Raw genomic sequence first — 72,089 nt, forward strand, 5'->3', positions numbered from 1 at the left:
ACAAAGCCTTGATGGCATCAAGTCCCAAAAGCGAGCTGCCATTGGCAGTTACATAAAAAGCAATGGAAGCAGTGCGACTGCGATAGGAGACCTGAGCTGTAAAATGACCTAAATTATCAATCGTTTCCTTGGAATATGTTTGTAGAACGACGTGTGAAGGCAAAAGCCGAATGTTGGAAAAATGACTATGAAAGTCAGCGGCACTGATTAAAGAGACTGAGGCACCAGTGTTCACGAGAAATGACAAGGGCACATGGCCCACTGAAGCTACGATGCTGGGCTCGGACGTAGTGTGGAGGCCATCCACATTTAAAACAGTGACCGTATTGCTTTGTGCAGTGCTCGAAGGAGCGGATGAAGAAACTGGTTCCGGAAGATCTGCTGGACGGGAATTGCATACGGACTGAAAATGTCCGATTTTTCCGTACGCAAGACAAGTGCGGTTTCTCGCGGGACACTGCGCAAAGTTGGCTAAATGCCGAGCCGATCCGCAGCGAAAGCAACGTGCGGTTGCGCTTGGAGAAGAAATTCGCCAACGCGAATTAGGAGCTCGGTGATGTTCCTGAAAACCAGAGTTTGGCGGAATGGGGTCGCCATATTGTCGGCTTCTTCGCCCCCGTGACGCAGAGGGGCCGCCATGTTGGCCACTGCGCCGAGACGAAGATGAAGGCCGCCATGTTGACGTGTCCCGTGAAACGAAGAGCCGCCGCCTTGGCCCCCCGCAGCAGAAAGTTCCTGCACTGAATGTGGAGCGAATTGCTCAAACTGGGAGCGAATAAGCTCGTCCTCTCACGCAATCTAGAGGGCTTTGGATAATGAAATCGAGGAGCCCTTTTGAAGCATGTGGCAGCGGACGTTTTGCGAGGTTACCCCGGTGAAAAGCTGATGGCGGATCATAACGTCCTCGAGCGCGCCGAAGCCGCACGACGCGGCGAGCGTTCGAAGAGAAGTAATGAACTCGGCGACTGGCTCACCAGGCAATTGTCGCCTTTCTTGGAATTTCACGCGTGCGAGATAATTGCACGAAACATCTTTAAAATGCTCATCAAAAAGAGCAACAGCATTCTTGAAGGCATCGCCCGACACTGGTGTCGGCGACGCGTTGGTGGCTTCCAAAGTATAAAAGAGCTTTAACCCGGCAGGGCCCAACGCATTGAGCAGCAGGGCCTTGCGACGCTCGGGCTTGCTGGCGTCCTCCCCGACCGCGTCTGCGTAGGCCTGAAACACCAATTTCCAGTCCGCCCACGGAAGTTGCGGGTCTCTGGGAGAATGAAGAAATAGGGGGCATGGAATAGGAGACGCCATTTCAAGTAAGAAGAATGGAGAGGTGCAGTCGAGAAGAAAATGACGCCAGTTCACTGTTTGAAGAAGACGACAGAGGTGGCGTAGCTGAATAAAGAAGGAATGAAGCGACGCAGCACGCAGCAGCCACCTTGCTGGGAACAAAGAGCGTCTAGGGTTATCGGGATAGGCCCATTAGAAGCACGAAACAGACGAACACGGAAAACGAAATGGGTTCTTACAGGTCCTCGTCGCCATTGCTGTGTCGGGGGCTGGCTGGTCCCTCGAAGCAGAAGAAGACGACCGACGGAGACGTACGTTGCCGGCGGGGACACCGACCAGCCCGAACACGCGGGTTGGCGCGAAGCGCCGAAAGAAAGCACAACAACCACACTCCATGGTTACCAAACACACTGCCTTTATTTTACAGTCGCCTTGAAATCCTAGATGCCAGAGCGGTGCCCCCTGGCATCCTCACATGTCAATCCGAAACTGAAACCCCAGAACAGAACAGAACTACTACCACGGCTGCCCTCGGCTTATTGGTGAGGGGCGTTTTCCGATAAAACGCGGCACGAAGATAAGTTCACAAATTACGCCTTCATGATGAAGTGCAGATACACACTAGCCACGTGCGTCACAAGCAAAGCGATAAGGATGGCAAGTGATTGCGCTATTACTCCCCTTTTAAATAAGCATCGGCCCGATGCCTAAAAAAGCAAACATTGAAAACCGAGAACAGTGTCATAAGAACACACGAGATTGATTGATTGATATGTGGGGTTTAACGTCCCAAAACCACCATATGATTATGAGAGACGCCGTAGTGGAGGGCTCCGGAAATTTTGACCACCTGGGGTTCTTTAACGTGCGCCCAAATCTGAGCACACGGGCCTACAACGTTTCCGCCTCCATCGGAAACGCAGCCACCGCAGCCGGGATTTGATCCCGCAACCTGCGGGTCAGCAGCCGAGTACCTTAGCCACTAGACCACCGCGGCGGGGCAACACACGAGAACAAAAGGAAGATCAAAATTCGCAGTTGACATTGCAAACTGTAAGGTCTATTACCGCGTATAATGAGGTTTAAGGCGCACGACATGCGCAAGTTCTGGGTTAGCGTGGCGCCGTTGCGGTGTCGTCGCGCCATCGGGGACAACTTCATAGTCCAGTTCACTAACACGACGTATGACCTTGTAAGGTCCAAAATAACGGAACAACTTTTCGCTGAGTCCTCGGCGGCGAATGGGGGTCCAAATCCACACACGGTCACCGGGTTTTATTCCGTATGGCAGTGGCGTAAGTTGTAGCGTCGAGCGTCGATGGACTGCTGTTCCTTAATCCGCAGGCGTGCAAGTTGTCGGGCTTGTTCTGCGCGTTGAAGGTAGGTGGCGACGTTGTGGTTCTCTTCTGTGACATCTGGGAGCATGGCGTTCAACGTTGTAGCTGCCTCTCTGCCGTAGACGAGGCTAAAAGGCGTCATGCGTGTGGTCTCTTGTATTGCAGTGTTATAGGCAAATACGACGAATAGAAAGATGCTGTCCCAGGTTTTGTGTTCTGCATCGACATACATGGCAAGCATGTCAGCGATAGTTTTGTTCAGCCGTTCCACGAGGCCCTTTGTCTGCGGATGATACACAGTAGTCTTCCGGTGACTGGTTTGACTGTGATGCAGGATAGCTTGCATTAGCTCTGCCGTGAACGCTGTTCTCCTGTCCGTGACGAGGACCTCGGGGGTACCAAGTCGCAACAGGATGCAGTAGAAAAAAAACTTTGCGACCTACTCTGCTGTTCCGTTCGGCAAGGCTTTTGCTTGGGCATAACGGCTGAGGTAGTCAGTTGCTACGATTATCATTCCATTGCCAGAAGTTGATGTCGGAAAGGGACCGAGAAGGTCCATTCCAATCTGTTGGAAAGGCTTTGCTGGGGGTGGTATGGGGTTCAGCAGCCCGGCTGGCCTGGTCGGTGGCCTCTTTCTTCGTTCGCATTCACGGCAAGTCTTTACGTACCGCGTGACGTCGGTGGGCAGTCATGGCCAGTAGAATTTCTCTTGGATTCGGCGAAGAGTGCGCGCATATTCAAAGTGTCCAGCAGTCGGTTCGTCGTGGGAATCCTGTAGAATTTCTTCTCGAAGATTGCTGGGAACGACAATAAGATACGTAGTCTAATTGGGCGCAAAGTTCTTCTTTACGATGATGCCGTTTTGAAAACAGAAGGATGAGAGTCCCCGCTTAAATGATGCAGGGGGTGATTGCTTTTCAGGTATTCATGGAGACGCTTGAGGTCAGGGTCCGCGCGTTGCTGTTGCGCAGAAGTGCTGCTACTGATAGATCCAAGGAAGCTGTCATCGTCGTCGTCATTCTTTGGGGCTTCATCGACAGGGGCCCTTGACAAGCAGTCTGCGTCCGAATGCTTCCTCCCAGACTTGTATGTTACGGTGACATCAAATTCTTGGAGACGAAGACTCCATCGAGCGAGGCCCCGCCGCGGTGGTCTAGTGATAAGGTACTCGGCTGCTTACCCGCAGGTCGCGGGTTCAAATCCCGGCTGCGGCGGCTGCATTTTCGATGGAGGCAGAAATGTTGTAGGCCCATGTACTCAGATTTCGTGCACGTTAAAGAACCCCAGGTGGTCGAAATTTCCGGAGCCCTCCACTATGGCGTCTCTCATAATCATATGGTGGTTTTGGGACGTTAAACCCCACATATCAATCATATCAAATCCATCGAGCGAGGCGGCCGGAGAGATCTTTCAAATTTACAAGCCAGCAGAGGGCGTGATGGTCACTCACAACCTTGAATGGTCGTCCGTAAATGTAAGGACGGAATTTTGATGTCGCCCAAATGATTGCGAGACACTCCTTCTCAGTAGTTGAATAGTTACTCTCCGCCTTCGACAGCGAACGGCTAGCGTATGCGATCACTTTCTCAAACCCGTTGCTTTTCTGGTTAAGGACCGCGCCTATGCCAACGCTGCTTGCTTCGGTATGAATTTCAGTTTGGGCATATGCGTGGTCCTTGTCCAGAAAAGCAACGGGTTCGAGACCCAGCACCTCCACCAGTTGTCACGCAGCCGCGACGATGAAGGAGCGTGCACGACAGGATCAGGAGCAAGCCGCAACAAACTTTTATTTCACTGGGCTGACCTGCGCCCGAAAGAAACAAGTGAACCGCCGTACAGATGGCGAACTACTACACCGGTGCCCACGGCTGCCCTCGGCTTATTGGCGAGGGGCGTTTTCCGATAAAACGCGGCACGAAGATAAGTTCACGGATCACGCCTTCATGATGAAGCGCAGATACACACTAGCCACGCGCGTCACAAGCAAAGCGATAAGGATGGCAAGTGATTGCGGCAATATAGACCACAATGTTAACTCTTGAAACGTCGAGTGTGGTTGCACTGCTGGCTATCTAATTTTATGGACATTACATAGGTACTCATTTGATACTATCGTCACGTCAGGTTAACCTCAATTGTTAGTTAGTTGCCATAAACACTCAAGTTGATTTATGAGCAGAGTCCATACCTAGCATGCTCGCCAGCACCAGCACTTGATATATGCTTACCGCTCCTGGTGTTGCTAATATGCATGTTGATGTTGGCATCGTTGCGCAACTGTAACCAACCAGTTATACAAAAAAGATATGCGGCTGTTAAACGTGTCTCTGTGTGGACATCTGTACATATTGTTACACAACATCGTTGCCAATGTCGTGTAACAATATCTTCAGCGCCACTTCGTAACGTTTCGTTCAATGAAAAGGTTACAACACAGTCACCTTCTTTCCTCTTGCTTAGTATAAAATAATTCCCAATGTATGTGGGAACAGCCAATTTTTTCATTGATCTCACATAAATTCAAGCGCCTAGGCATTCTTGAGGGGAGTCCGGTACATTTGTGCCACAATAACAAGAATACTAATGTTTCAGCGAACACTTTCAGTAACATTTAAAGGCTGGCCGTGGTATATTGCACAATTCTAGCTCGTGAACTGGTGTACGTGAAGAGGTGTAAATTTCTGGTAACACAATAAAATGAAAGTCATAGTGAACTAACATAAGTTAAATAATTTTCTTACGAACGAATTCAATTACCACAAGCATTTTAATTTGCAAAGTATAGCCGAGGATTTCGCAAGACGTATCAACTTGGAACGAATTACTATGATGCCATGACCAGTTTCCAGATATTAAGTTTAGAACATCACAGGAAAAGGCATTGTCATTCGAATTCTTTCTTCACAAAACGTCGTTTCGTGTATCGAAGGTCAAAATGAAGTGACGGCATGGTCCAACACGGCGTCATACAGACCCCGAGCCGCCGATGAGCCTCACCTGTCGAAATTGTTAAAAAGAAAAGTAACGGCTCAAACATTTAGTTTTGCGTGGACTACGGCTTGCTGAACATAATCACGCGCAGAGACATCTATAGCCTCGCATAGGCGACGCCGCGACGTTCGGACATGATCATTTTTTTTGTATTCGTTGGACCTGCACTCCGACTACTAAAGCAGCTCCGATCTGAACTTGACCACTGCACGACAGCCTTCGTTAAACCCAATGACTTGTAGGAATTCATTGTGACGTGATTTGGGCTATGCTACGCGCTCGGAAAATTTGGACGCATGATCGATATCATTTTCGCAGCTTCAAGTGGCAGATAAATTTATGTTTCCTGGCTGGTACTGTGATCCTTCCAGACGACTTTGCAACCTATTTACAAACGGTATAAACTGTCGTCACAAGCCTCAGCTTCAATGGCATGCAAATAAATTGAAAGCATGCAGCGTTGCTTTGGCACTCGAAAGCGGCAGCCCTGTCTTCATAAGTTGGAATACTTCCGGATCCCACGACGCTTTGTACTGATGCTGTGTTTCATAAACTGACAATGAAATGCGTTCGCAGCGTTCTGTACCTTTGATTCTATTTTAGACGTTTCATTCGCAACTTCCCGACAATCATAGCGCCTTTGACTGACCTCCGCAGCGGCCGCAACATTTGAGCGCGGTTACCGAAGGTGGCGGTGCATCCCGCAAACTCCACTGCACTCTTACGTCGCCTCCAATCTCGCAAAATTTTTATCTGCTGCCTGAGATTAACAGAGAGAGAAGTGTATTATTACAGGAAAGCTCAGAGCGCCCCGCATGATATTAGAGAGTTTTAGTATTGCGTACGTAAGGACGCCACGTTCTGCGTAGTGCGCATGCGCAGACCGCAATGCGCACGTATCGCGTTACGTACGCAGCCGCTACGTACGCATCTCATGCGTGCGTACGCAGCCGCTACGTACGCACGCATGAGATGCGTGCGTGGGTACGTATGAGGTGATCGCGCCGCTCTCGAACAAGTTTGCGACAGCGCGAGACTTCTTTTTGCAAAATGGTGGCATCGAAGGCAAGCACCGACCGGCTCTATGGCTACAGTGGTACAGTGGCTAGAATAGGGAAGTGTTATGAGCGGCAAGCAGCGCCTACGGAGCGCACTGAAGCCTCTGAGGAGGAGCCGCGTGGGGCCGCGCAGTCGTTTATACGTTGTTTGCACGTTCCCGACAGGTTGGTCGGGCGCGTTCGTCCTCGTTTTTTTTTTTATTCCGTGGCACTCTCACACCAATGCTTCTGTATGCAATCTCATGGCGCGAAAATAAAGTCATTGCTTCGTCCCGGGGTGCACTACAGGCTACAAATCAGGTTGTTCGGCGTTAGTAAGAACAAAGCTCTGCGCATTGGCGGAGAGCGATCCCGCGCGCTGACAAGCCGCTTCAAGAAAACTTGGCTGTGTGCAAGCAGCACTTCGACGAGAGGTATGTACATCTCCCGGCACTTCGAGCTCACTGTGTAGGGTGAAATGGTCCGCATAGAAAGGGGTAGGCCCATAGGCGTGCTTGTCGTTCAGGGGGGGGGGGGGGGGGGCGAAGGTTCGTTGCAGTGCGCCCCCTCCCTATTAATTCAGTGTATGAGGCAGATTTTTGCGCCCCGCCCCCTTTTGATGACTTAAAGTGTGCCCCGCTGCCTAGTCACTGTTTAGAGCAGATTTAGCGTCCCCCTCACAGGTGACTAGGGGGGGGCGCTCACCCCCTTTGCCCACCTTGTGCGGACGCCTATTGGTAGGCTTTTCGGTGAAGCTCTTCGTATTTGTAGACGCCCTTGAAATCCCTTTTTCAAAGGGGTTTCGCTACAACGAGCTTCACAGTGACAGCTTGAAAGAGCCTTTTTTCTGATTAAAAAACAAAAACACAGCAAAGATGTCACACTGGGCTGCACACAACATGGTTCGAGCCTCACCAATCAAGTAAACACGTTTTTTTCTGCTCACCCATTTGCGTCTTTACACAAAGGCACTCTACAAGGAGCGAGCATCTTCTCGTGAAAAGAAGTACCTGAAACCCAGGCGTGTTATCTGCTCTCAGTCCAAAGGAAACCATGTTCTGTGGGGTGCTTGTGAAATATAAAATTTTTTTCTTGGGGATAAAAAAAGACGCGCGACCTATTATTAAGTATGCATTGTTGTAAACAGATAGTGAGTCACTACTCGGAAATGCCTTGTATGACCAGAGAGCAGAAAATAAAAGGTTTTTATTAAGATACCACTCGGGATTCTCGTCCCTGAAATGATGGTTCGCCGTAGAAGGTGTTGCAAACAGTGGCTCACTACCTAGTCCATCGTTCCACTCTTCTACCATTTCACATCAATAAAATGTTTCAGTGCCGTAACGCGCTCACTTTCGGCACCCTGTCGATATTTCAGTTCAGTCGCGCACCCGCGCAGGCATCCATTAATTCCAGAAGCTTAGTAGCATATTTTCTCGGTCGCAATTTGAAACCATGCACGAGGAACAAAATATGTTTTATATGTTTCGCGTTGCCCGCGCGCGTGGTTGATTCCCGTCTCACACATGCGCAGCGCATCGCCAGCTTGGGTGACGTTGGATCGATGGATGGATGGATATGGCTGTACCCTTTAGATCGGGCGGTGGCTAGCGCCACCAAGCCGTAATACCTAATGAACCAAAAACTATATTTATTTTTTGTCCGTAAAAAGTGAGTTTGAGGATTCGTACTTTGCAGTGAAGAGTTTAATTTTCACTTGTGCCTTGACTTTAGCCACCAATCAGATAACCTCCTTCTAGTTAAGTCTACCCGCTTAAAGTTTATTTTGCCCTCCTGGTCCCTAAACCCCAGTGCTTTGAAAAACTCTGCGCCATCATCCTGAACTATAGGGTGAAGTCCTTTACAGAACATTATCAAGTGTTCGGCAGTTTCTTCTTCCTCTCCACACGCACTGCATACTGTGTCTACCCCTTCGTATTTGGCCCGATATGTCTTGGTTCGCAGTACTCCCGTCCTGGCCTCAAACAGTAGAGAACTACCCCGAGTATTATCATAGATCCTTTCCTTGGCAATTTCCTGCTTAAAAGTTCGATAGATTTCTAGTGCGAGCTTCTTAATCATGCCCATTCTCCACATGTCAGTCTCCGTTTCCTTCACTTTCTTCTTAACCGATAGTTTTTTTTTTTTTTGGTTTGGCCACCTTCAGTTTTCTAAGCATTTACCAGTCAACTTCCTGGTTCGCTTCCTCCATTTTGTATTGACATTCTTCATGTACAAATAGCTAAAAACCTTCATAGCCCAACGCTCCTCCCCCATTTCTCTCAATCACTTCTCAAATTTTATCTTGCTGCTAGCTTCCCTGCCATCAAATGATGTCCATCCCATATCACCTTGTACTCCCTGGTTCGGTGTATTCCCGTGCGCTCCTAAAGCAAGCCTACCTATTCCACGTTGCTTAATTTCTAATCTTGCTTGAACTTCTGATCTCATGCACAAGACCGCATTGCCGAACGTCAGCCCAGGAACCATGACCCCTTTTCATATTCCTCTCACAACATCATACATATAATAATTCCACAGTGCCCTACTTTTCATGACTGCTGCATTCCTGTTACCTTTAGTCGTCACGTATATTCCGTTTTCCCTCAGATACTCGGTCCTATCGCTTATCCATACGCCCAAATATTTGCATTTATCTGTTATCTCTAGCGTGCCCTCCTGTATTCTAAGCTCACTACCTTCGTTGTCATTGAAAATCATGACTGCTGATTTTTCCTTACTGAACCTAAAATCTAACCCATCTCCCTCTCTTCCGCAGATGTCCATCAATCTCTGCAAAGCTTCCTTGTAGTTGGCCATTAGCACTATATCATCTGCGTACATTAATGCTGGTAGTGCCTGATCAATAAGTGTTCCTTGTTTGACTAAAGAGAGGTTGAAGCCCAGTCCACTTACCTCTAATTTTGCCTCTAATCCTTGTAGGTACATCATGAATGATAAGGGTGACAGGGGGCACCCCTGCCTAAGCCCCCGTTGTACCTCTGTAGGCTTGGATACCTGTTTTTCCCACTTTATAACTACCTTGTTACCTTTATAGATACCCTTTAAATGATTAGTGACTACATGTTCCACGCCTAGTGTGTCCAGTATTCCCCACAATTCCTCTTGAACCACGCTATCGTACGCTCCCTTGATATCCAAAAATACTAGCCACAGGGGCCTGTGTTCCTTTTCTGCTATTTCGATGCATTGCGTCAGTGAGAAAAGATTGTCTTCCAACCCTCTGTGTTTCCGAAACCCATTCTGCAGTTCCCCCAGCACCTCCTCATCCTCTATCCACGCCTGTAGTCTTTCCTTTATAATCTGCATCGCCAGCCTGTAGACCACTGATGTCACTGTTATAGGGCGGTAGTTGTTTATGTCAGCGTTGTCCCCCTTTCTTTTATAGATCATGCTCATCCTGCTAAGTTTCCATCCATCGAGAACTTCACCATCGAGTATTATTGTGCTCACTGCCTCTCTCAAAGCCTGCTTAGACTTCGGACTTAATGTCTTTATCAGCCTAATTAGAATGCCATCTGGGCCTGTTGATGTACTACTAGGAACCCTTTTCTCAGCCCTTTCCCACTCTTGTTGTGAAAATGGAGCCATTGCACCACTTGATTCGTCCTTGTCTATTGTGGTGCATAAAGTACTTCTTTGTTGAAATTTTTCTGTCACCCTTGTTCTTATATATTCAAGAGCTTCGTCCCCTTCTAGCCTAGCACCCTGGGCTGTAGTTATAAAACTCTGCTCTAGGCTCATCTCATTTCTTAGGGAGTTTAGATGGTTCCAAAATTTCGCAACTGCCTTTCTATCTTTTTTATGTACTTCTGCCAGCCTCTGAGCTCCCTTCCTTCTTATCTTTTCATTGATCAGAAGGGATGCATCCCTTCTACAGCTTAGAAAGGTTGCCCATTTTCTTTCAACATCATCTGTCGGTTCACCCCGCTGCTTAGCATGTCTGTGTTCCCTAGAGGCTTCCTGACGTTTTGCAACGTGTGCCACGCTGTGCAAACGTGTGCCAGCGCCATCTGGCGGTTTCCTCCCAAGGCGTTAGGCGCTAGCCGGCGCGTTCACCACACTGCGATAGTGCTAGCGCTTTGTTCTGCTAACTGTGAAGTTTGCAGTACGCCCGGCCCGGCAGACGATAACCCTTGTACAGCGAGGGGGGGGGGGGGGCAGAATCGTGTGCTGAGAGCTAGTGTGAGCTGGGCAATGTAGTTGCAAGTAGTTTTCTCGGGGATGAGCGGCGCTGCCCTGACACGGACACTTACATTGTTCAGCCGTCGGTGAAGCTGTCCACCCGTCGAGGTATCAGTAATTTTAGCACAACTCATAGCGACTGTGCAGACAATACGGCCGGTGAGCCAGTTCATCCTAGTTCTGTTTAGACAGTGATGCTAGCAGATATTGCAAAAGGGGGCAAGACAAAGCGTCCAAAGAGAAAAAGACGCCGCAAAGGCAGGAGGGAAACGAAGGATGCAAAGCCACGCAGAAAAACAAGTATCGCCAAACGTCCAACAACGCCACGAAAACTTCGTTTGCGTGTCATGTAATTCGCGGGGCGAGCGCATCCCCATGCTCCAAACCACCCGAAGTGTAGAGAAGTGGGGCCATTGTTCCTGCAGCTCGGAGGAGCCAACCCCCCCGACTCCATTCTCGTGTTCGAGGAGCGGAATGCACGGGGAAGGAGCGCATTATGGCTGGACGATGCGACGTGGTCGCGAGACCCGTTTCCGTAGAACGATGGCTTGCTACCACGGGGCAAACTAGCGGGAAGCAGGCGCCCGGGTAGCGGCCGTCCACTGTTTTGTTTCCGTTGGTTTGCTGGAGGCCACCTCGAGCGCGGATCAAAGTTGGGTGTTACGCTCGTCAAGTGAGCGCCACCAAATGAAAAGTTTTTGAGAAGCAGCGTCAAATTGATTTGCCTTTTTTAAAGTTGGTCATAAGTTTAGGGGTCTACCTTACATACAGCGTTTTCGAGCGTTTTGTTTGCATTTGTTTTTGTGTGAGATGAACCACTGTTTTTTAACTTACTGTCACGCTTGTAGTTCAAGAAGCTTTGTTTGAGAAACATTAATCGATTTATGGTAGGCTTCTTTGATGACTTTTATCAAGTTGCCTCTGTTCGAGGGCTATCATGGCCCACGTACGTGCTAAATATGACGGGGTGATCTTGAAAACTTCGTTTGTTTCCCAATGGGCGCATTAGCACGGAACGGGCTGAAAATGAAACTGCGCTCGAACGAGCACGCAGATTTTTTTTTTTTCGTTTTCCTTTCTTTGGTTTCTAACGCCCCAATAAGTGACTTTTCTATACTGTTTACAGCGTGTATGTTTGAATATGTGGCATCAAAGGATGCTTACGTGGCTTAGCTTTGAACTGTGCACTATTTTTGCCATTTTCTTTTCGTATATGTGTGGCCATGGCCTAGTGCGCAAGTCACGACTTTCATTGTATTGTAGCGAAACGTCGGGGTTGTTCAAAGTTAGGCGCATCGGACGACCAGGGAGACGAATAAGTGTGGGTGAAACTCCGCGCAGGCAATCGATGAGAAGTCAACACGATGATTTCGGGGAGAACTCATTGGGGGTTTATTTAGCTAACACAACTTCAATTTACAAAATGCACTGGGTCACAAAGACAAAACATAGAAAATGGTGGCATACCCCTCGGCCGGCATGGCCTCGTCTGCGGTGGTGAGTTCCGCCGTTTACCCCCGACTCCGCTCTCTTTTCGAATCAAACATCCTCTTTTTAACCCTTGGTCGAACAAAGAGTCTTCACAAAAACCAATCACATGTTGGGACTCGCAGCATCACAACCAATCACAGAAACACTTTCATAAAAGGCACTACATTTGTAAAAACCTCGTCCCCACAATGAAACACGCAAAGCGATAGGTCCTCCGCACGTGACACTCTCTCCCATGCCCGGCCGTGCTGTGCAACATTACTCGTGCTGCCTCCTTCGGCCGACTACCGTCGGCGGCCGTTCCCACGCTCGGGCCCCGTCAGTTCTTTCATTAACTGTTGCTTCCTAGAAGCGTCCTTAAGAGCGATGGATACACCATTGGGCTCCGTGGGCTTTCCAGGTGTACATGCGACAGCGAGGCACCCCGACATCCTAACAACAGCGCGGGAGAATTTGGTCGTTTACCTGCCGCCACTATGTCTAGGTCAGGCTAAGTGGTCGCGTCCTCATGTCATTCTCAATGACACGCGTGCCTGTTAACAATGGCTTAAACTCAGACGGTGGCGCCGGACCTGCCTCTTGCTAGACGCTTTTCCGAGTGAGCTTTCTCCTTCTAATCCTGAACGGGGGCGTCATTGACTGCTGCGCTTGTGAGCCGAAAAAGAACAAGGTTTTCCGCAAAACCTTGCTCTCACGACACCTCCCTCTTACGAAAAAGAGTGCCCCACTCGTTTTATCTGCAAAACACGACAATAAATAGACTAATTATACAAAAAAGTTTTGCTTTCCACAAGTACATAAAACGACAATTACATAAAAACAACAGATGAAAAAAACTAAACAAAATCATTGGGCAAAGAAATATATAGGTTTACTCGTCGGTACTGCAATACAACTCAGTGTCCGTTTCGTAAGCACTGACATTCGGTTGTGCGTTGTTATTACTTGAAAATGTCTTCCAGTCCGAGTAAAGTTCAGTGTCCGTGTCGTAGCTTTCGCACTGCTGTACTGGAACACTGGTCTGTGTCCCGCGCACAAAATGTTGCAAACGGAGTTCCTGACCCACTCGCGAACCGCACTCGCGCACATCACCATTGGAGCCGCACTCGCGCACAACACTTCGATGCAATCCGTGGTCATCTCTCCTTGCACTGCACTCGCGCACAACACTTCGATGCAATCCGTGGTCATCTCTCCTGGTTCTGTCCTCGCGCACATCACCACCGAGATCGCGCACCTCATGATTATCATCAGACTCATTGTCCGCGTCGTCGGCATCAGAGCCCAATCGAACGTGGCAGGGCTTTAAACGCGCCACATTCACAACGTCACTTTTTTTCCCAGTTTGGTCTACCACCTCCCAGTTGTTCTCGGCTACCCGGCGCACAAGACGGAAAGGTCCGTGATAGTTGTGAAGAAGCTTCGTCGTCTTCCCTTTCGCCCGGGAGGGAGTCCACAAGTACACCAAGTCGCCCTGATGATAAACAACACTTCGTCGCCTAGCATCATAGGTGCGCTTGTTCTTCTCCTGCTGATGCTTCTCCCGTTCATTTACTATTTTTCAAGCCTGCCGCAGCCTGCGGGACACTTTCATTGCATCCAGGGTGTAGTCAAATCCGCGTTGCGCGCCCGACCCTACATCCACCAGTAGTGTCCGTTCATGTCCGTGAAGAAGAAAGAAGGGAGTGAATCCAGTCGTCTCGTGGGTGGAAGAATTCTATGCAAAAAGAACGTACGGTAGGAATTCATCCCAGTCGCGGTGGTGTGAGGAAACGTACATACTGAGCATGTCAGCCAACGTGCGGTTAAAACGCTCGCACAAGCCGTTGGCCTGTGGGTGGTATGCTGTTGTGGTGGCATGCTCGCTACCCACGAGCCGGAATATTTCTTCGGTCAAGTTGGCGACAAAGTGCTGCCCACGATCACTTATTACTTTCTCCGGGGCACCATGACGTAGGACGATTTGTTCGACGAAAGCTCTTGCTGCTTCTGCGGCAGTGGCCGCTGGACACGCGACAGCCTCGACCCATTTCGTATGGTAGTCGGTAATCACGACGATGTAGTGGTTCGCTGCTTTGGATTTAGTGAAAGGCCCAATGAAGTCCATGCCCACCTGCTGAAAAGGTCGGCCTGCAGGTGGGATCAGTTGAAGGAGACCGACCGGCCTCCCCGGTGGTTGCTTTCGTGCCTGGCAGTCGGGGCAGGAGAAAACGTACTTGCTTACGTACGAGAACATCTTCGGCCAGAAATATCGGCAACGAACTTTCTCCCATGTGCGCTTGACACCTAAGTGGCCTGCCGTGGTGGCGTCATGGCAGTACCTTAAAATCTCAGATCTCAAGCACTTGGGGACAACGAGCGCCGCACGATCCTCCTGAAACCCTTTCGCCCTTCGATACAGTACACCGTCGATCAACCGAAAGCTCCGTGCCGTTCTTTTAGTTTTCCTGACAACGGGCGCAACCGGGTGCTCGAGGTGCTGCATAATTTCTTTCATCCATGGGTCTGCCCTCTGCTTTTTTCCAACATCCACCTGATCCAGAACCAGCAACGGTAAGGGGTTTTCTTCGCCTACATGCGCGGGATCATGAGGAAGGCGGGAAAGCGTGTCGGGATTTCCATTCTTGAGGCCAGGGCGGTGTCGCAACGTTATGTCGAATTCGTGAAGCAACAGAGACCATCGCATAAGACGACCGTTCGGATTCCTTACTTTCATTAGCCAAGCCAAGCTGGCTTGGTCAGTCACGACCGTGAACTTAGAACCAAAAACGTATGGCCGAAACTGTCCGCAGGCGTACACAACGGCGAGGCATTCTTTCTCAGTTGTACTGTAGTTCATCTCAGCCTTGTTAAGGTGGCGGCTGGCATAGGCGACGACTCTCTCTTGAGTTCCAATTTTCTGTACAAGCACGGCGCCAATGCCGTAACCACAGGCATCAGTGTGCACCTCTATCGGCTTTCCCGGCTCAAACTGACGCAGAATTGGGGCTGTGATCAGCTTCTCTTTGAGGGATTGCATGGCCACTTCGCATGCCGCATCCCAGACGAAAGGAACATCCTTTTTGGTTAAGTTGGTCAGAGGTCGAGAAATGCGAGAGAAATCTTTGATGAATCGCCAATAGTAGTTACAGATTCCGAGAAAGCTCTGTACACCTTTCTTGTTTCGTGGCTTTGGGAATTTTTCGATTGATGCTACTTTGTCTGGGTCCGGCCGGATGCTTTCACCTGTGAGAATGTGTCCAAGATATTTGATCTCCTGGCGGGCGAAGCTGCATTTCTCGGACTTCAATCGTAAGTTTGCTGCGTCCAAAGCCGAAAACACACTTTCCAAATCTTGCAAATGAGTTGCCATAGTCTTCGAGAAAATAACGATGTCGTCCAAGTAGGCCAAACAAACTCTCCAGAGAAGACCACTGAGGACTTTGTTAATCATTCTCTTTAATGTGGCAGGGGCGTTGCACAGGCCGAAAGGGACAACATTGAATTCGTACAGGCCGGGTCCACAGGCAAATGCGGTCTTTTGCTTATCTTCCTCCTTGATGCCCACTTGCCAGTAGCCTGATGTTAGATCAAGTGTGGTGAAGTATTTTGACCCCTGTAGCACGTCGAGAATGTCATCCATTCGTGGCAGTGGGTGTACATCTTTTTAGTGACCTCATATACTCTGCGGAAATTAACGCAAAAACGCCAAGTCCCATTTGGCTTCTTCACGAGGACGACAGGTGATGACCAAGTACTGTGAGACTCTCTTAATATCCCATCGCGCAGCATTTCTTCTACTTGTTGCTCAATCTGTTGTCTTTCAAAAGGGGAATGACGATACGGGTGCTGATGAATTGGTCGAGAATCGCCTGTGTCGATCACATGTTCAGCGACATGAGTCGGCCGGATGGGGTTGTCACTGCTCGTAAATAGATGGCGGTACTTCTCAATGAGCGACAGCAGTTCATCCCGTTCAGATGGCTGTAGGTGATCCCCAGTCTCTATGTCAAACTCTTGAGGCACTCGATCGTTCTCGGGGGCCGTGATTGTCAGCTGTACGTCATGAATAGATGAAGCCCATCCAAGTTTTGTTCCGCTGAGCAGGTTTACTGGTGACATGATAGGATTAGCTATGCGAATGAGGCCTCTCCCATGCACGATCCTCGTTATTGTGCGTGCAACCTGAAGTCCGTTTCAAAGCGTGCTGTTCGGTTCAACGAGGTGAATTCCGTCCCTTGCGACCTTTACTTCAATAGCGACTTCTGTGCGAGGTTCAATGCGAATTTGCTCGTGGCACCGCACTGTAAGTACATCATTATGTTCGGGGGCACTTGAGTCTATACGTAGCCGGAAAATTTCACCGTTTAGTTGCAGCTCTTTTTTGGAGAAATCAATGAGAAGCCGGGCTGCTCGACAAAAAGGAAGACCACCGAGTAGCTCGTACGGGCAATCCTTGACCACTAAAAACGTCTCGTGAACTTTGGTGGTGCCGAATTCAAGTTTTATTTCAGCTTCACCATTGGGGGTGAGCAAGTCTCCGCCAATTCCTCGGATGAATGTCTTTTCTCGATTTGAATGAAGCACATATTCTGTTAGCTAATTCTTCTGAGATGACATTTACGGACGAGCCGGTGTCAATTACAAGTTTTGTTTTTGTACCGTTGGCTTGTGTGGGGACTGTGAGAAGCTGACTTTCCGACAATGTGCTGATGGGGTGGCCGGGCTGACCCCCTAGGCCCGGCCGTTCTCGTTTCCCGAAGGATTAGGCTGCACATTCTGATTGCCTTGGAGCTCAGCCTCATCGTTCCTGTCATCTCGGAACCGCTGCCAGCACTGTTGTGCTATGTGACCTATGCGGCGGCAAATCTGGCATCGGGGACGCCCGTCATTGGCACGGGAAGTTCTCTGAGGCCAAGGAATTGGGAGGCGACGCACCTAGTCTTCGATGCTTTTTAGCCGGTCAGACAGCAAGGAAACCGAGTCCGCAATCGTTTCCAGGTCTCTCTCGCAGTCGGCAGCCTCCCGCGGGCAACGCAATTCGTCCGCGGCGCAAGTGGCGACACACGTAGGAGGAGGGTGCCCTGTCGCCGCGGCGAGTGCGACCCTACAAGATGCGCGATGTTTTGCATCCACGACTGCGATCCGGTGGAATACTGGATGCCAATCGGTTGTAGCCCCGACACACGGCTCATCAAAGCTGCCAGATTTATGCGTTGCAAAATTTGGAGAAATGCAGTGCAGCTCTCCGGGTTTGCGATTATCATTTTCTCCAGAACATCCGGACGTAAACCGCGTATAAGGTGCCGCAACCAATCATCTTCCGTCATAGACGGGTTAACTCTTGCACACAGCTGTACGACGTCATAGTAGTACTGCTCGGGGGTTTCGGACGGCAATTGAGTGCGGTTTTGTAGCCGCAAATAGGCGATCTCGACTGAGTGGCGACTCGTAAAGGACGTTTTTAATAGCGTCGCCCATTCTTCCCATCTATTAGGGGCACCGGTTAGAATTTGAGTGGTGTGCCACTTTTTCGCATCTCCGTCTAAAGCCAGATATAGAAATTTCACCTTCGTGGCTTGGTTCCAATTATTAAGCGACGCTACATGTTCGTAGCAAAGTAGCTACTCGGAAATAGATTCCTCCTGCGCGCCTCTAAAGACTGGTGGTCCCACGAATTGTTTAACTTGGGGGGTAGACATAGCAAAGAAGAAGGTAGGGGGTTCCGTCATAGTAGAGCGATCAGAGGTAGGTTCCTGATATTTGTTGTTGACTCGGGGCATAATTTCAGAGCGGGACTATCGTTACCGAGCAACCTCCACCACTTTGTAGCGAAACGTCGGGGTTGTTCAAAGTTAGGCGCATCGGACGACCAGGGAGACGAATAAGTGTGGGTGAAACTCCGCGCAGGCAATCGATGAGAAGTCAACACGATGATTTCGGGGGGAACTCATTGGGGGTTTATTTAGCTAACACAACTTCAATTTACAAAATGCACTGGGTCACAAAGACAAAACATAGAAAATGGTGGCATACCCCTCGGCCGGCATGGCCTGGTCTCCGGTGGTGAGATCCGCCGTTTACCCCTGACTCCGCTTTCTTTTCGAATCAAACATCCTCTTTTTAACCCTTGGTCGAACAAAGAGCCTTCACAAAAACCAATCACATGTTGGGACTCGCAGCATCACAACCAATCACGGAAACACTTTCATAAAAGGTTTCATAAAAGACGGGGTGTGTCCCGTCTTCGACGGGCCATCGTTCGGCGACGGCCTCTCTGCAGTTTTTGTGGCAGCACCGTCGCTTTCGGCCGCCATCCGGTTTCCTGCCTGGCAACAAGGGACTGCTTCTGCTGTCCCGCCCACTTCGTGGGGTGCTCATAAGCGCGCGCATTTCGACGCCACTTCGGGCCTCGACGCCGCGATGACGCAGCGACACTCACCGTTCGCACTTCTGCAGGTCAGTTATTTTGACGTGCATGGCTACCGTGCCAATGATGTTTGTGTGATTGCGGTGTCGTGGCCCCCTTGTTGTTTTTTGAAGCGTGTTCGCGCGGCTGCAATGTACCTCTGGCGCCTGTTATTACTTCATGGTGATATTGAGTCAAATCCAGGGCCTATGACTAAGCCTCAGGAAGAGAAACTTGACTTTGTCTTCGATGCAGTTAAGCGGATGGAAGCCTCAAATATTTCTCTGCTTGAATCCGTAAATAAAGTTTTGCACATTCATATTACCTTGAAAAATGATTACGAATCGCTTTCGAAACGGGTTACTGAACTTGAATCTAGATTAGAGTCCTCTATCTCTGCACAAATCCCCGCAAAGAATGACGCGAAACTGTCTGAAATGCAAAACCAGATTGTCGCCCTGCAGTCTAAAATTCAGTCGTGTGGTTCTTCGGAGGCCACCACTAGCCGTGTCAATATTTCAATTATCCGGGACAAGATCGATGATCTTGAAAATCGGTCGCGAAGGTCAAATGTTTTATTTTATGGGATAGCGGACGGTGGCCCAACGGAATCGTGGGAGGCCGTTCAAAAAATCGTGACTGATTTTTGTCAGAATCAGCTTGGGCTCACTGTCACTTCTATCGCCCGTGCACATCGCTTGGGGCGTTTCTTACCCGATAAAACTCGGCCTATCATTGCCAAGTTCTTCAATGATAAAGAGGTGGAGGCAATAATAAGTCGTGGCAGTAAGCTGAAAAATACATTGTTCGGCCTGTCACGTGACTTTTCTAAACCAGTTCGGGAAAAGCGGCGTAACTTACTGCAGTTCTCGAAAACAATAAAAAAGGAAAGTGACCGTGTGAGGCTCGTTTTTGACAGGCTTCACATCAATAATGACGTTTATGTATGGGACCCCAATACCAATCAAGCCGCACCCATCACTAATCACGCTGCGCTATCTCAATCCTCTTCCGCTACGGTATGACTGCAGCCCAACCCTACCCCCCGTTCAACAATTAACCATTCCTTATCATCGCACCAAAGAAGTTCTGGTGGTGTTCGTTTTTTGTACACGAACATTAGAAGCGTTCAGTCCAAAAGCATTCCGTTGTCATCCCTCGTTGATTCTTGCACACCAACCATTGTCGCACTAACTGAAACGTGGCTAAACGATGACATTCCTGACAGCAGTATTTTTCTCACGTGGGCAGATTACAAATTTTTTCGTTGTGATAGGAAACATGGAAGGGGAGGTGGCGTACTTCTGGCGATAAAAAATGATGTGCTTGCAGTACCTGTTCCGGTTACCTCGTTTTTGGAATGTGTATGGGTATCCCTGAAGTGTGGCGGCCGCGTCATACTTATTGGTGTTTTTTACCGCCCCCCAGATGCAAATACTGACTTTTCTAATGAATTTACCCGTGTCTTTACGCTACTGTGTTCTCGTTTTCCTAATTCTCTCTTAATAATTTTTGGCGATTTTAATTTTCCGAGCATTTGCTGGTCAACTCTATCCGTTAGGGATGGTCAAAGTGAAGCTCATAATTTCGTCCAGTCTTCTCCCGACTTTTCCCTGGCTCAGCTAATTACTCATCCCACGCGGTGTTCCGCCACATCAGCTAATATTCTAGACCTAGTATTTACCAACAACCCTGATATTTTTTCTGAAATTACTCATCTTGACGGGCTTTCTGATCACGACGTCCTTACTGGAAGCGTCCGGATTTCCCCTAATAAGCGCATAACTACCAATAAGCAAATAAGGTGCTATAATAGAGCTGATTACGATAGCATTAATAATGAACTCCTGTCTTTCTCAAATAACTTTTTAGGAGGGTATTTATCCCGATCCGTTGAAGATAATTGGCTCATGTTTAAAAATGCACTTACCAACTTAATCAGCGGGTTCATTCCCCTTATCACCATCAAAACTGTAAACACCGCACCATGGTATAACCAACAGCTTCGACGTCTCAATAACAAAAAGAAAAGACTTTACCGCCACGCCAATAAAATAGACCCCCTTTCTGTTTCCTGGTTACGCTACAAAACATGTGATAAGGAATATCAGTCACTGCTCACATCAACTCGACGTCATTTCTTCAAACATGACTTAACATCTATGCTATTAAATAACCCTCGGAAATTTTGGCGTGTCATCAATCCTGTTGATCATCCTGATATAGTCCTTACCACCAGTAATAACAGCATCATTCCCACGTCTCAGTGCGCACAAGTTTTAAACGACGCATTCATTTCGGTATTCACGTGTGAAGACATCCCGTCATGCCCGAAAGTTAACCTAATTCCTGATATCAGCATGCCAGAAATAATAGTCAGTGAAGCGAGTATATTCTCCTTACTAAATAAACTCAAAATTTCTACTGCTTCTGATCATGTCGGCTTTAATAATAAGATACTAAAGAATATATCAGCTAGCATTTGTCCCATACTGGCCGCCCTTTTTTCACAATCGTTATCATTAGGCTGCATCCCACATGACTGGCGAATCGCTAAAGTAATTCCCATCTTCACGTCTGGTGAACGCTCATCGCCATTAAACTATCGTCCCATCTCATTAACCAGTACCATTTGTAAAATTCTTGAACATATAATCCACACCCAAGTGATTAACTACCTGGAAGATCATAACATTATACATAAATATCAGCATGGCTTTCGCCGAGGATACTCATGTGACACGCAGCTCGCCGGCTTCATTCATGACATTCATTCAGCTCTCGACGGTGGATCCCAGGTTGATGCTATTTTTCTCGACTTTTCTAAAGCTTTTGACCGTGTCCCTCATCACCGGCTTCTAACCAAACTGTCTAGGCTTAACATTCACCCTAACATTTTGGCATGGGTAAAAGATTTCCTTTCTTCTAGAACACAGTTCACGTCCGCTAACAATTGTAACTCTTCCTTCAGACCAGTAACTTCTGGAGTCCCACAGGGTAGCGTACTTGGTCCACTACTGTTTCTAATCTACATTAATGACTTGCCATCCTGTGTCTCATCCCGAATTAGAATTTTTGCTGACGACTGTGTGGTTTACCGAATAATTTCCTCTGACAATGACCGGAAGGCTTTGCAAACTGATCTAAATGCTATTAATGCATGGTGCTCATCTTGGCTAATGACCCTAAACTGCTCTAAAACGAAGTTTATGTCTTTCAGTAAACACGTAACCCGGATTCCTACCTCCTACATGTTGAATAATACTACTGTTGACCTCGTCTCCACTTATAAATATCTTGGAATTCATTTGCAACCTGATTTGACATGGCACTACCATATAAAACTCACCCTGGCGGCTGCTAACCGGTCTTTCGGATTTCTCAAGCGTAACCTTAAACAGGCTCCTCCTAACATACGCAAACTTGCATTTACTACACTAATACGTCCAAAATTAGAATATGCATCAGCCATTTGGGATCCCGAACATGCTTACATCATAACCGACATTGAATCACTGCAAAATCGTGCCGCTCGCTTCATATTTTCAGATTATTCACGTCATTCCAGCGTCACAGCACTAAAACGCCGAGCAGAGCTACCCGAACTATTCCGTCGTCGCAAACTTGCACGCCTATCACTTTTCCATAAACTTTATCACCACGTGTCACTTCACAGCGATTTCTTCGAGCCACCTGCCGTTATTTTTCCTCGCCGCGATCACCCCTACAAAGTTAAACGCTTAAACTGTAAGTCATCTGCTTTTTCCAAGTCATTCATTCCGCGTACCATAATCGATTGGAATAAACTACCATCACACATTTCCTTAGAAAAAAACGCCACTAAATTTCAAGAACTAATTCAAAATACTGATATCATCTAACTTTTGCTTTTTTACTTGTTTTTCCCTCTTTTCTATAACGTGCAGAGCACACGTATAGTATTCTTACCTTGTTTCAGCTTATTTGAGGTGTGATGAGTGAGTGTATATTTTTTATTCGTTTTTGAGTGTACGTTTTTTTTTTTTCAAGTGTATTGATTATTTTTTCTTGCATTTTCATAGGTTGTTCACTAGGTACTCATCTGTATTCTAATGATTTGTTGCCTATTCTTTTCTCTATTTTTTTGCTGTCTTTACCAATTACTAGTTATAACATATATCTCAACCTTAGTCTGTATTTAATTTGAATTTTTTTTTACTTTTTTCTCGTTTTTGACATTTATTGTTTATTTTGCTCATGTAACCCCCCTATGTAATACCCTCTCACGAGGGCCTTTAGGGGTACTATGAATAAATAAAATAAATAAAAGGCACTACATTTGTAAAAACCTCGTCCCCAAAATGAAACACGCAAAGCGATAGGTCCTCCGCACGTGACACTCTCTCCCATGCCAGGCCGTGCTGTGCAACATTACTCGTGCTGCCTCCTTCGGCCGACTACCGTCGGCGGCCGTTCCCACGCTCGGGCCCCGTCAGTTCTTTCATTAACTGTTGCTTCCTAGAAGCGTCCTTAAGAGCGATGGATACACCATTGGGCTCCGTGCGCTTTCCAGGTGTACATGCGACAGCGAGGCGCCCCAACATCCTAACAACAGCGCGGGAGAATTTGGTCGTTTACCTGCCGCCACTATGTCTCGGTCAGGCTAAATGGTCGCATCCCCATGTCATTCTCAATGACACGCGTGCCTGTTAACAATGGCTTAAACTTAGACGGTGGCGCCGGACCTGCCTCTTGCTAGACGCTTTTCCGAGTAAGCTTTCTCCTTCTAATCCCGAACGGGGGCGACATTGACTGCTGCGCTTGTGAGCCAAAAAAGAAGAAGGTTTTCCGCGAAACCTTGCTCTCGCGACAGTATAGTGACTGTGAAGTGTAGTGTGCGCTCTCTGCGATGTCGTCGCAGAGACAATGCTGCGTGAAACAATGGTGCCAAAAAAAGAAAATGCGTTGGTTGACGATCGGAATACCGTAAACTTTCGAACAGTGCGCGTTTGTGATTTCCTTGAATATTGCGCAGCAATAATCTTGAGGTGGGGGCTGTGTCACAAACGTCTGCAATCCTCGTTTCATGCGCACGCCCCGTCGTCCAAGGAAGGGCGCTTTTGTGTTTGGAAGATGACATTCGGCGACTGGCGACACAGCGGCGGGGCCACCGCGTCTTCCCTCCACCTGTACCGAAAGGAGAAACATGTGTTCGAGGAAAAAGAAGTGACCTTGTGGGGGGAAGGGGCGTCCCGAAAGTTTTTCGACTGCTTCGAATTCGGCAGTTGACGGGCAACCAGCAAGACGCGTGGTCGTCGGTATCGCGAGTCTCGCGTAGGCGGCGAGCATGGAGAGACGCGCGCGCAACGTATCGAGACGGCTGCAATTCCGGGCAACCTCGTCGTCTACTAAGCCAGCGAGATCTTCAGAGGCACCCGTCAACTCCCCTACGTGCACCAAGAGCTGGCCTGGTCCGTATGGAACTTTTTATTGTTATTTTTTTAACTGTTCTGTTATTATAACCAGCTTTTCAATAATTGTAGTTGTGTGCACTGTGTCGCAGCTAGAAATTCCGAAGTGCGACCTTGATCCTTTTCTATTTTCTTTTCTTTGTATCCCTCTTTTCTTTCCATCATGTTGTTATTTTATAACGTTCCGCATATTTGTGCTTGTTTGTACCTGTCGTAGTGTTCTTTTGGAGCATATTTTGCTTTGTTGTTCTTTTTCATCGGGTATCAGTGTTATTCCTCGCTGTTAATATATGTAATCTCCCGCCTATTGCCCTTGTTTTAACTAAATGTTTTGGTGGTTTTGGGACGGTAAACCCCACAAATCAATCAATCAACTAAATGTTTGTGTGTAATCAAATCTCCGTGTCTGCTCTATGAGTGCGTTGGTCAGGCCCACACATCACCACACGTGCAACCCCGCACGGGTCGACCGACCTGCAAATAAATTTGAGATGTGCCACTTCGAAACCTTTCAGGCGTCGCAGGCCGAAGCGTAAAGTGGACGATAGTTATAGCGCGAGAACAAAACGACGACACAGAGACAAGAAGGACACAGAGACAAGGTCTCTGTGTCGTCATTTTGTTCTCGCGCTATAACTATCGTCATGCCATGCCAACTAGCCCAAGCTGCTACACGTAAAGTGGAAGCATGCGAGTCTGCCGCACGTCGATGTTGGATTGACGGGGCCTCACCCAAAGTGCGTGACAATATGCAGTATGTTTTTATTGGTTGTGAAAGCTGACGTGCTAAGGAATACGTGGGGAATGTTTAAAAAAATATCACAAATGTTTGCTCTTTTTTCATCGTCGTCAGAAATTTCCCTTCAATGCTGTTTTCCTGAAATTAGCATGATTGTATCTTTTTATTCAATAGCGTTATTAGTATAAGATTTGTCAGTATTATAAACAAGCATGCTGAGAAAGTAGTGTTGAATTTTCACCACTCTGTCGTAAACCTTTTTTTGAAATAGAGGCCTGCAGAATAGGAAAAAAAAGTTTTTTTGGTTTGATTTTGAGAATTTTCAATAAAAATAACTGCACTACTCAAAGAAGCGCGAAATACCCCAAAATAAGCACAAATACGCAAGTATTGAGCTAAATAAATTTGAAGTATGTAGCTATTATAAATTTTGTGAATGTCGTCGCAAAGTTTAAAAAAACAACAGCAAAGCAGGTAAGCATCCCCCTCCACCTCTTCGTTATTATTGATCTACTGTGCTTCGAAAATTTTCTTTCCATGAAAATCAATTGCGGATATCTTGTTTCCACTCATAAGCAAAATTACATGAAATTTTGAATGAAGTTTAAAAGGTCGACCGGCCATATGCTCTGTTCGATCTTACGTGGAATCACCCATGAGAAGTTTACTTGCTCCATTTCAAGAAATGAAACTGGCACTGAAGCAAATATTCTGGGTGCAACGCTTTACGAAAATACAAGCAAATGAATCTACAGCAGTCACGCAGGAGTAATAATATTTGCAGGAGCTTTACGTGCCACAACTGCGACATGCTCATGAGGCGTGCCATATACACGAAGACTGAACTGGGAAACTGTGATTCAGCATGTGCTTAGTGCGTAGCGGGCGTCTCTCATTCTCCGTCATGGCAAAGGAGGATGCCGAAAATGTCAACCATCTGGAGTTATTTCACGTGAATTTCTACCTGATTATACGCATCTATATCTATAAGTACTCTAAGATTTTTCGCCCACTTCAAAATGCAGTAGAGCCGTGGTCACTATCAAAGCGGTGTCCATCAGATCAGCATACGCCCTCCGTAACCACCGTCAGCAATTCTCAAAAAAAAAAGGTAATTCTCGCATTGCCAGCAAAGTTTTTATTAGAAAAACTACATTTTCTGCAACAATGTACCGAAAAGACAAGACAGAGCTCGTACAATATAAATGATATCAATGGTGCCAAGATATGTCCTGAAATACTTTTGTGTACTTGACCGCATCATGCGCACGCATTTTCGCGTTGATTACGCAATTACTTATGGTGCCCGATAAATAGGTGGAGCTGAAGGGTGAACTACACATAAAAACATATTACTCGACTCTTACAGAAGCTACCAAAGTGGTTTCAGTTCCGACTGTAGCTCTGCTTACTTTTATGCATCAATTTACCGTCATGTTTTTGTCGGCCTACTAAGTATATGTACCACCCTGCTGAAATCACCAAATTGTGATTGCAGTAACTGTAAATAAATAGTAATAATAAATAATGTGTTCAGTACACTAGTCATGGAGCAGGAAAGGAATGTGCTTGTTAACTACATAGTAAACACTCCGAGATTGTACTGTTCAGTTATCCCTTGCGGAAGCTCTTTCGCTTTCTTTTATATTTTGCGTCAATGTGCATAAAGAGGTAAGCATACTTCCATAGAGAAAAGAGCACCAGATGCTCGGGACGGACAGCACAGTTACAGTGTAAGCTGGAGGAGCGGCTTTTGAACACCTTTTTTGTGTTAGCATCTAATTTCCTGGCATCTCATTGCAGGTGTCTTATTTTATATGGTACTCAGCATAGTTCCGTAAACTGTACTTCAAACATTGCCTGCTTCAACGGACAGCGTGCCCCTAATTGTTTTTGCACTACTACTTGACAACATTTATTAACGAGCTTCGCAACTCCAGATTATGCAGCATCGTGTATTCAACAAAAGATTTGCTACACCTAGAACTATTGTGTCTTTATGTTTTTGGCTCATTTCAATCGCCTTGATATATTACAAATAGTAAAAGATAAATTATTTATGTAACAATTCATCTAGCGAGATTTCATTGCGACATGTGAAAGTAAATTTCATAGTGTTATTGTGCGCATTACAAATGCTTTATGCAACAGATAGTCAAATGTGCAACGGTCTCCGCGTTGTTGATATATGTGTTGAAGGCCTGCGCAGCAATAAAGCAGCTATCGAATGGGGACCTTGGCGTACGATGTAAGGGCTAACATGTCATCTTCAAACCAATTTTAAACCCACACTGTTTATTCACGTGTACATCTCAAGTACTTAGTGCTTCCTCTAGAGCCCGGATGTTGTCAGAATTCAGAGCTTCATTTTGCGAAAGAAGAGTGAATGCACCATAATTATTGCCTATATTAAATTGAAAAATATTGATGATAATCCACCTTTCTACTCAATGGTCTCTCTGATGTATGTGTAAACATGGCAACGGCAGGAACACTAATCATGCTGTAGCCAAGAAAAAAAGTTATGCAGAATATTTTGTATTAGTGTATAAAGCAGGTATCTATTGAGAATATTCCAGTAGTTGCTAACGTGAGGTCATTACTGGCAGCAATATGCTTTTATTTTTTATTTTTCCTTCCGGGAAAAAAGAAAACTGATGTTCACGTTTGGTGCCATCGTATACAGTGTTACATCCTCAACCCTCTCACAGTTCAGACAAGAGCGTAGGTTGAAAATCTAGGTGAATTACACGCTTGATACATGTAGCATTTTATTTTTAACAGCAGAGTGTTTAAGCTTCATTTCCAGCCTGGCCGACGGCCTCTCAGAACTCGGAACACATATGTCAAGCCCAGCGGAAACAAAGCATTGCCATATATATATATATATATATATATATATATATATATATATATATATATATATATATATATATATATATATATATATATATATATGGCGCAACGGGAGCGTTGTCAACAAGGATAAATACATTTATTTCCCAACAGTTTCAATTTCGAGAGGGGTCCTCCCTTCATACTCATCCCCTGATGAAGGGAGGACCCCTCTCGAAACTGTTGGGAAATAAATATATTTATCCTCTTTGACAACACTCCCGTTGTGCCATATCCCATACCTTCACGAAGACTAACTGGCCCATTGAATTATTACTCCCACATATATATATATATATATATATATATATATATATATATATATATATATATATATATATATATTTAATATATTATATATATATATATATATATATATATATATATATATATATATATATATATATATATATATATATATATATATATATATATATATATATATATATATATATCGACCCGATAGACTGATATAGCAAGAGAACTGAGGAAGAGGTAAAGTAAATAAAAGGAGTTGGGGTAGGCCACCAGCATCGTTGCTTCCAGAGTCTTCTCGTGTGCGTCAGTAAAATCTGCATTTTTTTTTCTTCAGCTAAGCAATAACATTCGTCTATACATTAAAGCTACACAATTCGCATTTCTTCGCACAGTGCTAAAGTGCGCGAAGTGGTCTAGTTTGTAAATGTTACTTAGGGAAGTGACAATAAAATGCATCATGGAACTAGAATAGCATTCTGTAGATCACCGTATACGTAGGTCTGTTTCATGAAATCGGTCGTTGTCACGTTTTGAGCCTTAGTCACCAGAGCCCCCTCTAATTTGACTACTCTAATAATAAGACTAGTGTAGTTGCAAAGTAACAGAGCTTTTGTGGAAAGAAATAGAAATTTTAAGCGGCTTTTGCCCCCCTAAATGCTCATATTAAATTATTGATCCCAGATGGTAGGGTTACACTCTTGGTGCTGAGGTGTACGTGACGAACTACTGAAGCAACAGCTGAGTTTTAGTGCCGGAAAGCAACACAGTAACACAATAGTTACCTACGGCATTTTTTCAATTATGGTGTACAACAGCATAAATCACTCCTAACATTTTTTTTCAGTTAGCTTGCCACTACAAACATCCACTACATACAATACATCTCAGCAACCTGGTTTTACATTTATCAATGAAAACGTTCACTCTTTACACTTTTGTGAAGCCCCCTTGAGAGGTACAAACTGACAAAAATATTACCCAGCGTTGTGCATTTAGATGGCTTTTGTTTTCTTTCTGTTTTTGCCTGCGTTTTTATTATTATAAACAGGCGTCACCATGTGTATAAAACGATCACTGTACCGTGTAGAAGGACCCGTGAAAGACACACTACGCGCAACCTTTCCTCGCTGGTCACCCCACTGGCAAAAAATAGTTGAAGCCAGCCGCGCGCATTGTCATCCCATATGTGCCGTGCTCCAGTGAAGAACTCTCCGCGATTCTCGGAAAATCAGGGGTCGAGGTGGTTCGCAAGCCTGCTTCGATGCTCACCCGCTTGCTACCATGGCCGAAGGAAGAAGCAACACCAGCGAGTAGTCTGCAAGTTGCCGTGTTCAGAGTGTCCAGCCAGCTACGTGGACAAAAGCGAATATTTCCGTTCAGAAAGCCCGTGGAGCGGCCGACTGGCTTGGACTGCCATTCCTGACGTGGGAGTCAGCCGCTGAGCGCTAACGTGCACCTTGCCGGGCAGCAATAAACTTTCGCGCCCACTCGTTAAGATTACGCCAACTCAAGAACGGCGCCAGGAAGGCAGAAGTGCAACGCGGCGCTTTTGCAGAGCCCTTGAGAAGCCCGACATTATGATTGATTTCTACAGCTTTTCTGTTCTAGAAACAGGTGGGAATTTCGGAAGGAGGTTCTCGCGCGAATCCTGCCACATTTACAACATGCCAACAAGCTTGAACCGCTTTCTAGGAACAATCTCCTCAGTATACGTTCACGGCTTTTGAAACGTGTCGGAAACGGGAAGCCGCCGCTTTGGCTAAACAAGACATGGATATCCTTTTATGACAAACACAGACAGATCCCGAGAAATTTACCAAGTCGTTCCTCACACCCCAGGCCCTCTACGTACTTCCCAACTTCTTAAATCTTCTACCGAGCCCAACAGATTTCTGTCAAAATGCTTACATTTAACCTTATAAGATTCACATTCCACAAATTAACGACCTCCAAAAAAGCAAAAATAAACAAAAAATGTTGCGCAAAAAATGTGGCTGCTAAAATGTTGCTTGTACTGTGCAGGTCATGAAGCTTGGTGTCCACGACTTTCACAATCGATTTTTATAAATGTTGAATTGCGAATATTTACCTAAACGTCGTATATATATGTATATATATGAAAGTAGATGCGCTTTCACATAACAACTGTTTATTGTGCTGACGTTTCGACGGGAACCCTGTCTTTTTCAAGGCATAATAATATTTACACATGTTCCGTGTCTCATAGCCTGTCGAGACAGGAGAGAAGGGGTTAAAAGAAAAGTAAAAGAAAAAAATGAAAGCGAGAGAGAAAAAAAAAGAAGAAACAGCGAAACGGGAGGAAAACATCAAATAAAGTATAGAAAATCTAGGAGAAGAAGCAAGACCGACACGGCGTAATTAGAAAGGGGCAGCATCTCAACAGAGTAGGGCAGATGTAGATGAGCAATGTCATCATTGTCAACAATACCTCCCCCGCACCCACTCTTCCCCAAGTGGGCAGTGTTTTCTGTGTAGTCCGCTGGCGGCTCGTTCCTCTTTGAAGTTTAATACAAGTTAATGGGGACAGCTTGAGCGCTTCGAGTGCGTGCTGGTGGCGTCCGGAGAATGAAAAAGCCGGTGATTGAGGCGCCGCCATCGATATTCATTATATGCAATGGCTCCTTGTCAGTGAAGGAACAGAATGTGCGTAAAAAATTAAAGAAAAAAAAGAACAGGGAAAGGGGGGGGGAGACTGTACGACATCCGGCACAGTCTCCGCACAGTTGCGGCTCACAGGGAAGACATGCGCGCATGTATGAAAAAGTCAACGGAACCACCTAGCTGTCAACTCCTTGTCAGTGAAGGAACAGAATGTGCGTTAAAACTTAAAGAAGAAAAAAAAAAGAAAAGAAAAGGGGGGGGGGGGGACCGTACGACATACGGCACCACTTATCTGTGCGTTCCGGCTGTGCTTGGTGAGGCAAATCATTTCTATGTTGTCAGATGCATAGGCTAAAAGCTTTGTTAGCGAGCAATATTATTGTCGGAATGAAACCGGACTGATTAGAGAGAAGCGTTTGCGTCTTTTAGCAGTCGTAACGCTGACAGAGTGCCTGGGTGTTCATTTATTCCGTATTTTATTGTGTTAAATTTGTAGATAAAATAAGATTCCCGTTGTTCCTGTTCTCTGATTGTTCGAGTTGTTTTCTAGTAGTGTAACCCTGATGTCATCAAAGCTGTGGTCTTTTAATGTGCAGTGTTTTGAAAGTGGAAGGCCTGGCAGAGATCGTACACGTGCCCGATGGTATATATATATATATATATATATATATATATATATATATATATATATATATATATATATATATATATATATATATATATATATATATATATATATATATATATATCTTGTCCGTTCCTCACAAAAACTCAACCGATGTCATCACCAGTTCAAATTTCCAGGGTGTGGTTATGGCATCCAGGACGCAACAGTCAAGCTCGTCCACCAGAGTCGTCATATAAATCACCGGACTGCTCCCTCAGCCTTGAAGACTCAGTGAGATTGTGAAACTACGTCGGGACGTGAAACTGTGAACTGGGCCATTGTTTTGTTTATTCTCTTCTTCAATTTGTTGTAGTTTGTAACCGGCGCCATTTTTCTGGGGGAGGCGGAATCCTGTGACGTAAGAAGGCAGGGTTGGTTAGGAGAAGTACATGAGGAAGAAGTCACAGTAGAATAAACATGGGGTATGAGCCAGGCCACGTCGCCCATTCATCATAGCGTCACACGAGTCGACAGGATGAAGACCTGGTGGCCACTTCATCAACCGGCCATCATCATCGAACACCTCAGCCAGACGCAGTGACCGAATGTGAACCACACAAGTGCATCCCAACTCTACACCATGACCAGCATCATGACAGCACCATCGACTTACCTTCCCATCCCCAAGTACACCGGAGCAGCGGACGATGGACCCGTAAAGGACTGGTTCGACCTGTTCGAGCTCCACGCTACCGCTGCATCGTGGTCGGAACGGGAGATTATCATCAACTTTACCGACTACATCTCCGGTGAGGCTTTCAAATTCTACCTCACTCACATATTTCAAAATGACCAATCATGGAAAAAGATTAAAGAAGAAATGACCATCCGATTTCAAGAATACAATTATGACTATGACGAGTACTCGCTTATAACCAACCATCCACAGGCAACCGCTCTCGGTTGTCAATTTCACAAGCAGTCTTCAAGCTTACCAACGCCCAGCATGAATCGACCACTGCCACAACACAAAGTGGAACATGAGCACACTGACAGGCGACCAAGCGTATTTCGGGAAAACCACAGCCATCGCGCGGGCTGCCGTTTTACACGCAAGACGGCACTTCCAAAATCATCGCTTCAGCATATGACACGAGACGTTGCTCAACCACTTGATGCTCCCTATTCTTCGTCTCGCATACATGGCCCGCCACCCGGTTTTACATCACGTGGCTCCTCGGGTGCTCGTAACGCTAACCGTCTGCATTGTAAGGACACCGTGTTCACAATAGGTGAACCATCGACGCATCGGGAAAATACCCAACCACGTCATGACGACTCGAAAAGGTGTTTTTCATCGCAAGACTTTATTTCTATGGCTCAGCAAGCTGTGCAGTCCAAACCTAAAAATGCCACGTTACCTATGGTATCTCCATCCAGTGCTCACAGCTCCAAGAACCGAAACAATGCAGAAGTAATACATACACCAAACCTCACACGCAGTTGTCTGCCAGAGGCGCTCATACTGGACCACTTTACCGAAGCTTTTGAAGAGCATGCTAGCAATGATGGCACATTACCAACTATGCCCGATAAGCAAGACACCATTTCACCATGCATCAGCTGTCTACAGGACGCGTCAAACCTCGAAGGAAATAAATACCCAATTCCAGAAGGGGCGCCACTACAGCCATCTCCTGAGCAGCACCAGCAAAGCAAGCAAAGCGAAGTACACAAACTCAGGAGACAACGAAAGAGACTGTATCGAGGGCATCTAAGAACGCAAAATTCAACGGAAGTGCACTTACCCATTGAAGAACATCGGAAAATAAGATCTCGAAACCAAAGACCAATTCAAGACGTCAGGCACTTTCGAACAAAGAAAAGTCACCAGAGACACTCCCTGCCTCAGCTATTACACCGACTGCACCACCACAGAAAACGCCGAGAAAGACGCGGAAGCACTGCTTGCCCACCGCAAGCACTCAGGCACTTCGTCACAGTCTGTCAAAAAGCACGAAAGCAAGAAGCACTGGGATGGCATCATTCACGACGAAAAATGCAACCCCGATGACATCCGAACTTCAAATGCTACAGGCAGCACCCAATCAACCTCGATCAACGCGCACGCAAACTGCATGCATGGCCTGTGTATCACCCACGACGAAGAATTCGATGCCTACAACATCGGAACTGTCGATTCTGCAAGATTTTCAAGCCTCATTCGTTCTTCACAAGAATATCAGCTGTGATTACCCCTATCTCCACGTCCAAAGCATTTTTGTGTTATCCAGGACGCAACCACCAGCCTCGCCCACCAGAACTCCTGCATTAACCGGACTGCTGCACTCTACCCTGAAGTCTGAAAGTTTACGTAACTTCCCTCGAGCACATAACCGAATGTGAACTTTGACATTTGTGACTTTTTAACCTCTCCTTGTTTACATTTTATTGTTCGTAATCCACGCTTTCTTTCGGGGGGAGGGGGAATCGTGTGACGTATGAAGTGTTGGTTGGTAGAAGTAGAGGAGGAAGAAGTCACAGTAGAATAAACATGGGGTATGAGCCAGGCCACGTCGCCCATTCATCATAGCGTCACATATATATATATGATATGGCACAATGGGAGCGTTGTCAACAAGAATAAATATATTTATTTCCCTTGTTGACAACGCTCCCGTTGTGCCATATCCCATACCTTCACACGAAGACTAACTGGCCCATTGAATTATCACTCCCACTATATATATATATATATATATATATATATATATATATATATATATATATATATATATATATATATATATATATATATATAAGGGAAAGAAGTGTATACCTAAGGGCTCGTTTTTCCGTGTTTTTAACACAATAATAATGAGATATAACAGACAGTAATGCCAAGGAATGTACAGGGGAAGTTATTAACATTAATGGAATGTAAATAAGAAGAAAGAAAAGTGGATGAAAAAATTACCAACTGTAAGCAGGAATCGAACCTACGACCTTCGAATTACGCGTTCGATGCTCTAACCACTGAGCTATTACAGCGGCACTCCCTCCATCCACTTTTTTGGGTTTATCTGTGAATTTGAAGTAGGAGCGACAGTCAGCGCCATCTATAAGCCAAACAACGAGTGTGAAAACACTCTTATGCGCATGTTTGGCGTCACGTAGCACGTGAACTTATTATGAGCGGGCAGCTGATTAATTGTCCCTCTTATACAACCTAAACACACCAAGTCTGCCAGTACGAGACCCTCGTTCAATGAAATAAGGGAAAGAAGTGTATACCTAAGGGCTCGTTTTTCCGTGTTTTTAACACAATAATAATGAGATATAACAGACAGTAATGCCAAGGAATGTACAGGGGAAGTTATTAACATTAATGGAATGTAAATAAGAAGAAAGAAAAGTGGATGAAAAAATTACCAACTGTAAGCAGGAATCGAACCTACGACCTTCGAATTACGCGTTCGATGCTCTAACCACTGAGCTATTACAGCGGCACTCCCTCCATCCACTTTTTTGGGTTTATCTGTGAATTTGAAGTAGGAGCGACAGTCAGCGCCATCTATAAGCCAAACAACGAGTGTGAAAACACTCTTATGCGCATGTTTGGCGTCACGTAGCACGTGAACTTATTATGAGCGGGCAGCTGATTAATTGTCCCTCTTATACAACCTAAACACACCAAGTCTGCCAGTACGAGACCCTCGTTCAATGAAATAAGGGAAAGAAGTGTATACCTAAGGGCTCGTTTTTCCGTGTTTTTAACACAATAATAATGAGATATAACAGACAGTAATGCCAAGGAATGTACAGGGGAAGTTATTAACATTAATGGAATGTAAATAAGAAGAAAGAAAAGTGGATGAAAAAATTACCAACTGTAAGCAGGAATCGAACCTACGACCTTCGAATTACGCGTTCGATGCTCTAACCACTGAGCTATTACAGCGGCACTCCCTCCATCCACTTTTTTGGGTTTATCTGTGAATTTGAAGTAGGAGCGACAGTCAGCGCCATCTATAAGCCAAACAACGAGTGTGAAAACACTCTTATGCGCATGTTTGGCGTCACGTAGCACGTGAACTTATTATGAGCGGGCAGCTGATTAATTGTCCCTCTTATACAACCTAAACACACCAAGTCTGCCAGTACGAGACCCTCGTTCAATGAAATAAGGGAAAGAAGTTCACGTGCTACGTGACGCCAAACATGCGCATAAGAGTGTTTTCACACTCGTTGTTTGGCTTATAGATGGCGCTGACTGTCGCTCCTACTTCAAATTCACAGATAAACCCAAAAAAGTGGATGGAGGGAGTGCCGCTGTAATAGCTCAGTGGTTAGAGCATCGAACGCGTAATTCGAAGGTCGTAGGTTCGATTCCTGCTTACAGTTGGTAATTTTTTCATCCACTTTTCTTTCTTCTTATTTACATTCCATTAATGTTAATAACTTCCCCTGTACATTCCTTGGCATTACTGTCTGTTATATCTCATTATTATTGTGTTAAAAACACGGAAAAACGAGCCCTTAGGTATACACTTCTTTCCCTTATTTCATTGAACGAGGGTCTCGTACTGGCAGACTTGGTGTGTTTAGGTTGTATAAGAGGGACAATTAATCAGCTGCCCGCTCATAATAAGTTCACGTGCTACGTGACGCCAAACATGCGCATAAGAGTGTTTTCACACTCGTTGTTTGGCTTATAGATGGCGCTGACTGTCGCTCCTACTTCAAATTCACAGATAAACCCAAAAAAGTGGATGGAGGGAGTGCCGCTGTAATAGCTCAGTGGTTAGAGCATCGAACGCGTAATTCGAAGGTCGTAGGTTCGATTCCTGCTTACAGTTGGTAATTTTTTCATCCACTTTTCTTTCTTCTTATTTACATTCCATTAATGTTAATAACTTCCCCTGTACATTCCTTGGCATTACTGTCTGTTATATCTCATTATTATTGTGTTAAAAACATGGAAAAACGAGCCCTTAGGTATACACTTCTTTCCCTTATTTCATTGAACGAGGGTCTCGTACTGGCAGACTTGGTGTGTTTAGGTTGTATAAGAGGGACAATTAATCAGCTGCCCGCTCATAATAAGTTCACGTGCTACGTGACGCCAAACATGCGCATAAGAGTGTTTTCACACTCGTTGTTTGGCTTATAGATGGCGCTGACTGTCGCTCCTACTTCAAATTCACAGATAAACCCAAAAAAGTGGATGGAGGGAGTGCCGCTGTAATAGCTCAGTGGTTAGAGCATCGAACGCGTAATTCGAAGGTCGTAGGTTCGATTCCTGCTTACAGTTGGTAATTTTTTCATCCACTTTTCTTTCTTCTTATTTACATTCCATTAATGTTAATAACTTCCCCTGTACATTCCTTGGCATTACTGTCTGTTATATCTCATTATTATTGTGTTAAAAACACGGAAAAACGAGCCCTTAGGTATACACTTCTTTCCCTTATTTCATTGAACGAGGGTCTCGTACTGGCAGACTTGGTGTGTTTAGGTTGTATAAGAGGGACAATTAATCAGCTGCCCGCTCATAATAAGTTCACGTGCTACGTGACGCCAAACATGCGCATAAGAGTGTTTTCACACTCGTTGTTTGGCTTATAGATGGCGCTGACTGTCGCTCCTACTTCAAATTCACAGATAAACCCAAAAAAGTGGATGGAGGGAGTGCCGCTGTAATAGCTCAGTGGTTAGAGCATCGAACGCGTAATTCGAAGGTCGTAGGTTCGATTCCTGCTTACAGTTGGTAATTTTTTCATCCACTTTTCTTTCTTCTTATTTACATTCCATTAATGTTAATAACTTCCCCTGTACATTCCTTGGCATTACTGTCTGTTATATCTCATTATTATTGTGTTAAAAACACGGAAAAACGAGCCCTTAGGTATACACTTCTTTCCCTTATTTCATTGAACGAGGGTCTCGTACTGGCAGACTTGGTGTGTTTAGGTTGTATAAGAGGGACAATTAATCAGCTGCCCGCTCATAATAAGTTCACGTGCTACGTGACGCCAAACATGCGCATAAGAGTGTTTTCACACTCGTTGTTTGGCTTATAGATGGCGCTGACTGTCGCTCCTACTTCAAATTCACAGATAAACCCAAAAAAGTGGATGGAGGGAGTGCCGCTGTAATAGCTCAGTGGTTAGAGCATCGAACGCGTAATTCGAAGGTCGTAGGTTCGATTCCTGCTTACAGTTGGTAATTTTTTCATCCACTTTTCTTTCTTCTTATTTACATTCCATTAATGTTAATAACTTCCCCTGTACATTCCTTGGCATTACTGTCTGTTATATCTCATTATTATTGTGTTAAAAACACGGAAAAACGAGCCCTTAGGTATACACTTCTTTCCCTTATTTCATTGAACGAGGGTCTCGTACTGGCAGACTTGGTGTGTTTAGGTTGTATAAGAGGGACAATTAATCAGCTGCCCGCTCATAATAAGTTCACGTGCTACGTGACGCCAAACATGCGCATAAGAGTGTTTTCACACTCGTTGTTTGGCTTATAGATGGCGCTGACTGTCGCTCCTACTTCAAATTCACAGATAAACCCAAAAAAGTGGATGGAGGGAGTGCCGCTGTAATAGCTCAGTGGTTAGAGCATCGAACGCGTAATTCGAAGGTCGTAGGTTCGATTCCTGCTTACAGTTGGTAATTTTTTCATCCACTTTTCTTTCTTCTTATTTACATTCCATTAATGTTAATAACTTCCCCTGTACATTCCTTGGCATTACTGTCTGTTATATCTCATTATTATTGTGTTAAAAACACGGAAAAACGAGCCCTTAGGTATACACTTCTTTCCCTTATTTCATTGAACGAGGGTCTCGTACTGGCAGACTTGGTGTGTTTAGGTTGTATAAGAGGGACAATTAATCAGCTGCCCGCTCATAATAAGTTCACGTGCTACGTGACGCCAAACATGCGCATAAGAGTGTTTTCACACTCGTTGTTTGGCTTATAGATGGCGCTGACTGTCGCTCCTACTTCAAATTCACAGATAAACCCAAAAAAGTGGATGGAGGGAGTGCCGCTGTAATAGCTCAGTGGTTAGAGCATCGAACGCGTAATTCGAAGGTCGTAGGTTCGATTCCTGCTTACAGTTGGTAATTTTTTCATCCACTTTTCTTTCTTCTTATTTACATTCCATTAATGTTAATAACTTCCCCTGTACATTCCTTGGCATTACTGTCTGTTATATCTCATTATATATATATATATAAATATATATATATATATATATATATATATATTTATTTATTTATATGTGTGTGTGTGTGTGTGTGTGTGTGTGTGTGTGTTTTGCTTTGCTAATAAGCACCTGAAGTAGCAGATATATACTTTGTGTAATCAATTGGTCTGCGTTCGTGCCATCGTCATTCATGGAGCGTGCTTGTCTTGGAAGGTGGTACTACAAAGAAATAATTGAAGGAATTCAAGCACACCCGCCTGGGTTTTTGTAAATCGGCTAACTTTGGCAACGTTGGTCAATATGAAGGCGTGGAGATACTTTTGTATCACCCGAAAAGCTAAAGCATTACCAAAAAATCTGGTGGTGGTCAGAACCCCCTCATCCACATATAGTTACCATCCTGAACGTCACCAAAGGGCACGTTGAAGGCCTTGAGGAATCTACTAGAGCACTGTGTGCTTAGTAAAACTCGTGGCGCACACAAAATATCCTAAATGTGAAGGTGTTATCACTCAGCGTGGGAACTATGTATCCTTCTTTTACCGACATTGTCCAAGTCCCGTCCCTCTGAGGCTATGCTTCTGAATCATGGTGCAGTGTATAATACTGAGCAAACACTTGTACTCGAGCATATATAGGAATAGACGGCAGTGATGTCGTCACTCATATGTTTTATGAGTCTTTCTGTCGTCGGAGTTTTATAGATGCCACCACAAACTGAATCACAGTAACCAAACTTGTAGTCAATTTGTAGTAATCCAATAGGTACTCAATTTGTAGTCAATTTGTAGAATTGAGTCATGTAAAATACTCCGAAAATATTGAGCCTGTAAAATAATCCCAGAAAAGTGAAATATTTCTGTCATTGATAGAGTGGTGGCCTATAGCAAGAAACATACCTGCAAAATACGACGCAGTTGATTTGTAATCAAACATGCGCTGCAAATATATTTTGTAATGTGTCTAAAAATGTAAACATCTTTGGATACTTATTGTGTGTTCTTAATAAATCAATAAAAAATAAGTTTTCTTGAATAACACAAGCACCTCAATATATTGTGTGAAACATATATGCATGTCTCGATTAAAATGTACAAAATTATGCTGTGCAAATCTGCGAACTTTACCTGCAAACGAATGCGGATGTCAAGATCATAAAAATACAAGGCACGTATATGCATGCACAATATAATGTTATATTCACTGTGGAGATATTCAAAACAAAGGACGAAAAAATGAAATAATTACATTGAAAGTACTTTTGTTTTTTGTCCTTATCAAGCCTCAACACTTTTCTTGGTGTGAAAAAGATCCTATCACCGTTTCGGGGCCATAAATTAATAAAGCTACGTCTTTCAGTTCTCTCAAGCATAGAATCATGGTAGTGCTATGAACACCTCATTACTATCAAAACTAACCACAGCTGCGAAAATTCTACGGGCGCCTGGCCAAGGCGGGAGTGCGTGGATGCATGTGTTTATGTGGTGGTGGTAGTGGTTAGAAGATGAGAAAAGGCACCTAATTTCTGCAACCCGGTCGGGAGCACGGCGCAGTGCCTCGCACACATACAAACTACACGCATGGACATAATGAAGTATGGTTAAACACCTGCTTCTCCTCCCCCTCTAGAAGAAAAGTTCCGTACATTGTGCTGCCCCAGACAAATTGAAAAAATCAACATATAAACAAACACGAATATTTACATATAAGCAGACGCTTACGGCAATGACGTAAGTACAAATATGATAAAAGAGAGTGTCATCAGCAATACTCATATTCGTAGTAGCCTATGCTACTTAACAGTTTATTACATGCTTTAAACGACCTCATAACCACAGTATACCTCAACAAAAGCAAGAAAATCATGATTGGTAATGCGCTCAGTAAGAGTTAGAAGCTCTTGAATTGGATTCGCGGCACTTTATTAATATTAAAAAGTAGAACAAAAACAAAATAATAAGGCTTAACGTATAATATCTTTGTTATTTCAGTTCTCCGTACAATATCGCACTTTTTAGTAATGCCGGCGATGCTTCACGAAAAAAATAATTTGGAGATGTAGAAGAAATACACGTTAAAGTCTGACTAAAGAGGGTCCCGAAGAAAACAAAAATAATGTTAGGCGGTCCGGCGAAAACGCGGAATTAGGAGACTAATAGTAAAGCCACCCCTCCCACTATGTTTCTCTAATTCACCAAAAAATAAGGTTAGGTTGATTCGCAATTACCGTAGGTCATTTGCAGCACATGCACGGCAATAACAATGCCGAAAAGCTTCAAGCAGAAATTCAAAATATTTCAGTAATAAATTACGGGCCTAAAACACGAATAAACTACTGCACGTGGCCTGAAAAGCATCACGAAGCTTGAGCGGTACTACAAGATCTAATAAACTTTACATATAGAGAGGGTGGACACGCCCACACGCACGCATTGTTCATCTCACAATAATAAATGCGAAGCATTGCAGTGGTTGTCCCAGCAAGATGTGCTACCATCAGCTTTAGGACTGACCACTCCACGGCATCTACAGCAGCGGAACAAGCTGCTTTGCGTGCTGCACTTTGTGTGGTAAGTCAGGAACCACCGCAACAATGGTCGATTTTCAGCGACTCAAGGGCTGCCGTACAATCTGTGCTCTCAGCACTGTGTCGCGCTCCGTACAAACAGCTTGTTTTCAAAATTCGATGCCTCCTCCACACTTCACAAGAGAAAGGGCATCATGTTACGTTTCAGTAGCTGTCAAGTCACTGCGGCGCCATAGGGAACGAACATGCCGATAGTGCCGCGCGGGCAGCTCTTGAAGGAACACGAGAAGAAGCCATACCACTTTCGCGGACCAATGCTGCCAGTAATCTTCGACGACTTGCGCGTGAAATCACGTTTTCACTATGGTGCCCACCAAGCAACGAGACGAATCGTCAACAACACCTGTCCTCTTTGATGGCTCTCCGCATGCACACTGGGCTCGACCGAAGAGAAGCCACCCTTCTTCATCGCTTGTGGCTGGTGTGGCATTTACAAAATCTTATTCCTTTGTCATAGGAATGGCCGACAAAGCTCTCTGCGATGCCTGTCGTTGCCAAGACACGCTACACCACATCCTGTGCGACTGTCCGTCGTATGACCTCCAGAGACAGTCACTGGCGTCCGTTTTTGCGCACATTGACAACAGCCAAATGTCTGTGGACACTATTCTGTCAAGTGCCCGAGAGAAGATATTGCAACAGAAGGCGACGAAAGCTCGGTTGAAATTCCTACGCGACACGGACTTGAACAAGCGGCTGTAACAGCAATGTCACACACCGCGAAAGACAAGACTGGACTATGACTGAGTGTGCGTGCGTGTGCTGCCGAATGTAATGTGCTTATCTCTCTTCCCCCTCTGCTCTCTATATTTCATCTCCCCCACCCCCCTCCCATGCGAAGGGTAGCAAACCAGCTGCCTATAGGCTGGTTAACCTCCCTGTCATTCTTTTCTTCGTATTTTCCTTTCTTCATTTCTTAGCGAACTTCGGCGACTTTAAGCGTATCTATCTATCTAGCCGCCTACTACTTTTAGCTCTTCTGGCCGTTTTGATATTGGTATCAATACCAAAATTTGCATGGCATAACAAGACTGTATGAAGAACATATTTGACTGGTAGTAACATGAAAATCGTGACATGTATGTCATGAATGTCATGATTTACATTTCATGGTCTTGTAGCTCTTGCGGTGGTTTCGTTCACATGACATGTTGCAAAACTGGTATCGTATAGTATGATTGCATGGCGAACACAATCGACACACTTAACATGAAAATCATGACACGCGTGTCATGTAACAACATGACTACATGCCACGCTCATCATGTGCACGCGGCCGTTTCGGAAGCGTCAAATATACCAAATTTGGTATTACGAGACGTGAATAGATGAAGAAGGTATGATACTGGTGCAAGAATGATAAACATGACATGCATGTCATGTAACAACATGAATACATGCTACGCTCATGATGCGCTCGCGGCCGTTTCGCTAGCTTCACATGTACCAAACTCGGTATTACGCGACGCACACGGACAACATAGGTAAATAACACATCCAAACATGATAATCACGACATGCGTGTCATGTAACAGCATGAATACATGCCACACTGATGATGCGCTCGCGGCCGTTTCGCTAGCTTCACATATGCCAAGTTTGGTATTACGTGAAGCCAATGGATGACGAAGGTATGTGACTGGTGCAAACATGATAATCATGACATGCGTGTCATGTGATAACATGACTACATGCCAAAGTCAAGGCGGCAGTACAATTCGACGTGACGCGGTGCGCGTGCTCGCCGGCGTTCATTTTGTCGCGTCACGCTGGCGTTGCCACGCCAGGCGCCTACTGACAGGCGCGCTGCGTTGCTTTGACGCATGCGCGTTTCAGCGCGTCCGGCGTCCCTCCATAATGAAAAGAGGGATACGCAGTGTTGTCTTGGTAACGCATCGGCACTAAATGCAATATGTCGCATTTCACGCCAGTTGCCATCGGGTGGCACCGACGCACGCTGGTCGCGCCTGGCGTCAGACTATACAGTGCTCGCGTTTTGCTAACGTAGCGTCGCTGTGCCCAGTGTGCTCGAGCGTCAACGCTACATGGGAGTATATTGGGCCCTTCATGATGCGCTCGCCACCGTTTTGCTAGCTCCACGTACTCCAAATTCTGTGTTACGTCACGTCAATGAATGACGAAAGTATATGACTAGTGGAAACATGATAATTTTGACACGCGTGTCATGTAGAAACATGTCAACGTACCATGCTCAGAGTGTGCTCACGGCCGGTTTGCTAGCTCCACATATACTAAATTTGGTATCACGCGACATCAACAGATGACGAAGGTAAACGACACATGCAAACATGATAATCATGACACGGAAGTCATGTACGGCATCATTTACTTCCACCTCGTGACGTTGTGCTGATTTCAAAGAGACATATCAACATTTCTCATTCGTGCATGGTTCGCATATCATCGATTCCCACTGTACGTGGGATCTGCCAATCTTTATTGTAATGAAATTAATAATGTAGCAAAACCTCTCTCGTGTGCCCATTTTATTGGTAAGAACACGAGTGAATAAACATCCAGGCACACCATAGAAAGGGAATACAAAAAAAAGAATGTTCAATAGCAAATGCGCAGTAAAACCAGAACCAAAATATGATGAGATGAAGAGCAGCCAGCATAAAGCCTTATGTGTAGTGAGCGAGTCCGAAATGGAAGCACTGGGTCACTGCTGCATGCTGTGGTTATCTCTGCCGAAAGCAGTGTCGGAATCCTGCCACGTATCCGACTCGGACACGCTTTTGACTCCTCCGTACTTGTCCACACACCGGCACTTCGGCAAGAAAAACCTGCTCCCGCGGTAATGATTATCCCTCCGTCAAGCCGACTATTGTGAGAAAAAAAAAGGGGGGGGGGGGGGTAGACTTTGCAAACAGAAAAATGTTCATTCTCTTTCGTTGGGAGCTCGGCTGAACCTCTGACCATGGTTGCCGTCCATCCTACCCCCCTTCCCCCCCCCCCCGTGTCGTTTGTATTTGTGGGAATGTGGTTTGAGGAAGGCGTTAGCCGAATCTTCATTGCGCGGATGACGACGCCAGAGGACCATGCTGCCTCCGCAGTCCGCCTACCTTGAGAGGAACCCTTGCCCGCGTTCAACGAGATAACAAAAAAACGTCTGCCTGTCAAATGGGTATTCTCCTCCTACACCCTGGCTTGAGTAGGGCACCGGGTGTAGGAGGAGAATACCATTGCACTATTACAAGCCCATGCGTATAGTAAGAGTGGATGTGATATGCATACCATACCTAAGTATTGTGTGAGGTTACTTGATCTCAAGGGAAATTAGTTAAGTAGTATACCCGAGAAGAGTTAGGTGACCTAAATATATGCTTAACTGTACATAAGTTGATATTTAGTTCCATTAGCCACAAGCTGCACCAGTTAGATATTTTATTTAAACCGGAGTGTAGACGATTACAATAGTCGTTTGAAGTAACTGCTGTAAAAGTGTCGCATTCATCAGCAAAAGTGTGGATATTAGAAGCTACTTTAGAGGGTAGGCCAATAATATATAATAGAAACAACAAAAGACCAATTGCGAACTTTTGGGGCACTCCTGAGATAACATGGAACATTTATGAACTGTAGCCGTAAGCAGCCACGTACTGTAAGTGATTAGCAAGACAGCATCCGACATATTTTAATGGGTTAATGTCAAGATTTAATTTCAGTAACTTGTGGGTGAGAAGTTTATGACACACTTTATCAAATGCTTTTGCAAGATCTAAAACAAATGCAGCCAGCGGATGATGAACGATCAAGAATTAGATCAGTGAAAGGTACAGGTTGAGTCTGACATGATTATGAATTCCTAAAACCATGTTGTGAAGGCAAAAAGAAGATGTTATTAAAAAAATTGAGGGTGCTTTTGATTACGAAGTATTATACAATAGTTAGAAGCACGTGCTGGTAAAAGAAATGGGCCGATATTTGGTCGTTAAGCTTTTTTTACCTGATTTGAGAAGTGGAACTGCCTCCCTTATACCTTCCACTGATAAGGTAAAGTGCCTGTGTGAAGTGATAGTCTCAATAGAGCTAGCTGTCTTCGGTATACGGAAATGCACATGCAAAATACAACGCAGCTCGTTTTATAAAAAAATTATTTTGTAAAACTCTATTATGATCTATTTCCACAATGTGCCTAACAAATAGAAAAATTGTTAGACATTCATTGTGCACACAATTGAAATAAATGTGCGAGAAATCAAACACAAAAGTCGCCAAAAAAATGTGCGCAACCTATATACATATCTAAATACAAACATAAAAAAATATGGCGTGCACAAATTTACGAATTATACCTATAAACAGATGCAAATGCCAAGATCATAACAGAAGTAAGGAACATATGCTCAAGCACAGTAATCAGTAATAAATGCACTTTGTATACAATCAAACAAAGTATAAAAAATAAAAAATTCACAAGTACTTTCATTTCTTGTCCTTATCGAGCCTCAGCAACAATTTTCTCTTTATGAGATAGAGCCTATCACCGACCAAACATTGCTACTGCAGTAACTTCTTCCAGTTCTTTCAAGCATAAAACCATAAGAATGCTCAATTTGGGCGTCCTATTGGTGTCAGAACTCACTTCAGCTGCAAAAATCGCACAGACCCTGGCGTAGGCAGTGCTGGGGTGAGGGTGGGGGGGGGGTTGCTTGGGTACACATACACATGCAATGAGATGCACCAGCATGCATAAGGAACGGCAAAGCCTCCACTCGAAAGAAGTTTCTGGCTACACTGCTGGCACAGCGAACAAATAAAAAAGAAACCAATAAATAATAATGAACCATTTTGAGCTAAATGCTTAAGGCAGCTACAATATGATGAAAGCTTCATGAACATTGTGTTTACAGAAGCCTAGGCTATGTTACAGAAATTTATTATAAAAGCTTTCAAGAACTTGAGAAAACAATTGGATGCCCCGTACATTCGTCAGGAAACCGGAATATTTTTTTTCAAAAGAAGACACTCAGCTATCATCGCCCACGTGTAGTCACTGGTCAAGTGATTATCCCGGGAGATAGCAGCATTCCTAGTCACTGGTTCGTTCGCAAGTTTTGCGCTGCTGTCCCATTCTTGTGCCTACAGTAAATGGGTTGAAAGTCGCCATGTGAACAGAACAACATCGACAGCTGCCATCGATTTCCTGCGCTTGTTATTCGAAACTTTTGTATTACCCCACAAAATGGTTTCAAACAACGGAATCGCGTTCCTGTCAGCCAAAATACAGAAATGCTACGAGTGACAACTGCATCACAGTGGTGAAATCTGCACCGAACCACCCAGCCACGAACGTACAGGCCAAACGCTACGTGCTAGAGCTAAAACGTGCTCTTGCAAGATACTCTGCGGGGTCATTACAACGGCGCATTGCACTTTTTTTTGTCAAGCAACTCACAATGGGCCAGACGGGCCAGGTATCGGCGAATCTCATGTTTCCTTACGAGCTGCGAACACATATCTCAGCCATTCTGCCAGAACCGCCTTGAAAGGTTACATTAGATTAGGAAGACGCCTCGTGGTGCCGGTAGCTCCACAAAGGACAACCAGGGGTCGCCCGCCAGTTTCACAGAATTTCGAATGAACGGCAGCCGCCATAAAAAAAAAAAAAAAAAACTTTTCAGCCGGAGTTTTGGTTTGTTGAAGTTAAAGCCCCTCCATCGCGGCTTCTACCAGAAAACGCATAGAGAGGCTTTAGACCGGGCATTGCCGCTTCCAGGGTTGTAGGGATGCACCCTGCCCTCCACCTTAACCGCCCCCCCCCCCCCCATACTGGAATTCGCGCGCCCGGGGAGTGACGGACTATCGGGGCAATGACGGACTATCGGGACTGGTTGCCTGTCCTTTGTGCTCCTCGCCCCATTTATGGCCCACAGTGGACTCGAAAGCCAGCTCTTGGACCACTTGGACCGTGCTGCGTGCAAATGCCTTTCTTGAAAGTAATAAACTCAGTTCCCTGTTACGTACGCTTGGTATTATGGCTACCATGGACATAACACAATGCAAATAGGGTTATTTGTTCCCAACAAATTGAACCTCCCCGCCTTTCAGCATTATATATCTCTCTTTTAACTTACTTTTTTTAATATTTTTAATTTCTATCATTGAATTGGAGAGTTGCGCAATGAAAAAAAAGGAAGTGGATTTAATTATTTTAAGATTTGTTATTTATTTTAGAGAAAAAGTGCCGGTCGAGCGCCGGACATTGGGCAGGGTGTGTGGAGCAGTGAACGCAACATTGTGTAGGAGGTACAGCAGTATAGATAGTGTTGAACGAAAGCGCGATAATTCAAACCGCGAAACAAAAAAATGGAAGCGACATGAAACATGGTCCACAATCCCAAGAATGGCCATATGACACTAAATAAAACAAAAAAATATAAATACAGTGTCCACTAGGTTATTTTGTTTGGGTAAAAAAGTAAAAAAGAACTCATTAACTGTAGCAAAAATAATGTCGGCAATATTAAGAAGTGAGACATTGCAGAATCGAAGCATTTAAGAATCGTGCCGAAGCGAGGCATTGAACCTCAAGCAATCAGTCTGATCAAGATGGGTATTAAAATGAAGCGCACTGTAAATATATAAAGGTGTAGTTATGAGCCATGTGAGACAGCTAACGCACGAAGAAACTAGTTGAGATCGACAATTTCAAAAATCTCTGGTGGCGTATTGTTTCGCTCTCTGCTTGTTGAAAAAAAAAAGGTACCCGTATGTAGGGGCTCAGTCACTCTTTCGAGATTGGAGGCACGCGTTTTGTGGCGCAAAACTGGTTCGATATAATTTGTTTTTTTTTTGTATTGCCAGCTTATTAATATATATGCGATAGAACAGCTTCGTTATTTCGCGATAACGTCTCCATTCCAAGGTTTCTAGTTTAGCGCCTTCCAGAAGAACTAACGGAGATGTGTTACTTTTAGTTATTCAATATGAATTTTACAGCTTTTCGCTGTATTGATTCAAGTTTATCTGTGTTAGCTTGCGTGTGCGGGTACCAGACAGCCGATGAATATTCGAGTATTGGTATTACGTGCGTTTCACATGCAGTCATTTCGGTTTGCCGAATGCCATAGCGAGTGCCCGTCTTAGGTACCCTTGTATATTCAAAGCCATTTTCTCAGTATAACAAACATGTTGGTTTCATCTTAATTTAGATGTGATAACAAGACCAAGGTGGGTATACTGTGAGACAAAGGACAAAAGTTGATTCTAGGTTGTATTGGAATTTTAGTGGATCTTTTTTGCAGGTCATGATTATCGCCAGAGTTTTTCTCGCGTTAAAAATCATCTGTCATTTTGTGCACCAATCTTGAATCCTAAAAGTGGTATTTAAAAGAACCTGGTCGCTGGATGCGTTAACCACTTTAAAGCGCGCAGGCATTTGCAAAAAACTTTAGATTTGCTGCAATATCACGGGAGGCATTATTGATATAAACCGAAAAGAGGCCCGAGGACGGATCCCTAACGCCTGCCGGATTTAAGCGGCGCAGACGGCGAGTTGATAATACCATCCGTAATACCGCGCCCGGTGAATATTACTCGCGCTTTCAAAGCCAAACCTAAGATGCATTCGTTAATTAGCACTAATTAACTGATTAGTAGATAGCTAAATCTACTATGCAACCTGTAAAACTCGAGAATGTGCTGTAAATTGAGGGGTTTATGTCGTACATACACTGGATGTTCAGCAACGCGCGTTTCGTCCTTTTTAACAATATCCTATTGATGTGCTATACTACAGATATTTACCTCAACGAACCATAATTATCGTTTCGCGGGGTCATTAGTACCTTCCACAGGAATCCTCTCTTTTCACGCGCACCCTATTTCAATTTTTACGTGGCACCATTTGTAAACCATCTCAACGCTAGATGGAGCTACGAGGGCTGGGTAGCTGTCGCACCCTGAACAAAACTGGCCGGGAACTTTTTTTTACCCCGCGAATCAAACACGCTATACACCATCATGAACTAGACATATGTCAGTACCTAAATCCCAGAAAGCAATCTGATATCTTCAAGCACGTCTTCAGGGCAGCGATTCAAATGTGGTAAAACAACCGATATTTCTGAGAGCGCCCATAGGCGCTATGCAATATCATTTAATAAGCTAAAGAACTCGCACTATTGCAACCACGGTACTGTAACTCCGGCAAAAGAAAGTTTCATACAGTAGCTACTTGAAAACGTGAGAGCAATGAGGAAATCAGAAAGGGAGAGGAGTTATTGTCGTTTTCTTCTCTGGTCCCATACAGTGACGCGGAGCCCCAGCGCCACCGTGCGGGAAAGCGCGCCTCCTGCTCGTGAGCCGGAATCCTGGGGACGTGCCGCTTCAGTGAGCATGGGAATGATGGGTAGTACACATATTTGTCTAATCTTCGTACTTCTGGCCTGCTTCTGGCTCCGTGTGTGTTCGCGTGGCTTGGAGCTGTTTTCTCACGAAACAAAAATCTGAAAATGTTCAGCGGTTGCGCTTTATTAGCTTATTCTTTTAGACTTACCTTTCCAAATCGGGTCACGAAGTTCAAAAGGGTTGAATCTTTCTTTCAAAACAAACCCAAAACACAGCAATAAACGAAGCCGCAAGTACGATTCACCATCCGCAAGTGCGAAGACTACACTCTTAAGAAAAGTTAGTAAAAAGGTAGCAACTGCAAGCAAATAGGTTGTAACAGCAGCGCTTACTACCTTTCTTCGGCCGTTACTAACCTTTTGCTACCTGTTTACTTCTTACGTTAGTAAACAGTGACTACCTGCAACCGTTACTAGCTCTTTGCTTCCTGTTTACTACCTACCTCAGTAAAGAGTTAGTAACTGGGATGAAAGCGGTAGTAACTGCAGTCATTACTACCTTTCTTGCCACGTTACTACCTCTTTGCTACCCGGCTTTTGACTATATATTAAAATATAGTGTGTGAATGCGATTATGATAATTTATGCAAGGAATTGTCTCGACGTATTATAATTAAATGGAAAAATGACGCAGAGGGTATCCATAGATCAAGAAAATAATTTTTGTTTTAAATTACTCAACCGAGATTTGTAAACGTCATTCTGATATTGTCGAAACGGAGAAGTACAAGTTAAAGAAGCATAAGCAAGTGCTACACACGTTGTAATAGGCAATTACAGCAAACTTAGTAAATTACAGCACAAGACCGGCAGATCAAAATAACCAGACGGTCACAGTTATTCAACTGCAGCGTGTCTCCAAATATTATCATTGTTTGGCGCGTCAAACCCCAACAACGATTATTACCTTTTAAACGCTGATATATTAGCCATGTGAAGCATTCAAATCCACCGAGATCGAATTCGGTACCTTGTTCCAGCCACTGTACATAATGCCTTTTTGTGGCTCTTTTATAATAAATGAATATAGCATATAATTTTTCAAACTAATGTTGATTAAAATTATTGTGCTAAGTCACCAAACACAAGTAACCATGTAGTATATTATAGTGCTATAGGTTTAAATTAGTTATAATTAATCCTGAAACACACGTGCTCCCCTGTGCCAAACATGCCCCTGCAAATTAGAGGCTATATATACCCCATGCTCAGTTTTTACTACGTGGATACGTAAAAGTAGTGAACTTATTTGGTCTATTCCTTCTTCACATTCATGGCACACCACTCTCCCTTACGCGAAGCTGTCTGGTAATGAGACAATGATTGACCAACATTACTAGTAAAGGAATAATGTTAAAATGAATGAACAAGTATCCCTACTACTTTTTTTGTCTTGAAACCTTTAAAAGTTACTATCCATTGGTGGTAACGGCTAGGGCAGCAACAGTTACTAAATGCTGGTAGTAACAGCAAAGGTGGTAACCGTTACCTCCTCGCCGTTACTAACTGCGCTTACTGTCAGGGTTGTAACATATGTGACAAACCATTACTACCCCAAAGTTAGCAAGTACTACCACTTTTTTTCTAAGAGTGTAGGGAAATGCGTTTACTACTCATCATTCCCATAGTCGCTGAATGATCGCGGTGATAGAGTCCCCTCCAGTTAATTTTAGGAAACTCTATGCCCAGGAAGACACCCGCAATACGCCCCCCCCCCCTTTTTTTTTCTCACCTCGCAAGGCTGGTGCAGGTAGCTTTTGATAGTGAAAAAACGTCTGCTCGCAGTGCACAACCATTCACTGGCCACCCCGCATATGTGGCACAATTTAGTCAAGGGCGTCTTTACTTGGCTTTAGCTTCACGTTGAAGGCAACGCTTCTCCTTATTTCATTAAACAAAAATAAGAATGGTGAAATAACAATTACGCACTCACAAACATACCCAATTAGTCGAAATTCACGCGGCGCCCCCCCCACTCTGTGGCACGTTTACTCGAGTGCCCCCCCCCCGCCCCCCGTGGAAAGATACGGGTGGCATTTTTTCTAAACACTGTCTTATTTTGTCCCACTCAGCGTCTCCTTTTGCCCCGCAGGTTGGGCAAAATGAGACATCTGGAGGCTTCTTTATTTATTTTTGAAATATTTTCAAATGTTTCGAACACTGGCAACATGGAAATATTTATATAGCACATACCTTGTACGCAAAGGAAAGGATTTGCGTTGATGTTTAATTCTAAGGAGTGACACAAAAAATATTCATATGTTTGCCTACCCTATAACTACCAATGCAAGCATTCGGCCTGCAAGAAACGGTCGTCGACGTGCCGTCCAAACGCGGTCCGCGTCCTGCATTAACGCAAGGTTTGTACGTGCAGGGAACGCGCATCGCCGTCGACCCCGTCCGTACCAAACGAGAAGCGCGTACACGCAGATAAGAATATGAAAAGCGCGTCGCGTGTGCGCTTAGAGCTCTTTCTGGCCTTCACTGGCACTCTTGTGTCTCAGTAATGGCACGTGTGTACGCCTATGCTCTTGTAAATGTGCAAACAAAACGTGTTCTTCAAAGTAAGAAGCCTCTCAAGAGTTTCTGCCTCTCCTGAACTTGGGTGACAGCCTGTGGCCCCTCCTCGGTCACACCGTTCGTTACATGTGTGACCATATAGTTTCTTATATATACACGAGAGGGAACTCTGGCGCTAGTGTCTATGGGAGCTGCAATGCATGGGGCTTCAGCGATCAGGGGAATTATGGGTGGTACACGGGTTTGCCCTTATAGCCTTCGTATTTATGTTCCTTTTGGCTTCGCGCGTCTTGAAGCAGCTTTGTCACGAATCGGCAAATGTTCAGCAGTTGCGCTTCGCGACCTTTACCCTGTAGGCTTACCAATAGGAATCGGGTAACGAAGCTCAAAATCGTCCGCTTTTTCTTTCGAAACAAAACCGGAACACAGCAATAAACAAAGTCACAAGATCGATTCGCCACCCGCAATTGCGAAGACTAGGCAAATCCGTGTACATGCCCATCGGTGTTATGGTCGCTGAACGATCGCAGTGCCAGGGTCCCCTATAGATAATTTTAAGCAAACGCTATATGCGTGGCCACTGCATTTTGTGTGTTGACCCAAAATTTCCCGGTTATATTATTGTGTTGATACTACTTCGCGCTCAGCGTGAACAGCCGAGTTTATTCTGCAACTAACGCGGCCAGCATAGTCACCATTCGAGCTCCCGAGCTTTCGTGCTTTATTACAGTTTATGATTATGCTGATTTAGTAATTTGTCGTCTCGATGCACATGCCTCTCAAAGCTGCCGGAAACATACAACCGTTCCTATCACTTTTCCCGAAAGCGCCTTGAACAAAACAACTGAAGCACTCACCACAGGCGCATTCAGAAGGGTAAATTCCGCAGCATGAGCATTTTCATGATGCTGATAAGCACTCAGTACCTGGTCAAGGAATGCTCAAGTCAGAAAAAGTTCATAACTACTGCTGTGCAAAAATGATAATTGTGAGACTGTGGCTTTGAAAACACTGGTGGAAGCCTCAGTCAGTGCGGGAAAGGTATACAAGGCCGCAGTAGCGCCTACGTCAGCTGGCATTGTGAAAGAAGTTGGCTGTGAGTGTCGATTTTGTATCGATAACAGATCGATAACAATAAAACTACTACTAGAAGTCATTGCGTTGACACAGGGAAATAAAAAATGAGATGCGCGAACTGAAATAGGGGAGGTTTCTAGGTTTGTGGTGAATAACAACTAGGACCGAAAGAACATATCCAGGCACGTCAACAGCAAAGTAAACACTATGTAAGAGAGGAATAAAGGAACTCTTCGAGCTATTTACAAGTTCGCCGAAGACGACTTGAAGGTGAAATCCACATTCTTTTTTTTTTGCTTCAGTCGTGTAATTGAAACGTGTAATTGGACCGTTTATGCGTCGGTGGCATCGAGTGATTGGAAAATACATCACGTGATGACGAAGTCATATATGACCTCAAACGTCACCAACAATTGCCAGATCATTAAGAAGTCATGTTATTTTAGATGATCATGTCTGCACATCACATCCTAGCTTGGTCAAAGGTGATCTGATCACGGAGGCGATGCAAAATAAAGCTCCCTCTTCCACCGAACCTAGAGGCTGCGCCAAACCTACCTCATCCGGCGTATCAAGCTTTCGAAGGGTGGTGTGGATGGTGGCTGGTATGGGCGTCGGCAGGGGGGCGCAAAAGGGGCACTATAGCCCCCTCAATCCGCACCAGGGCGTGCCCAGGGCATGCACCAAGCTACACGGGTGTTCTCTCCCTCCTTCAGCCGCGATACAAGACGGATGTGCATCATTTCAGCCATGCCAAGATCCTGCTGACACTAATGGACCGGCGGGGCAGAATCAGTTCATCCATGGACTGAGAAGAAGATGACCTTCGTCTTCGAGTCGCCTAAGGTAGGTGACCCTGTGAGTTCTGGATAAAATGCATTAGGTTCCCACCTTAATTATTTGCGCACTGATTACACGGTACGCTTCAAGTGTAAAATGCAAGCCCCATAACCACAGCAAATGAGAACACAGGCATCCTAACAAAGGTCACCAATATTAGATGCAGCATGACAAAAATTCAAGTCCTAAAGTAGCACTGAGCATCGAGACGAAACGTTCGGTGTCTTTGGCGTCTTAACTAATCACCGCCAAGAACAGAACAGGTTCGTCCACCGCTTTCCTTTTTGTTAGGCATGTTCAGTGATAATTCTGTCTGGCTATTTGGGACGAACAACACGGTCTAGTTTATGAACATGAAAGTCGAAACGCTCAGAAGTAGCCGTTTCTTCACAACAGCAGGCTTTAAGTCAGCCAAAATCACTCACGGCACGCGATGAAAGCAGGGAAAAGCAATATAGCGTTGTCAGCTCGGTCCTCGTGGCACTCCGCTCCAGGAGGGGAAAGCGCGGCGCTTCTATTTCTGAAAAGGTCCACTCTGTACTTGTAGAGACTGTGATGACCCGAAATTGGTCTCTTATTCTTCATACAACCGGGGCGTTATGCCTTCAGTATCCGTCATGCGGAACGACAGCGGCATACCCATATTACCTCCTGGGAATTTTTTTTGCTCTTCGGCGGTACACCCCCCCCCCCCCCGTATTCACTTCTTTTCATTAGCTTCTATCGCCATCGGCGACTTGGACACATATTCGAAAAAGCGCTTCTCTAATGCGCGCAGCTTTTGTATGCCTGCTTGGGCGTCGTCGTCCCCGTCGCCCCCTCACAGTCTGCACACATGGCGCCTTTGCCGAAACTCAAGCCTGTTTCACATGCGAGGGATTTTGCTCGAAGAGCAGGAGCGGCAGCCGCCACGCAAGGCTAAAGCTTGTTTCACATGCAAGCGATTTTGCTCCAAGGGCGGAGCGGCAGCCGCCGCGCCAGGCCAAAACAGGTTTGTACCGCGGCGACTAGACGTCCTTGTGAAATTCGCTCGAGTTGGAAAAATTCGCTAGCGTCACAAGCGGCAGAGCGACCAGTGACGTCGTTTGACACGTGAGACGGGGGTGGAGTCGAGAAGTTGACGCGCGCGCTGCGAGGAACTGGTTCCACAGAACAACTCGCTCCGACTTAGTAGTAGACGACATCCGTCCTCTCCCCGGCTCACAAACGTTTCGCACTGCTTTCAACAAGTCGCTGATAGAAGTGTTGAAACGATCTCTTCTTTGGGACGTCAAGATGAAGGATTTCCGCAAGAACCATAAGAAGAGCATTCTTTAGGGAGAAATTGCCGAACTTGCATACATCCATAAATTAAACGTCGCGGCTTGAACTGGCCATGTTCACTGGTGAAGTCGAAGTGCAGCTGTTTTCCTTTCGTTGCTCTCGACGATGCTTTCGCCGTAGTGTGAATAGCGTGCAGTGCCTTTTTTATTTCAATAACATTTATATAACATTAATTTTATTTCAATAACTATATTATGTCGCAGCAATTGTTGCTGGTTTAACAAATGATAACATTTGGTGTCGCGGTGCATAGATGAAAGGCTTCACACGAACGAGAGAGCAAGGACGGCTTCTACGGTAGTGGACTTGAGAAGTAGCATTCCACACAGGTCACTGAAAAGGAATTTCGTGATCTGACTCCACAAAGAAGGGGTGCGAAGCTTTTTGTCACGCTTCGGGGAAATAAAGCACTCATCAGAGGCCTTTATTTCTGTTCTCCCCTTCAACAACACCTTGAATTCTCACTGAAACCCTGGCTGACTTGTCCGCGTCCTCTGCGACACTTTTCTGCCAGTGAGTAATTGCACCGCAGAGTGCTCAACTTTGCAGGCTGTCGACAGGTCCTGCCACACTGGCCAGCTGCTCTCCGTGACATTCAGTGCAGGAATGGGCGGATGGCTAGGCGAAAATAGATGTTCAGTCACGAGCACAACATACACTGCGTAGATAGTGAAGAACAGCTGTTGATTTCAGGCACCAGGGCAGCAACACAAATGATGTGATACTTTGGCTTTCCTGCTCACCACCGCTACATTTATGGACGCAAATGCAAGCTAAAGCAAGAATTGCTGCGTAGTTCTTTACCTGTGCCCCGCACATGTGTATATACAGCAGCCAAAGAACCGGGACAACGAGCGTACCATGTATATTATGCTACCTGCCGTTGGTGAAACTCTTCCTGGAGTGCTTTACTGAATCATTGAAAAATCTAAGAGGCTTACTGTTTAGGGTGCAAGCATACCAATTCGAGCGCCAGATGAGATGTAGACCATTCAACAAACTCCAATGAAGGGTGTGTTCGCATCAGCCAAAGGGTGACCACAAACACTGCCGAAACTTACTACTTAGAGCTTTTATAAAAACTCTTATTTTGACTCGAGCGAACAGGTACAAAAATTTAGGTATAAATTTTGCGAGTTGTGTATACTGGGCTGACAGAAACCACGTTTAGCGTCCCAATGTTAAATCACTGAAAGCAAAAGCAATGAATCGGAGAAACATGGAAAGTGCTGCGCAAAACACGCTCGCACTTCTTAAGCATTCACCTAGCTGGAACAGCTGTACAATGAAACCATACAAGCAAACTCTTTGTTTTTGCTTCTCCATGATCAGTTCTATCAGTGCGTGACAAGAACCATACGTTAAAAAGCCAGGACAAAGCAAAAAGCAACTGCAAACGTTGCTTATTTGTTGTAAGATACATGTTAAAACCAGTTCAGTGTACAGACGCATAAAAGTCGAGCGGCTATTGATGATGAACCTCGTAGCACGGGGCGCCAAATGAAGGACTTTCAGATACCACTGAAAACAGCGGTTAACCGGCGCCTTCCGCAGACAACACTGCCCGCTAGAGCGGCGGGCATCACGCAAGAGCTGCGGCGCATGTGAAATGAACGCGCGTCCGTGCGTCCTCCCGCCGCTCGTAAAGTCCCTGAAAAATAAACTAAAGTAGCGCCAACCGCACCCCTTCGGCTCTACCTCCTCTCCCAGCAGCCACAGCAGCGCCTCTAGAGAGTCCACCAGGAAACTACGAATGCGAAAGCACGCGGGCGCACTGGATGTGCCAGACGCTTGGGCAGCTCGGGCACTGCTGCGCCGTGCGTTTTTCATCGAGTGGCCCGTGCCTCGGGTATGCTGAAAAAGTACGCCGGTCGCGTCTGTTCGGGGAGCGCACGCTCACTTCACAGAAGCAAAGTCTACGGCGGCCATCGTTCCGAGATTCTTCATCACTGCCCCAGCGTGTGTGCGGCGTTGCCAGTATTTCGTATTCGGTACACTTCCTTAGCATTTCATTCGTCGCTGAACAGTTCTTTGTATCGTTAGTGTGGCGAGATTACTCGTTCGTTGGTCGATTCGAAGGAATAGAAAGCTAGCTACCCTTCGCAAAACAGGCAATGGATCGTTCTACGTTTCAAAGCAAGCGTTTCGTGCGAAGAAGCCAACCTTTCTACTGTAGAAAAATCTACGAAAACAACTATGACTTTGGCACGCTCTTCTTGGACCGTCGGTACCGAAAGCTTGAAAAGGTCACCGCAGCAATATTTAATACAGCGCCGTGCGCAGCCGAAGTAAAGACTCAGATATACGTTGTCGGCGCGGGGCCGACCAGTTCGAGTTCACCGTCAATTGCATGAAGCGGCTGCGTGGGCGAGTTAGGCCATGTGATACTACTGGCAAGTGCTGACAAAATCAGGTCACATGGCCATGCTGATTCTTTCTTCGGTCTGTGAGGTTAAATGCTGCTCGCATTATTCGATGTACAGTAATTTAAACAACTACTGCACATCGTGCGCGTATATAGACAGACGTGGCTTGTTACAGTCCGCATATAAGCTATATTGGTATGTATACTAGTGTAAAACTGCGTGAGTTCGCTGATATTGGAAAAAAGAGAAAGCGCAGCTGAGGAGGCAATAGAGCCCATAGAAGTATCACGTAAGACAGGTGGTAAACAAACGAAATACTATCTGAAAAATACAAAAAAGGTAGCGTTCGCGCATGCATAGTGCTTTTTAGCATCTCTCTCTAGCAGCTGAAAGCGCAACCCAACAAATAAAACATATATGAAGACTGAACTTTGTCCTTTTTCCCTGCGTTTCTCTTCTATCTGCCAACAAGTTTGAGAGTTTAACCTCCTCGACAGGACCTAAAAATCTGCATACAAGGGGTGCATGCAGCCCGACCATACTAACATTTGCGATTGCTGTAAAACATATTCCAATTGGAGACTTGCAGTTGTTAGTCTAGCATGCGTCCAATGAAATTTTCTACCTATGTTCTCGTCCATGCCTTCATTCTTTTAATAGGTGTGTTAAAATACAATCAATAAAAATGAGTAAGCATAGTTTGTTCCATAAAGAATAACGCATCTCAAGCTACTTGGTTATTATTATAAGGTACGAACAGCTCGCATTTCACAAGGACAGAGGTTGGGGTAGTGCAATAATGTTTCTCCTCTGTGTTCTGGTGAAGTCCATACCGTTTGTGTCCAGTGTTACATGAAGTTTCTTCTTTGCACATATGATTGTCCCCATTGTTTAAGCAGAATACATCTCTCTTAGAATAATGTTTTACACTTACATACCGGCTCTAGGCCACTCAACATCCATCACACCTCGGTCTTCCCTGGCATAAATACATAAGAATGACTGCGTCTGGGAAGGCAGCATTGAGTACACGCGTATCCTTGAGATGTTCATGGCATGATATGTTTATGCGTATGCCATCATAATAGCATGCAATATGTCGAGCGAACAAAAGGGCTTGGTATTCATTAGAAAACCCCATTCCATAATGTCACTTTATTGATGAACACCAAAGTTCAAGTACAGTTGATTCTATGCAAAAACTGAATGAAGGGTACAAAACATGACATTTATTCAACATTTCATGAAAATGCAGGACTGCCTCAATCATACATGATAATTATGCAGTGTACACAATAAATGACATGAAATATGTGTTAACGGTGACTTGTTGCTACACGTGCATATCACAATGACAAGAGTAAAGAAAAGCGATGGCATTCGTGGTGCACTCTCAACTAGCGACAAGTAGACGCAATTTGTGCCAAACACCTTTATCAAGATTAACACTCCACATGTGGAATTTAGCGAATGAAATGAAGTACACATACTGAACTTTTGAAAGCACAGGAATAGGAAGTAGACATGGAAAGCCCCTACTGGGGATATGCAAAACATATTATGCAGATATGTAGGCATGAAACTGGACATACACGTAAAAGACATAATAAAACAGATGTAATAGGCACAGCAAAACCACGCACCTAATCATAGACTAGTGAGGGTAACAACAGCTCTATCTGTAGAGAAGAAGAGCGAAATTAGGCACTAAAATCGAAGACAACCGAGATGTAGTTGGACTAAAAACACACGAGCTTATAATTGCCCTCAACAACAAGTGCAAAGCTGTAAAATCATAGGGCAACAATAGCTTCAGCCTCAAGACAAGAGGAAAATCAGCCACAGGCCAACCTAGCAGAAGTCAAAATAAAAATACACGCGCTTAGAATTGCGTTTGGCAAGAAATGCAAAGCAAAGAGAGGAAAAACGAGAAAACAGACACAGAGGCAATGAACAAAACCATTACTACACTGACATCTGAAGCAGAAATTTAAGGCGGTAAACCACCAAGGCAGAAAGTAAGCGAAATTTCCCGAGTGACGAGAAACATAATGAAGAACAGGAACACTTGACCCAGAATATTAAAAGTAGGCTTAGCTAAGTTAACAAAGCTTCTCATCAAGAACTGCAGTCACACAGAATTACAACGTAATTGAGATCGAGACACCACCCAAGCTACTTAAAGGGAACTGCTTATAAAGGACCAAAATGTACACACTGAAACAAACAGGGCAAACGTGTTAGAAATTTCAATGACATTATGATGGCAACTGAAAACATCTGCTCTGAACCGTACGGATCAAAGATGAGTAATTACTGTTGAAATGGAATCACAATAGGACAAAACACTTGCAGTTCCTCATGTACGGTACTTGGGGATTCAAACGCAACATCAATTTTTTTGGCATAGCTGGTATGCACTCCTGCTCGAAATAACCACGTCATGTCGTGATAAATATAGTCTCTAAGAATAATTTTGGCTCTGATATACACGTTCTAGTCGAAATTACGCCAATATGACCCGAACTTAACGCAGTGTCAACAAAAGTATGTGCGTTATTGAGACCATAATTCCTGCATTTCAATCCGTGAGTACTGTACCTACAGACTAGGTTAAGAGGCCATACCACATATGCAACATAGGAAAACGGAAGGAAAACACGAAAGAAATGAGGCATACACACTATTTTACATTGGTTGTAGCAGCCTGCTTTTCAATGCTACGACTACCAGTTTTTTCATCTTTAGCTTCATCAGCTGCCAAACGCATATTCTCTTTCCGCAGAAGAATGTTAATTCTGGTTTCAAAAATTGCTCTCAGCAACTTCTCCTGAATGTTGTGGCAAGGTGGAAAACAATTGACAGCTTGCACACTGTCATTAGTGGTGGCCACAAGTTGACCAATCGTAACTTCATTGCACAGAAGCTTGTTGCTATTCACTCTGAACATATTCTCAGCTGTTTCGAGCAAATGAAGTACTGCTGGCCCTGGTGATACGAGCTTGCTGTCATCAGTGAAGGATTTTAACTTTGTGAGCACACTAGCTACGTTCGACACTGTGGCAGTTTTGCACTGCTCACAAATCCCTGTGTGCTTTGCAACACTCTTTACCACAAACCCAGCAAGGTAAATAAGAGACTCATGCTCCATCATGCTTATGTCGAGATCACTGGGATATTCAACAGCTTCTGTATCATTGCTGTTAGGTGCTCTTGCGTGGCAATTTTGGATGCCAACTAGAGAAGGAGCATCGTCGATAGCATAGCTTCTACTTCTACTGTGCCGAAAGAACTGTGCCAAAGTAGCAGCTCGAATAGCACTACGAAATTGAAGAGCTTTTGGTACTGCATTCTTCGCCCTCAGAGAGGAGAACAAATTCTCAAGAGAATCTTGGGCAAATCGGCTGAGCAAAACGAAAAAGAAGCCCTTCTCATTAAGATAATAAAGCTGCAGTTCCAATGCAACTTTACACACCAAAATTATGCCCGTCTGCACAGGCTTCCACACGTGTTTCTCTGGAGAGCCTATCTTCAGATCTGTAAAAAGAGTTACCATATCCTTTGAAAAAAATCAGTGAGTCCTCATATTTCTGATAATTTAACTTGCTGGTGCCAAGCTTTGTTGTACGTGATGTTAGTACTTTGAACCACCTATAAATGGTTTCTATGAACCATGCTGTTGTCAACGCTTCTTAGGGCAAACCTCCCCTTTGGACCAGGAGACGTAGTGCAGCTGCAGTATCGTGATTTAGCAACGAAAATGCAGGCACCACTTTTATTTTCTCATAGTGTCCTGGGTCCAAGAAGGATGGTTTCAAGTGCGGTGCTATGTTTAATTGCAGTTCAGAGTCTATTTCTACCAGCTTCTGAATCGGCACAAGGTTAACCTCATTCGAAGGCAGCTTGTGCTTTTCGACCACATTTTTGGGAAGGAAAATCGATTGACCACGTGTGAGGTGGTTCCTCAAGTTCTTTAGCAAATGTGCGGTGTCTGTCATAAAATAAAGCTTGCGATTTTGGTCAACAGGATGACAAGACACTCTTGACACAGATGCTTTCCCACAACTATGCCAAATTCTCTCCGGAGCGCCATATTCCCACCACCCATGTCGCTAACGACTGCATCTATACGAACCCCGATTGTTTCACATTCCTGAATAATTTCAATCAACTGTTCTTGAACTGCAGCACTGCTGAACGAGTTTCCAGTAAGATGATAAGCAACTGTCTGCTTCCATCTTTGTGTAACCCCACCCAGCATGAAAACAAGTCCATGCGTTGCCACTGCAGCATGTGACAGAGAACCGTCGGCCAAAGGTAAAGTTGGCCTTCCAATAACAGTGCCAGTCGTTTGGTTAAACGCAAGCCCTGAGCTCAACTGAATTTCATCGAGCATCAGAACTGCATGCCTCTCATGCTCCTTCACGGTGGTTATCTGAAATATGCAACATGCATTAGGCAACAAAGGCATTAATAAAGACATTTAAAATACAAGGCTTTTCAAGAATAAACAGGCAGTGCACAGTGCAAGCTCTATTTCGATGTTTGCATGCAAGAAGATTATCACCTATTGAAATTTATGTGGAATCGTGCCTAGTTAGAGGACCTGAAGTCCTAAGTGAAGGAAAGGTGAGAATATCTTGTGGAAACTTTATGAATGGCCGCTAAAACGTGCACAACAAAGAGCGCAGTGACAGGCACTAACACTGGCACTAGCAACACATGAAAGCTTAATAAATAGTAGAGTTTACGTACGAAAATCATGATACGATCATGAGACATGCTATAATGAGGCTCTGGAAAAGGTTTCACCTTTTGCTGAAGGTGTACTGCTGAAAGAGATGCTCACAAGAATAAATGTAAAAAATATATTCAGCTACACCATCCTTTCACCTTTAAAGCAAGGGACTTCAGAACCTCATGTAGAATTCCTGGTGAGAACTTGTAGTTTTCAGCACGACGTTGTAAAGTTCTTTCACTCGGAAGGGGTACAGAGAGCTCTCTGACCGCATTGTAGCCTCTGGATCCACATGCCAAACGGAGCTTGAGGCCTGTCTATGTAGTCTCTGTAGACCATTGCTTCCCTCACATACTGGGCATAGTTAGGGCATAGGGCATAGTTTATTTCAGTTATTAGTACAGAAAAGGAACAGTATACAAAGTATATATACAGGAGGATTTGCGAAAGCACAAGGTTGCAGGGGGACCTCCTGTTCAAAATGGGAATATAAATTTACTCAATTAGCAGTAACAGTGAAAACAGAGAGTTGAGTGAATTGATAAAACCAACACTAACTCAGAAACAAGTAAAAAGAAGAGTGGAATAAACAATATAACAAGATAAAAACTTCTAGTAGTTTATCAAGTACGAATACAATTGTTTTTTAAATGTGCCAATAGTCGAGCATTGCTTGATGGGAGATGGCAATGAATTCCATAATAATAATGCTGAGAAATATGCAGTGTGGCGACCAAAATTAGTGCGGATAGTAGGTAGTAGAAAATTTCCATTTGAAGCGAATCTAGTACGGTTTAAGTTAGACAAAGCATTAGGATAAAACACGCTTGATGGGACAAGATGGTGCAATGACTTGAACAGCATGATAATGAGGTGATATTTAAATAAACTAACAGTAGAAAGTATTTCAAAGTTATAATTATGATGCACTAGAACGATATGAACTGAAAGTCATTAGTCTGATGGCTTGGTTTTGAATGTGCTGAATGGGAGATAAGTGGGTGAGGTATGTATTTCCCCAAGTGGTGATGCAATAATTAATATGGCTGTGAATAAAAGCATAATATAACTTGATTAGAGTTGAAATGTTAAAGTAGTAACGTGCTCTGATTAGAATCCTGACACCAAATGCTAGTTTTTTGCGCAAATGAATAACACGATTACAGTATTTTAGGTTGCTGTCGTGAACGATTCCTAAGAAAGAGCATTCATTGTCAGCGTTAATGTGTGAGCCATTTAGCTTAATAAAAATTTGGGAGGGAAGAACTTTGTTAGCTGAGGGGAATATCATGAACTTAGTTTTCTTAGGGTTAATGCTGAGGGAATTCGTGAGACACCAGCTTAAGATGTTATTTAGATCTTTTTGTAATTTTAGCGTTAAAGGGTCAATTGATTTACCAGTGGCTAGTATTGTAGTGTCATCGGCATAAAGAAAAGGCAGAGAGTTAGTAACTGAAAGGGGAAGGTCATTCATGTAAATTAAAAATAAAAGCGGGTCAAGAAGGGACCCTCGAGGAACACCCTGATTAGTAATAAGAAAATCTGATAAAGTAGAGCGAACATAAACAGCCTGCTGTCTATTACAGAGGTAACTTTTATTGAGTGTAAGGGCAGGTCCAACAATACCAATGGCCGTGAGTTTGGTTGCCCGGATGCTGTGATTAAGTGAGTCGAAAGCTTTGGTTAGGTCAATGAACAATGCTCCAGCTAATTCACCAGAATCAATAGCTTTTTTAATCTTATCAGTGAAAGTTAACAATGCAAGATTAGTCGAGAAAGCAGGTCCAAAACCAAACTGACTAGGAGCTAAAATGGAAAACTTAGACAATTAATTAGTTATATGTTTCTCAATACACTTTTCTATTATTTTACTAAAAGATGATAAGATAGCTATGGGGCGATAATTAGATATGAAAGTTCTCTCGCCTTATTTGAACACTGGTATTATTTTGGCCTGTTTTATTTGTGATGGGAATGTACCTGTCTTGAATTTAGATTGATAATGCGGGATAGAGGGACGGCAATATGGTTGCAATTAGCTTAATGTAGGACGAGTGAACTCCGTCCAGTCCAGGAGAGGTTACTTTAAGATTATGAATAATGCTCATAATTTTGTTAGGGTCAGTTGGGAAGAGGTAGAAAGATTGTGAAGAGCGGACCTGAGATTTATTGCACGATGGGGGTGTACTAAAAGCTTGTTTACAGTAAAATGAGTTGAATTCATTCGCAATGTCAATTGGCTGATCTAAGACACGGTCAGCAATTTGAAGCTCAGTGATAGTTAATTCGGACGTGTTCTTGTTTAGGAGGGAGTTAATAATTTTCCATTGTTTTTTAGAGTTGTTGCCAGCACGCGCTATTTTTTCTTCGTAATAACTTTTTCTAGCTGCTTTTAAGAGTCTATTGAGAGTATTAAAATAGAGGGTGTAACGATGTTATAGATTCATATTGAAAGGACGGCGTTTCACTTTGTTGTAGAGGTTTTCGTTTTTACGCATGCATGTCAATAGACTGTTCGTTATCCAGGTCCAGGGATAATGGGGTGCTGAGTATATACTTTTACATTTTACTACCGTGACGCTACCGTGAATGCATTTGCATATGCGAGACGAAAGAAAATCAAAAGCTAAGTTGGCATCAGTGTATGTTTCAATGAAAGACCAGTCGACATTTGTTACGCGGTTCACATACTCTTCTTTGTTTAGAATTGATTTAGAAAACCTTAAATTGCGATTATGCTTGAATTTTTTACATGAGAAGAAAACAAGGTAATGGTCAGTAATATTTACTTTAAGAACACCCCTGTGTTAAGGTGAAAGGAAGTTAGACAGAACATGGTCAATGAGTGTGCTACTGCGGCCAGAAATGCATCTAGTTGGAAGTGTGATTAAGGACTCGTAACCAAAACCTTGGTAACAATTTGCATATTCAATGCGATTGGAAGTATCTTCAAGTAAATCAATGTTTAAGTCACCCCCAATAACAACATTTTTACGTTCACATGATAATGTTTCAAGGACAGCATAGAGACTTGAAAAGAACTCAGAAATTGACGATGAAGGCGACCGATAGATAGTTTCAATGATAAGTTTACCAGTGGATGAAGGCTTGTCTAGTTCTATCCAAACAAATTCGCAGCTATCGACGACAATATGAAGGTCAGATCTGCGTTTATAGGGCAAAGTAGGTGAAATAAAGATGGCTGCGCCACCATGGCTACTTGATGTGCGATTGCAGTATTCTGACAAGTAACCTTGTAAGCCAAACAAGTTTTGATCCTCTAGTGTAAGCCATATTTACGAGATGCAGACGAGGGAAAAGGAACTTTTGAAAGAATACAAAAGAGCGTTTATTTCATCATGATTTTTTCTTAGACTACGCGCGTTAGTGTGAAGTCCTGATATGGCAGAGTTATTCAAGAAGGAATCTAAGTTATTGATACTAAAATAAGACGACATGATGACGCGCAGTGTTTCCTAGATAGATAAGTGACCAGATCTATCGAAAGATAGAAAGGTCAGCTTCAGTGCGAATCCGATACACCCTACTTTCGTTTGATTGCCTCGCCTTAATATGGCAATTATCCGTCCAAAAAAACGCCCAACCCTTCTCTCTCTTGAGGGAAAGAGCTTCCGCGAACAACCTTTTGTTTTCTACGGTGAGATGGTCATTTACATACAGAGGATAATGATGAGGGCCTGGGAATCTGAGATCATTCGTGTGCAGTTTGGCCTTGCGAGCCTTGCTTAAAAATTCTTGCTTCTTATCGGGAGAACAGAAGCGCGCGATAATGTTTTTTTAGTCATTTTTAGTGGGGACGTGATGAATGACGTCGATGTCAGAATCAAGAATAGTGAGGTTGATTTTAGTAGCCACAGCTTTTACTATGGCTGTGCAATCTTCCCCTTGAGAGCACGGAATTCCCTTTAGTTCTACGCTGTTAAGTCTTGAGTATTGTTCCAGTTCTGACACACGGTTGGTTAAAGTTCCATTTGGTTTCTTTAGAGACTTATTAGAGGCAACTAACGTGGCGTTCTCGGAGCGTAGCTCCTCAACAAGCGCATCGAGACCATACGCCTGACACGAGGCTCTGTACTTCAGCCTTTAACTTTGACGTCTCTGGTATTAGTGCCAGAAGTTTAAGTTTGCATTCTTCAATTAGTTTAGAGGCTATTTCTTCCAGTTTATTCTCAGTCCAGGCCTCAAGCTGTTCAATGCGCTTCGCCAACTCGACATTTGAGGGCATGTTCGTAGGTAATCAAAACAATGAGCAAGATTGTACAGTGCGGTAGTAATTGCAGAACTAAATCACTCACAGCAGCAGTCACGGCAACGCACGATGCCCAAAACAACAAGAAGGCCACTGACCTGCGGAAGCGTTGAAAAACTTTTAGAATAGATGCCGATACGTAGAGCCGTAACTGCTGCTGCAAAGTGACGCTGGGTGAGACGGGCCTCCGCTTTATGCCGGAACACGAGCAGGTGATCAGCGCAGTAGATCCACGCAGATGATCCCTTATCCACCAAGGATAGCCGACGCTGATATTCGTGTAGAATGCACGAACACAGATGGCTCAGTCAGGTGGTGAAGCAGGCGTCGAAAAGCTGAAATGGTCGGTAGCACAGGACCACCGAATCCGTGGCAACCGTCGTCCAACAGCACACTTGATTTCTTCGGAATCGTCCAAAAGCCTGCGGAAGCGTTGAAAAACCTTTAGAATAGATGCCGATACATAGAGCCGTAACTGCTGCTGCAAAGTGACGCTGGGTGAGACGGGCCTCCGCTTTATGCCGGAACACGAGCAGGTGATCGGCGCAGTAGATCCACGCAGATGATTCCTTATCTACCAAGGATAGCCGACGCTGATATTCGTGTAGAATGCCCCAACACAGATGGCTCAGTCAGGTGGTGAAGCAGGCGTCGAAAAGCTGAAATGGTTGGTAGCACAGGACCACCGAATCCGTGGCAACCGTCGTCCAACAGCACACTTGATTTCTTCGGAATCGTCCAAAAGCCTGCGGAAGCGTTGAAAAACCTTTAGAATAGATGCCGATACGTAGAGCCGTAACTGCTGCTGCAAAGAAGTCTCGTTTCTACGGTTTGCTCTGCTTTTCTGTTGTTGCAGTGTAGCAACTTTCCGCTTCATGTTGTTCAAGCACTCTTCCAATGTAGATTTTCTTTTGTGAAGGGCAGCTACTACTGCTTGATCAGCATCCCAACTACTTCAAACTGGAGCCTGCAAAGCACAGATTGAGCAGGAAGTGACAAGAGTTTGAAAATTTCACTATTTAACCCAGACTAGCATGTGAGGGAGAACCATAAGGATTTAAAGAAACAAAAAAAATCAGTGGCACTTCATATTATTCAGCAGAAAAGTGTGAGCGTAACTTTTTGAGAACACAACAGTGGTTTTAACAAACAGCATAAGCTGACACTGTTGCTCAATGAAGAGGGACAAATGGAGCTGCGCAAAACCCGCAATGCATGCAGCTGAACTATTTTTTTGGTGGGGGCGTGTCCTTGATCCGAAATAGGGGCAGGAAAGTCAAGTGTGGTCACGTCTCAATTTGTACTTTGCGTGTGAAGGCAGAAAGACATTTTGGGAGACGCAAGTGCCCGGTGTACCACCTCCTAGCTATGCCAATAGTTAGTAATGAGTAAAGACATGAATATATGGCACGTACTCTCGGTTATGACGTAGGGTTATCAATGGCGGTGGCTATTTCAAACAAAGTGGGGAGAGTGCCATGGTTCCACTGTTGTAGCTTTTTTTGACAGAGTTGCTACAAGACGGCAGCTGATTGCGTGTCACAAGTGATAGTGTGATGATCTTGCGCAGTGTGCAGCAGTGTGCTATGCATTACTGTACACAAAACACAGCTTACATGTTCCTCCAATAAACTTACATTGTGTGCGACTACTCTCGCTTTACAAGAATGAGCATACGAGCAAAAGAAACAAAACAGGGCACCAGTACTTGGAGCGCATCCGCACTATTAAATGCACCAATATATCAATTTGTTATGAGCGTGCACGTAATTTTCTGTAGGCGGCGATGTGTCAAACTCAAGTGTATAATGCATAGTGTGCGAGAACAGTAGCACTGAACACTTACCGGTGACATCAGCTATGCTCTCAGCAGACAGAAATCCTCCACAAGCAGCAAAAAAGTTCTGCTGAGCTGTAAATGACGGATAATCTTATTAGTAGTACTGAAGACCAGTACAGTCACCAAAGCTCTAAATTAGCACAGTTGCAGCACAGGCAATGAGGGATGGCCAGTGACTAAAATTAAAAAATGTATAAGATATTGAATAGAAATTTCACTCACACTCAACAGGCATCGTCAAAGCTTGAAATGGCTGGCAGCTCGATTCATGGGTGGTTTCCACACCTGCGCACATATGATAGTTGGAACCAACAAAACCATCTGGCAGACACATGCCTATACAAATCATGAAAAGTAGCACTCACCTGCTGAACAAGCTGGCAGTGCGTCACTCTAGGAACTTGAAGGTGCATCTACAACATGAGATCAACAATAAATTATGTGAAATTTCAAAGCAACATGTCACTGTCATTACCTTCTGAAAAATCCGATGGTGCTGAATCAGTGGCAGTGTGACGTAAAAAGATAAAGACAAATTGAAGAAGACCATCAGCTCTGTTACATCGCATTTTGGCAAACAAGCATCAACACTACTTGAAGCATTTACAATACGCACAGGTGCCTTACAATTTTCAGTAATGAGAATGCATGCCAAAACCCAAGCGACAATGCTTTCAATGCTTGCAATGTGCTGAACACCATACCGCGGAGCAAATTGTTGTGGATCTGCAGCACACCCCTACAGACATGATTGTAAAATATATAAACGAATGGATACAAGTTACAAGCCGTTACAATGCTTCGACTGCATGCAGCATGTGTGTTAGCTACGTTACCTTGTGAATAACCTAACCCTGCTTGAGTGGCATCACACTGTTGGCTCCATAGCCTGCAAATTATAAAACATCAATGAAGGCATAAAGCACGTTTGTAATTACGATAAGTAATAAATGCAATAAGAACTCACCATTAACAGCAGCTGGTGTCAGAAGCACATTCGTAGCTGATGGGCAGTGTGTCTCTTTGGCTTGTGCATAATCCAAACATGTATTATTCATAACGAAGAGGGAAAAGGCGTGAGATGTGTTTAACCGTCAACTCACCATCAACAAGAGCAGCTGCTGTTAGTAGTAGATTAAGGCCACAAGATGAGCGGGCTGAATCATTGCATTCTGAAGAATGAAAAAAAATGCATTAATTATACCAAAGAAAAGCCAGTAGCTATACAAAAACAGTGCACAACGCCTATATGCAAGACGACATGTTTCAGGTTAGTGAAAGGCTGAGAAGTAATTATGGGTGATTCAGAAAACAATGAAGACGGACTAAACATTCTCCAGTTTTCTAACGCGATTGGCTTACCTGACGTTTGCAAATGCTCTTGACTGAAGATCGTAGGCGCCGCGTCTCTCTTCAACTTTTTAGTACCAAACTTGCGCAGCAGTATCGGCTCGAATCGGTCCGCAGTGAAGTGGTCTTAGGTAAGGAAATATTCGCGGCTACTGTTACACAATGAAACAGCACGCTCTAAAAGAAACTAAAATAACCTTTAGTGTCAACACATACACGACTACGCACTGTTTGCCACATTTTCTTCCCACCAGACTAGCACACGGTGCGTACAGTATGTACAAATACGCACCATTTAGCTTTGCGTGTCCTCATTTCAACCACAAAGCTTCTGAATACTGAGCGCGCTGGAGCACATGCTTAAACGAAATGATGCGACACTCAGGTCGCTGCGCACGCCTTTATACATAAAGTCCTTACACACATACACGCGGGAGTCATTTAACTATACGTCGGCCAATAAACAAAGTTTAGTTTAGCACTTGAATGTATCCATTACATTTACTTTGTTACATAGTCGACGATTATTTCTGGATCAAACGAGTAATAATAATGATATCTGGCGTGTAACGTTCCAAAACCACAATTTGATTATGAGGGACGCTCTTTTGGAGGGCTACGGAAATTTCGACCACCTGGTATTCAATAAAGTGCATATAATGCTAAGTACACAGGCCCCAACATTTCCGCCTCAATCGAAAATGCAGCCGCCGCGGTCGGCATGAATCGAGCCAGAGACGGAACGTTTACACGGCACTAAACGCGGCACGCGTTTGAACTGGCATGCACGTTTACCATCGACGCAGTTACTCTCTTTGTGTGATGCTCAAGCTTGACAGTACCGCAACACTGTAAACACGAATACAAGTGAAAGGATAGAGTTTAGCTCGCCGGTACTCACCTCACAAAGCCGCGACGATACAGGGTCCAAGTCAGTCCTTCCGATACGTGGAGCCACACTTCTTGCCGAGCGGCATTGTCTTTTCCTCGCGGAAGCGAAAATAGCTTCTTTCCTCTGCTGTACCTGCTTTTGCAACCGCTGGCACAGCAGGTCGGCATCCCGAAACGTGCAGGATTACAGTGCACACACTCACGCGCAGTCGAACTCCGGCTACACAACAATACCAAGCGCGCACGCCTAGTCACAAACAAACACCGCGAAAGTGGACAAACAAAATGGCGTTTGCGATACCTTCACAAATGCTAGTGCGTCATGCTGCAGATTCTTAGCACCGCCGAGTTTATTACACGGACAGCAGGGGCGCTGCCATCAAGAGCGTCACCGCTGAGCGCGTCTGCATGCAAACGGTGGGCTATCGCGTTGAGTATTGCGTGCTTGCGGTGATGGCTTTTGCCACTGCATGCCACTTGCTTATATACACGTCACATCGTTGTATTTAACGTTACTTTTTATATTATTTTTCTTTCTCAATCACTCTTTTGGTGCATCGCCTAGAACCGCAGTGCCCAGATGCGCTTTAACGGAAACATGAGCACAAGCTCATCTTTGCGGCCAGCAGCCATACAGCCCCTCAACTAGCGTCGTTTACTATCTGCAATGCACGCGAGGGGAGAGGAGTCTGCACATTGACACGAATGGCGCTACTTTAGTTTATGTTTCAGGGACTTTAGCCGCTCGTTCGCTTGCATGTGAAACAGGCTTCAGTCAGCGAAGGTATCTAGTCAAGAGCAGCACAGCACGTGCCCGCGAACTCAGTACAGAAAAAGAGAAACAGAGAGAGAGAGACAGAGAGAGAGAGACAGAGAGAGAGAGACAGAGAGAGAGACAGAGAGAGAGAGCAAACTTTTGAAATAATTGGTTTGGGAAGCTGGCCGAGGCAGGCGAGAGACCACGTGATCGCGCTCACAGCAGCTCCACCCCGAGCCCGCACACAACGGTTCGCGCCGAACCAACTGAAACCGGCGTACGCTTTGTTCTGGCGTGGAGGAAGGCCCCGAGTGACGCCGGCGCCTCTTGGCGGTTCGAGGCCACTACAGTGCACTATCCGACTGGATCCTGCACCCAGCAACTCACGCACGCAGTAAGTCCGCCAACATGGCTAATAAGACAGATTCTTCTTTGCTTTTTGTTTTTAAACTGCTCGCGAAGAAAACGAACAAGCTCCCGTCTGCAAGCATTGCTCCGTAACTTGGGTGGAGGCTTATTTTGTTGGGACATGCAAGAGAGCGGCAGCAGCTTCGCGAATAGACTCTGAAGCAGTTGGAGTGAACAACTTTTCCCGCCGTATTCTGTGCAGTCACACAGCTATTCGCTTA

The 72,089-nt window shown here is 44.8% G+C and overlaps 10 non-coding genes across 10 annotated transcripts; 7 read left to right on the forward strand and 3 right to left on the reverse strand.

The window, feature by feature from the left end:
- Positions 1 to 34,283: 34,283 nt before the first annotated feature.
- Positions 34,284 to 34,356, reverse strand: TRNAT-CGU (transfer RNA threonine (anticodon CGU)). Its single transcript has one exon. It is a non-coding gene; the product is annotated as a tRNA-Thr (tRNA).
- A 382-nt stretch (positions 34,357 to 34,738) lies between these two features.
- On the reverse strand, positions 34,739 to 34,811 carry TRNAT-CGU (transfer RNA threonine (anticodon CGU)). Its single transcript has one exon. It is a non-coding gene; the product is annotated as a tRNA-Thr (tRNA).
- Positions 34,812 to 35,193: 382 nt separating this feature from the next.
- Positions 35,194 to 35,266, reverse strand: TRNAT-CGU (transfer RNA threonine (anticodon CGU)). The gene has a single exon. It is a non-coding gene; the product is annotated as a tRNA-Thr (tRNA).
- Positions 35,267 to 35,636: 370 nt separating this feature from the next.
- Positions 35,637 to 35,709, forward strand: TRNAT-CGU (transfer RNA threonine (anticodon CGU)). The gene has a single exon. It is a non-coding gene; the product is annotated as a tRNA-Thr (tRNA).
- A 382-nt stretch (positions 35,710 to 36,091) lies between these two features.
- On the forward strand, positions 36,092 to 36,164 carry TRNAT-CGU (transfer RNA threonine (anticodon CGU)). The gene has a single exon. It is a non-coding gene; the product is annotated as a tRNA-Thr (tRNA).
- A 382-nt stretch (positions 36,165 to 36,546) lies between these two features.
- Positions 36,547 to 36,619, forward strand: TRNAT-CGU (transfer RNA threonine (anticodon CGU)). The gene has a single exon. It is a non-coding gene; the product is annotated as a tRNA-Thr (tRNA).
- A 382-nt stretch (positions 36,620 to 37,001) lies between these two features.
- On the forward strand, positions 37,002 to 37,074 carry TRNAT-CGU (transfer RNA threonine (anticodon CGU)). The gene has a single exon. It is a non-coding gene; the product is annotated as a tRNA-Thr (tRNA).
- A 382-nt stretch (positions 37,075 to 37,456) lies between these two features.
- On the forward strand, positions 37,457 to 37,529 carry TRNAT-CGU (transfer RNA threonine (anticodon CGU)). The gene has a single exon. It is a non-coding gene; the product is annotated as a tRNA-Thr (tRNA).
- Positions 37,530 to 37,911: 382 nt separating this feature from the next.
- TRNAT-CGU (transfer RNA threonine (anticodon CGU)) lies at positions 37,912 to 37,984 on the forward strand. The gene has a single exon. It is a non-coding gene; the product is annotated as a tRNA-Thr (tRNA).
- A 382-nt stretch (positions 37,985 to 38,366) lies between these two features.
- TRNAT-CGU (transfer RNA threonine (anticodon CGU)) lies at positions 38,367 to 38,439 on the forward strand. Its single transcript has one exon. It is a non-coding gene; the product is annotated as a tRNA-Thr (tRNA).
- Positions 38,440 to 72,089: the final 33,650 nt, after the last annotated feature.

Source organism: Rhipicephalus microplus, chromosome X (assembly GCF_043290135.1).
Source record: "Rhipicephalus microplus isolate Deutch F79 chromosome X, USDA_Rmic, whole genome shotgun sequence".
Taxonomy (NCBI): Eukaryota; Metazoa; Arthropoda; class Arachnida; order Ixodida; family Ixodidae; genus Rhipicephalus; species Rhipicephalus microplus.